At 42.3% G+C, this 72,089-nt stretch overlaps 1 pseudogene; it reads left to right on the top strand.

The window, feature by feature from the left end:
- The first annotated feature begins 20,760 nt into the window (after positions 1–20,760).
- Positions 20,761–26,056, top strand: LOC147622096 (uncharacterized; annotated as a pseudogene).
- The last annotated feature ends 46,033 nt before the right edge of the window (positions 26,057–72,089 follow it).

The raw sequence follows: 72,089 nt of genomic DNA, 5'->3' as shown, positions 1-72,089 counted from the left end.
AAGCCAAAATCGGCCAAAAGCAAGCTTTTCTTGAAAAGCGTGCACTGTTGCCATCTTTAGTGTGCAGCGGGCTTTTCTTGGAAAGCGTGCACTTTTGCTAGCAAACGCATACGAAATCTCGACACTTTTTTAAAAAAAAATTAAATTTTTTTTATAAGTATAGAAAATAGCCCTGTTCGAAGCATCGTCGTGCTTACCTCGTAGATCCGATAGACGAGCTCGATAGCTCATCACGAAGATCGAACCCTCTTCTTTCCCTTTGCATTTGAGCTTTCATGGCTATCTCTTCCATCTAGACCTCCGTCTAATACCTGCAACTCTTGACACGGAAATCTAGATGACCTTTTTAGCTCAAAACCACTATGTTAGCAACTTCAAATCTCCATACAGGCATGAAAACGAATGAACCACAAAATTTTCACTAGGACAAAGTTTTTATACTCACAAAAAAATCTAAAACTCTCTCATACAAAGTTTCTTCAAATTATTCCTCTAACCTACTCAAATTCAAGCCGCAAAATCATGCCGACGCAATAATGGACAAAAACCAAAATTTTTCGATCAACACAACTTTCTCAAAACCTTTAAAACATCAAAACCATGCATTTTGAACACTAACTGCGATATATATATTTCAAAATATTAAATATACAAAATTGGAGCATCACATCTACCCCCTCTTCAGGAACTCTGTCCCCTCAGAGTTTGAAGGAAGGAATCTCAGGAAGTAAAGCATCTAAGTCTACCCATGAACAGGGATTTCATTCACGTGATCACGTTAACCGCGAAGTGGTAATAACACTAGTTAATAACACTCTCACACACTTGTTAATATCATAGATATTCACACAACCGGGAGAAACCTGCTATCCCGGTTTTCCCGGCGGGCTACTAGCTTGGCCCGGCGGGCCACTATTTAGCCCGGCGGGCTGCTTATCTAGCCCGGCGGGCCTTTTTTTGCGCCAAAAATTTCGCCGTTTTGGAGAGACCTATATAAAGGGTTTCCCCTCACTTCCAAATGTACTTTACCAACGTACTTGGGTGGCTCACCTCAGGCTAAAAGACAGAAGAGGTGAGTATAAATATTCTGGATTTTTGTTTGAAGCTTGTTAATAATATTTTGTATTTTATAAGATTTTGACTGTAAATGGTTTATCGTATTTGTTACGTGGACTAGCAATGTCTCCTCTTGGGTGGTCTACTCGAGTGCCAATTGGTCTGGGTAGGAGCTTCCCTAGAGGAGGGTATAGGTGGTGAGATGTTCGGGACATCATCTCTATCTAGGGATGGATTGCCTCAAATGCATCTCACCAAACGTTTGGTTTCTTTAGGTCGACTAGCAATACCTCCTCTTGGGTGGTCTACTCGAGTGCCATTTGGTCTGGGTAGAAGCTTCTCTAGAGGAGGATATAGGTGGTGAGATGTTCGGGACATCATCTCTATTTAGGGATGGATTGCCTCAAATGCATCTCACCAAACGTTTGATTTCTTTAGGTCGACTAGCAATTACCTCCTCTTGGGTGGTCTACTCGAGTGCCATTTGGTCTGGGTAGGAGCTTCTCTAGAGGAGGATATAGGTGGTGAGATGTTCAGGACATCATCTCTATTTAGGGATGGATTGCCTCAAATGCATCTCACCAAACGTTCGGTTGCATTGGCAAGAAGTGGGTTTTAGACTTTATAATTGCATATTTTGGTTTTACTCAGGCTGTTTTGGATCTCAAATCTTGCATGATTGTTGTTTAGGTGTTACAATGGTTGCTTCTAATTGCGGCACATCAACCCAACGAAGCAACAGACCATTAGAAACTAGTGGAGTTTCCTTGCAACGAGATATGACAGCACAAACTTTGAATGTTGCGTCTCAAAGTGGCAAGAGGAGGAGCGGAGGAAAATCACCGGGACCTGAATGGCAATTTGCTTCCAATCTTTCTAGATTTGTCGAATGGAAGTGTAATTTTTGTGGCTTGGTAAAATCTGGGGGTGCTCCCAGAATAAGGGAGCATTTGCTTGGCACTAACACAAAAAATCCCGGAGGTAAATGCAAGGGTGCAGGAGCTGATGATGCTGCAAAGCGCCTTAGAGCTTTGATAAGTAAACAAGTATCACAAAACAAGAGGCCCAATCTCTGTGCAAGAAATCACCAATCGCCGAATTTGGCAGCATCAAGTGGAGGGATCTCCAACCAAGGAGTGACTCCAACACATACTACTTGCCAAAATGAAACCCAAGGTCCAGATGTCTCAATACCGATGGATGCATCTCCTGAGTTTCAGGTGGGTATGTTTCGTACCAGACAAACTAATCTAGTTGACAGCTTTCGTGCCACTGCTTTAGAGGATGCTCAACTTGCATTAGCGAAAGCGATCTTCTTTACTGGTTCTTCATTGTCTATGGTCACGAAAGATTCATGGAAGATGGCTTGGAAGAAGATTGGAGAATATGGACCTGGGTTTTGTCCACCAACTTATCACCACATGCGAAATCAATTACTTGACAAGTGCTATGACAACACACGGGAAAGCGTTCAAAGACTCATAATTGACACCACAAATCAGTCTGGATGCACAATTGTCAGTGATGGTTGGTCGAATGCCCAAAGACGTCCATTGATAAATGTAATGTTGGTATGTCCTCGTGGGGAATGCTTTATCAAAGCTGTTGATACCTCCGGGGAAGTTAAATCTGGTCAATTTATCGCCGATATCATTGGTGATGCTATCGACCAAGTTGGGTCTGAAAATGTACTTCAAGTGATTATGGATAATGCAGCTAATTGTCGAGCAGCAGGTCATATGTTGGAATCTCGATTTTCCAATATCTATACATTTGGTTGTAACACTCATAGCCTTAACTTGGTGTTACAAGATTGGTACAAAAATGCTGATACAGAGTGGTTCAAGGAGATTATCGATAGTGCAAGTAAGATTGTCAAATTTGTGCTCAAACGGCAACGTGTTTTAGATATGTATCGTCAACGCATGGAAACTATGCTAAAGTTGCCTTGTGAAACCAGATTTTGCACTAATTTTTATATGCTTCAATCTCTCCTAAGAAATAGGAATGCAGTGATGGAAACCTTTGTGTGTGCTGGCTTCTCTGAGTGGGAGGTTGACCAGTCCGAAAAGGTTAAAGAAAAGGTGAGGTACATGCGATCTTTGATATCGGATCGTAGTTTATGGGAGGAAGCAGCAGATTGTTATCATGTTATGATGCCAGTTATGCTTGCTTTGCGCCAGTTGGATTCTAGATTGCCAAATATCGGGAAGGTTTGGATGGCGTGGTGGTCCATTCAAGAAAGCCTCGCAAACCCAGAGGAGCCCACTAAAACTGTTGTCAAGCATTGGAGTCCTCCATTCACCAGAGCAAGGAGAAATATCTTGGCCAAGTATGTAAGCGCTCGGTGGGTAGGAGCACATAGTCCATTGCATAGTGTTGCATATTGTCTTGACCCAGAATACTGGCATATGGACGTGAATGCCCTAGATGAGGAGGTAATCGATGATTTCTATGATGTTGTGGAGCGATTTTATGAAGGTTCAGATGAGCAAGCAACAGCGGTAATTGAGCTAACCAAGTATAAATTGAAAGAAGGTAGATTTGCCTTGGAGTTTGTGCAAAAGCTTGCTAAGGAACAGCCTGCTTGGAAATGGTGGATGTTGAATGGGGGAAGTGTTCCAACTTTGCGACGCTTAGCTGTGAGAGTGCTTGCGCAATGTGCTTCAAATTCTAGTTCTGAACGTAATTGGAGCAGTTACAAGTATGTGCATTCTATTAGCAGAAATCGTTTATTGAGTGATAGAGCTGAGAAGTTGGTGTATATGTATTGTAATGATAAATTGGTGAAGTCAATTGAGTCAGATGATTACAACGAAGAGATGCCTAAGTGGATATATGACATTACTCAGTATGAGTATGATGCAGAAGAGAATGGAGATGTAGAGCCTAATGTCCCACATACGAGCGATAACTTGTGCTTTATTGAAGAGATAGAAGAAAACTTGCAACCCGATTTTGGTGTTAGTAAAGCCACCCGCAGACGCTCGTCACGTTTGATGTAATCATGTTAGTTGACACACTCCAATGTAATCCGTCTTGCAACAACTGGATATCAAACATGTTGGTGAACATTTTAGAGAGAATGGTTTTTAGTCTTGTCATGTTAAACTTAGAATACGAAATCATGTTAGTTTTGACACACTCCAATGTAATCCGTCTTGCAGCAACTGGATATCAAACATGTTGGTGATCAATTTAGAGAGAATGGTTTTTAGTCTTGTCATGTTAAACTTAGAATACGAAATCATGTTAGTTTTGACACACTCCAATGTAATCCGTCTTGCAACAACTGGATATCAAACATGTTGGTGATCAATTTAGAGAGTATGGTTTTTAGTCATGTCAAATTAAACTTAGAATACGAAATCATGTTAGTTTTGACACACTCCAATGTAAACCGTCTTGCAACAACTGGATATCAAACACGTTGGTGAACATTTTAGAGAGAATGGTTTTTAGTCATGTCATGTTAAACTTAGAATACGAAATCATGTTAGTTTTGACACACTCCAATGTAAACCGTCTTGCAACAACTGGATATCAAACATGTTGGTGAACATTTTAGAGAGAATGGTTTTTAGTCGTGTCATGTTAAACTTAGAATACGAAATCATGTTAGTTTTGACACACTCCAATGTAAACCGTCTTGCAACAACTGGATATCAAACACGTTGGTGAACATTTTAGAGAGAATGGTTTTTAGTCATGTCATGTTAAACTTAGAATACGAAATCATGTTAGTTTTGACACACTCCAATGTAAACCGTCTTGCAACAACTGGATATCAAACATGTTGGTGAACATTTTAGAGAGAATGGTTTTTAGTCATGTCATGTTAAACTTAGAATACGAAATCATGTTAGTTTTGACACACTCCAATGTAATCCGTCTTGCAACAACTGGATATCAAACATGTTAGTGTCAATTTAGAGAGTATGGTTTTTAGTCATGTCATGTTAAACTTAGAATACGAAATCATGTTAGTTTTGACACACTCCAAAGTAATCTGTGTGCATGTGTTTGTGTGTGTGCGAGAGAGAGAGAGAGAGAGAGAGAGAGAGAGAGAGAGAGAGCATTAGAAATCTTTTGAACAAAGTTGCCGAATCTTGTTAAATTCCAGGGTTGCATTTAAGAGAGAGATAAGTTTAAATGCGGCTCTAACTCGTCCATGTGTCGTACATTGGTCAACCGATCATGGTCGGCACCCAATTTAAAACATATATACAAATTTTTGTGAAATTCTTTGCCGCACAAAGCACACGTAGTACTGTTGACCATATGTTGCAAAAGACAGGTCAAGTGGTACATGTGCCCACATGGGACAGTGTAGTGGCCAGACCATGAGTGAAAGAAACTATAACAAATAGGGCATGGTCCGCCACTTTCGTGCCCATGTAGAGGTGGTTGCTCCAAACTATTCGGGTGTTCAAATGCCGTCATAGGAGAGTTTGCATGGCCTTGCTCCTCCATTTGCGTTATGCGTCTCTTCAAGAGCTTGTTCTCTCTTAGTATATCTCTAGCGCTTGAACTTTCAGGTGCTTGCCCGCGCTCTGGTGCTGCTTCCGTCTGTTGAGGGCCTTGGGTGCCTCTAATTTGGTTGATTTGAGTTTGAAGCTCATCAACCGTGTGATGAACTTCCATTGAGGCTCCAAGAATGGCCAGTTGCAACTCATCTCGAGACATAGTGATTGACTCACTCCGAATGTCTTCCACATGTAGATGAGGAGGTCGAGAGCTAAAGTCTACAACTGAATTCTGCACAAATTGTGCATATAGCATTTTAGCAAACCAGAAGGGACAGTCACCGTGATGCATGGGTTGGGCCATGACATCCACAAAAATGCGCTCCGCATGCTCGATAATTAAAGGAACACTACATTGTGTCAGCTTCAAGCGCCCTTTTTTTATGGCATCATTGGAGACGTCAGGCCAGATGCTCTTGACCATCTCTTTGGACACATTCTTGTTTACTTGGGCATACTGTAATCCATGGGCCGGTGCCCATTTGGAGGTGCGTCCGGCAATACGTGCCGCATCATTCACAGTGCCACTGCTCGAGATTTGCTTTAAGCGTTCAAATGCCTTCTTTGCGGCTTCATTATTATCAGCCATCTGAGAAAAAGTATGTACACTTTAAGTTTATAGAATCAATGTTAATTTAGGAATAGCTTTAAAGTTATTTTCAGATGTTAGGTATAAGTTTATAAAATCAATGTTTATTTACTGCAAACTTGTTATTTTCAAATACTCATAGAGAGAGAGAGAGAGAGAGAGAGAGAGAGAGAGAGAGAGAGAGAGAGAATTGGGATCAAAACAATATTTAACAATTGGGACCAAAATAGTGTCAGTCGATTAAAGGCAGGTCATGGAATAGATAGCCAACCAAAACATATCATTTACAAGAGGCTTTATAATAAGTGTGGTGTCATCTCAGATAGTGGACGTAAGCATGCAGCAGGTGACACTTCCAAATTCTTCAATTGCTCCTCAAAATCTGCCATGGTCTTCCTATCTTCCTTTGATGGCGTCATATAGGCAGCCGTCCATTCCTTAATCAAATTTGTGTGGATGGCAGTTTTACCCACCCACGGCACTTTGGTCATTTCTGCAAACTCAGCACAAAATAATGTAAACTTTTCAATCACCCAAGCCAAGCAGAAGACATCTGATGCCTTGCTCCATGGACAAGGGGACCTTACATCTGCGAGCTCAGGGGCTCTCCAGGGGCGTTGATCGTGCTCTGCTTTGTTGGCGATATTTGTGGGTTTGAACTCAATCCCATCCCTCAATGCAAGACCCCAGTCAATGATGCCTACCCGTGGCACCCCTTCTTTGGTGAAATCTATCATTATATTCCAGGGGTGGCAATCATTGTGGATGATCCCTTCAGCATGTGCAAAGGCCATGGTATTCACAAGGGCACAGATAAGCTCGGGAGCATGAAAAATCAAAGACTTGTATCGCTCCATTTCATGAGGAGCCACTTGTTTTTTCTTGTATCTGTTGCCTTTGTCTGCAGCAAGCATGGAACTGAGGGTCCCCTTAGGAGGCGGAACACACTCCATTATATCTCCAAGACTTCCCCCATTAAAGAGGGGGAAGAGCAGTATCCATGGCTCCTTCCTTGTGTGCCCAATGGCGCGCACTATGCCCCTGTGGGTTAGGTCGATTGAAGCCTCCTGAGCAAAAGACTTCAATTGAGCCCTTCGGCTACCAAGGAATTGCTTTGCACAATAAGAAATGCCTTCTGGAAACCAGGAGACACCTTGAATATGGCATTTATGTACAACGCCGTACGATCCAGAGCCCATCTTCTTTTCTGTGATGATGGCCTCTGCAGGCAACCCAATTGTCATGCTGCAGTTAGTATTATGCATTGTGCGCTGCAAGTGGGTGCCTTTAGAGACCTCACGTGCACCAGATGATAAATCTTCTTGTTCATCAGCAGGCCGGTCCAGCTCTTTGCGAGCTCTCTTGCTCAGGATAGCTTGGGTGTCTATGGCCTTTGCACGCTTGGACCTCTCTTTCTCTACCTTCCATTTTGTGTGGAAGTGCTCCAGCTTGGATTCATTTGTTTCCGCTGGTCTGTCGTCACCTAGGTCAACAGCGCATCTAGGCATATTGCCCACAATGCTAGTAACAAAATGCTTGATGGCTGCTCCATCAGCACCCTCATGGATATTTTTCACTGCGCGGACAACCTCACCTAATATTTGCTCAAATCGATTCCTATCAGACACAATACCCTCGATGTGATTAGGTGACAAGCAACTAATGAGGGTAACGAGTTTGATACGAATTGATTTCTTGATTTCAGGAGTAAGCGTCGCCATCAATCTGCACAATATAATTGACAAATAGTTGCAACATTTATAACCACAAAAAATGCTATTTGTAAGCTAACTAAGAGATTTCTACATCCAACACACTTATGACTCATGTCATGCAAACTAAATAATCACAGTCATCGTCAAAAACAAACACAAAACACAAGTTTACGACTTAACTTGACGTCAGCAGACCTAGTCAGTATACCGACCATCTGCAGATATCGCATTAAGATGAAAACTATGGCACAAGTTAAATGCTTTGACACATCGTCAGCAGACCTAGTCAGTATACCGACCATCTGCAGATGACTATCAAACCAAATAACAAAAACAAACTTCACCACATAGCTTGGTGTCAGCAGACCTAGTCAGTAAACCGACCATCTGCAGATACCGTACTAAGTAGCAAAGCATCACACATGTCAAATGCTACGAGCGCACATCAGCAGACCTAGCCAGTAAACCGGCCATCTGCAGCGGGCTCTCAAAGCATTTAACAAAAACAAAGCCGCATTGTAACTTGGTAACTGCAAACCTAGTCAGTAAACCGACCATTTGCAGATACCGTGCCACAACGAAAACTTCTACATAAGTTAAATATTAAGAGTGCACATCAGCAGACCTAGCCAATCGCTCGGCCATCTGCAGCGGGCCTCTTAACATTTAACGACACATGCACATGCATCACAAACAACCTTAAACTTAAGCATATGCAAAAAATTAAATGACACCAACACTTTCAACTTAAAAATTACCTCAAATAGATCACACTAGCACCACTGACACCAAGTACAAGGAAGATTCTGTGAACAGTGACCCCCTGGACCACTCTTTTATACCACAATATGGCCCGCCGGGCCGGGAGTCGGGCCCGGCGGGCTTCTGCGCGCCCGGCGGGCCCGGCGGTCCAGACTTGTAGCCCGGCGGGCCAATTGTGGGTTACCAGGTCATCCCACCCTCTAGGATTTGAGAACTGTGAATTTTGTGAACATTGAGATTTGTGAACAATAGCTGTGATCACAAGAAAAAAGGCTGTGATCACGTGAATATGAAATCCCTGCCCATGAAGCATCTTCAACAGGATAGGCATCCCACTTAACCAAAACTTCTTCTATTGTTCTATTCCTAAGATGCTTCATGTTCCTATCCAAAATATATTGAGGTTCAACTTTCAAAGTCCCATCCTCCATGATCCTAGACTTGTCCTGCAAAATATGAGATGGGTTGGCAACATAAGATTTCAATAAACAGATATGGAAAACATGATGCACTTCTCAAGTTGATATGCAAGCATTCCCACCCTCTTTAAGATTTTGAAATTTCCTGCAAAACGAGGTGAGAGTCTTCTATGCTTCCCAAGGATCAAATTACTGCATTTAGGTATCACTTTTAAAAATACCATTTCCCCAATCTGAAATTCACGGAAAGAATGCTTCTTATCATAATAATGCTTTTGTCTGTCTTGTGCTCTTTGAATACTCTTCCGAATCAGTTTCACTTCCTCATCCATCCTCTCAAGCATTTGTCTAGACACTTCGACTCTATTTTGAGGATCCGCAAAATTCACAGGGGTGTGACAATTTTGACCATACATGGCTTCAAATGGAGTCATTTGAATGGAACTATGCCATGAACTATTGTAAGCACACTCAGCTAAGGATAGGAATTCAGTCCAGTTTGTTTGCTTCTCATTAACATACATTCGAAGCATATCCTCAAGTACGTGATTAACCCTTTCGGTTTCCCCATCTGTTTGTGGGTGAAAAGCTGTACTCATCTTAAGCTCTGTCCCAATTGCTTTGAATGTGGCCTTCCAAAAATTAGAAGTAAACTTGGAATCCCTATCAGATACAATACTTTTAGGCATACCATGCAATCGGAAAATTTCTTTAACAAACAACTTGGCTACCTCAAGAGCACCATCAGTCTTTTTCATAGGAAAGAAATGTGCCATTTTAGAAAGACGATCAACAACAACAAAAATGGTATCATATCCCCCTCGAGGAGCTGTAGGTAGTTTGGTAATAAAATCCATGGAGATTGATTCCCACTTCCTAAAAGGAATATCCAAAGGTTGCATCTTACTAGGCATACTATGTTGTTCCACCTTCACTTGTTGACACTGCAAGCATTCTTGAACATAATGAAACGAACATCACGCTTTAGTGCAGGCCAATAAAATGATTTTTGAACCTTGCTGTATGTTTTGTTATATCCAACATGTCCCGAAAATGGAGCATCATGACAATCATACGTGATTTTCCATCTCAAAGGTGAATCACATGGTACACAAAGTCTATCATGACAATACAAATTACCATTCACCAAATGAAACTTCCCTTCAACTTTCTCACAAGGTGCTTGAGCAATCTTTTGAAGAATAGGTGCAAAAAACATCGTGTTCAAGTTCACTTTTAATGTTTCCTGCAAGATCAAAACGGACAAGGGTGATTGCATTCACGAAAGGTCTTCTACTTAAAGCATCAGCCACCTTATTCTCCTTTCCCTCAATGTATTTAATCTCAAAGTCATACTCAGAAAGGAGGTTCATCCATCCTCTTTTCCTATTGTTCAATAATGGTTGAGTGAAGAGGTACTTCAAACTTTCATGATCCGTTCGAAGTTCGAACTTTACACCAAGTAGAAAGTGTCTCCAATGTTTCAATGCGTGAACCGGCAGCCAGTTTGAGATCATGTGTGGGATAGTTCTCTTCATGTTTCCTTAATTTTCAAGACTCATATTCCACTACAAGATCATCCTGAGAAAGTACACATCCAAGTTGGGTACCACTAGCATCACATGTCACTACAAAAGGTTTACCCGTCTCGGGTATCTTGAGAAGGACAACGAAGTCTAGTTGGCTAACATGCTTCAAATGGGTAACCACTTTGTAGTACTACGATCCCCTTCAAACTAAGATAATGAGAACTATTATGTGATGTGCTTAAAACCAAAAACAATCCTCTTAAATCAAGAGACAAATAAATGGGGAAATGTTTTAACATTGTAGATGAAGTGGTATATGGGATCATTTATGCAAATATCCCCACATAAAAAAGCAATTTTTGCTTTTACTAAAAGAGGAACCTCCATCTATAGTGCATGTTGATGTGGTGGTGGCAATAAAGTTTGAAATGTTGCAAGTAAATCACAAGTTTAAAGGCTACATAACAAGTATTATGTCCCCAAGGAGGTGCACAAATGAATCTTGGAAAACCTTTTGTTTTAAGAACTATTGCCCCACTTTCAATATAACTAGATGCTTCTAGTTTGTACCTTCTTTGTACTTTTGAATGAAATATTGTGAAGTCACCATATTAGCAAACAATATTGTTTAATGTTTGAAATCTATCATGGTAGAGATACATAACATTTCTTGGGGATTTTTTCTTTTATTACTTCTGTATTGTTAATGGCTAAAAAGGATACTTAGTACTAGACAATTTTGAATAATTTTCTTTCTTTGTTGCTAGTTAAAACATTTTTTATGATTACATAGTAGTAAAAAAGTAAACAATGATGTTTATAACTGATTTGGATCATTGAACAATTTTTGAAAAAATTGATTTCAAGTGAACAAATAACACCAATATACTATTAAAGCAGATATTACTTCAAACCCCCAAACTATTTAAAACACTAAACACTAGCACAATTTACCAACAAAACCCAATAAAATTCCATACATCAAACACCAACATGATTTAATAGCATAGAGACCTAATTTATTTAAACTAAATTAAATACCACTACTATTTTAGACAACAAACACACATATTGTTTAAATTGATTAATAGGTATAGAAAAATGTGAAAAATATGTAAAGACAAATTTGTGTTGAGGGTAAACTTTGCACTAAAAACAACCAAGTATCAACAATGGAAGTGCAATTCTTTTACAAAGATACAATTTGTAGCCGAGATATATGGAAGATACAACCTTTTACAAAGATACAATCTGAAGCCTTAAAGGCCTAGTGAATGGTAGTTTTCCTGTATAAGAATTGTGTCTAATAATTTATTGGCACATGTTAAGTTGAAAGGTCGGCTAATCATTTTTGGATAGCATGCCACTTTGTGGGCTAGGGATTTTGTCGTAAGAGAGAAACAACAGCATCAACACACTCCATGTGTGTGTAATCTACAGTGAATACTTCAAAGAATAGTTCACCTACATCTTGACCATAGGAAGATGCAATATATTCAGTAACATGCCCTTCATGAGGGTATCTCAATGTAAATGCAAGCGTGCACTTATTGTGACATTTGATAAAGATATTAGATATGAGAGTAAGTGATTTAACAACTAGTTATCATTCAAATCTCCATTATATGAGAAAGGTGGCATGCATGTACCAAGTGGTTATCACACAGGCTTTAAAGGTGTGTCGTCAATCAATATTGTGTGGTCTAGATCATAGTCACTACCAAATGATGCAAGCTTACACTGCTCATCTGGCTGTGTTGGATGGTAGTATTCATCCAATGTCATGCATTCCTCCCATCCAAAATTGAGCAAGAACTTGAAGTCCCTTATCCATTCATATATCAATTTAGATTCTAATAATGATACTAAGGGTTTGACATTTCTCTGTGTAATACTACTCCATGTTGTAATATCAAAATGGTTCCAAAAACTTTCGAGGAATTCTACGCTCCAACAACTGTGGCTACAAGGAGATGATGTGTTTTCCTAGGGTTTTCCTTTGTTATACAGGTTTCCCACCTTAGGCCATTCAAGGAGTAGACCGCCACGATTTCTTCACTATTATTCACCCACCTCTTTAACAACTTCTTTTGAGGTAGGACATCCCTGTGCTCACCTCAAAGCAACAATGGCACATGTACAAATCCATCATACAGGAATCGATGGGGGGGAAAAAAAGAAGAACTTTATTTTCATTCAAAACCTGTGAAACCAATTATCATACAATGTCATTTCATAGAATATCTAGTTCTAACAGAAGGGGTTGGGCATTTTCTAGGCTCAATTACATGAGACTTTAAAACTATATGGACATTGAATTTTCTCTTCTTCAACCTAACAGGTAAAAGGCTACCTAGAATGGTGTCATCCCGCATGTCCTCCCCTTTAGAGCTATCATGTGGTTAAGGCTTTAGGACTATTATTATTTATGCTACCTCATTGACCTCTTTAGTGCTATCTATGTATTTAACATTGCTCTCCTATGTAGGCAATTCTTCCCCATCAAAAGTGGCACATTGTGTGGGCCTCAAAATGGATATTATCTCAGCTTTCCCAATAACTTTTTCAATGTTATCCATGTTTTTAACCTTGTAGTTGTGTTTCCATCAAGTCCTAACTGTCTATGCATGATATTGATTCTTCTACAACACCATCTAGGTGCTCAGAAAGTGTCCATCATGCATAGACAGTACTATTTAAAACACCATCTAGGCGCTACACATCAAAACAAAAAAGTACTATTTAAAACTCAAAAATATGGCCCTTGAGGGGTCCCCCTTACGGGAAAGGTACATATTTTGACACATTGCCTGTCAATATGGCCTTTACTACTAAAGGGAACCCTCAAGGGCCATATTGACGAGGGATGTGTTGAAGTTTAGAGCTATAATTAGCACTTAATAATACTATATTATCATAAACAATACTCTATTGCTTCCTATGGCCTAGAGGTGATCATGTTTGAACAATAAACAATATTGCTTAGCAATAGATTTATTATTTAGTACTAAAGAGTGTAAGAAAGAGCAAAAAAATCCTAAACATGTGAACTAACTTTAAACAACAAAGAATATTGTTACATAGCATTAAGTGGTATGTGGTAAATAGTATTGTTGGGTCGATTAATTAGTGTGCTTTTGGCACTAATCCAATATTAGTCCGAAAAATTCTTGCAACATACTTTTGATGACAAGCTATTTGTGGATTGGCATTGTCGTATGTCTTCGAATCTCCAAAGTTGAGCTACTGATTTAGCCCACAAAGCCATATATCCACAATGAGGAGGCTTGTGCGAGCAACAATTAAAGACTCAATAAGAGAGAGCCTTTATTCGGGAATATGTGGTTCAAAGTAAGAATGATTTTATGCATCACTTCTACTTGTGTAGATTTGTTTCTTAATTAAACCAAATAAAAGTTATCATCATGAATGATATGGAATATTATCCCAATGAATTTTTTCAGAGAATAGCATGTACTAAAAGGGAAGTATTTGGAAGGCTTTAAAGTCTTATCATTCACTAGTTCTTTATATTTCTTTATTCATTTCATATTTTTCATTCAAAGAAATTCAAAGATAATGCTCAACTTGAGGAAATTTGTTAGATTATGCAAGCTCATACCATATCTTCACTTAGGTTGGATGATGTAAAGGGTGTGCCTGAGATGTGCCTAAGTTCATGCATTTGAGTTATGGATGTACTTTTTATAGCACACAACACATGTGATTGTTGGTGTAAAGGAGCAAATTTATGAATGAGGTTGTGCAAACGTTGTTTCATTTGATCCAGTTGTTAACTTTTATAGCCGTCAAAAGATGAAATTTTCCTCTCATTATGACCTTGCAAGGAATGGCTCCACCTTGATAATCTTTCTTGTATCTATGAGTGCCACATTTTAGAGCCCTTGGTGTAGTGCATCCCTCTACCTTGCACTCTCCCCTCTAGGTCTAATGTTGACTCCTTGCCCTTGGTCCAGTGCATCCTCTACCTTGCACTCTTGCTCCTCTAGGTGTAGCATTGCCTCATTACCCTTAGTTTTAGCAAAGGATTTGGGTCTACAGTCAAGTTAGTCTGACCTTGATCAGCTCCCGATTATCTCGTGTGATAGAAGTAGGAGGTAGTTTGATTAGACTAGATGTTCCCACTCCCGTGTCTTCATTGGATTCTTCTAAGATAAGATTATTCAACGTCATCATTGGTATCTTCTAGATCTAATCTGTGGATTACGATATACATCCTTCATGTTGGCTATTACCTACCTATAGAAAGCTTGAGTGCACCTACATATTTGGTGAGATGAATAACTAAAGAAGAATTATCCACCAGGTCATGGAGCATGAAGAATTGTTCCCTACACTTTGGAGAATCTACCTACCAAAGGAAGCATTGAGATTCATTCCCAATAGTGAGATACATGAGTTGTTCTACATGTGTAGCCTATAGTCTTGGATAGTTGGAGGGTGAGACACACACATAGAGTGCCGTGTGGTGTTGAGTGTATCCAACACTCTTACTATTGTATGCATTGTTATATAATAGCTAATTGAGCTCCTTGTTGTTAGTTTTTGGTTTAGGGATTTGACCACATTTCGTACTTAGTAGTCATTGCTTCTCTTCTCTATTGGATAAAGAGCTATGTTCTTTCCTTCATATTGGGCATTGTCTTGTTGATTGCAACAACTCTCATTTCCTCTCCATCACCAAATTCTTTCATGCACCACATTCTCCTTACAATGAAATATTTTTTCACTTATGTAGGAGAGAGTATTTTTTAACAAAACTAATCCCTCCTCAACTTTGAACACCCTCTATTGATCCCTGTGTAGCTCCTGGATAGTGCATATGGTCATAAACAATACGATGCCTTACCATGTCTGTAGCTTCTATTGGATTAAACTTGGTTGCTATGGGATTTTGCACAGGTGGTGGTTGAGGGTTCTCTTTGAAGTTAAATTACACGTCTAGGTAGAATTGTTGCTCTTGCTGTTGGGGCTTGATGCTTGTTTTTTTTTGAGGTTGGGACTCTTATTGAGATGTGGTTGTTGTTGCTGGGGCTCATATGTGTGTGAGTCCTCAGTTGTCTTTCTCTTCTTCATCTTTGTGCCTGTATCTCTTATTTTGATCTTTGGATTTGCTAGGCATTGTATATAGTGCCATGGTACTCTTTGTCTAGGTGAAATCATGCCATGGTGTATCTATTATTGACAAAATGCAATAGTACTATGTAGTATGCCATCATTAGACATTTCTCATAGATGTGCATGTTTGGTTATGCTCATGCATATTAATCTTGCATGTAGATCTTGACATACATTCACACATTCTCATGCATGAATCCACAATATTTCAATCCACGTGTGTAGCTATACTTTTGAAGTTGGAAACACTTTTGAACTTTTGAAGTCAAGCTGTAAGAAAACAATACAACGTCTGTACTCAACAGATAACAAGATCTCGTATGCAAGAGAGAAAAGCTGATAGTATGGAGAATAAAAAATTTGATTACTATAGAACTGGTACAATAGATGGCGCTGCCTCCTAGCTGTGCGCTCTTGTGTGAGAAGCTTCGACGGCATGCTGGAAACAGTAGAGGATGGAGGCTAGATGCTAGGGAATCACGGTTGCTGAAGCTAGTGATGTTATATGGACCTTATGGGCTTGCTTCTATATAGAGCCCAGTCTACCATGTCAAAAATGGCCGACTAGGTCCTTTTCTAGTCCAGTCAAATGGCCGATGCCCTTTTTTGGCCCAGTCAAATGGCCGATGCTCTTTTCTGGCCTAGAGCCATCTAGGATCACCTGGTGCTCCAAACGAGCCCCACAACTCAAGGGTGGTGGGCTGCCCCAGGAAATGCTCCATCTACCCTTAGTGCAGTCAGTCATGGAATGCCTACACTTGCATGTAGCCTAGTTGGCAGTGTGACAACTCTATCTAAAGCCATCCAGCCAACAGGCCTACACATGGCCCCTATCTGCTGGTGTCTAAACTAGGTCCTACAGGGTACCTAGCTACTCTAATGCCTTCTCCTCATTTTGGGGGGCTCACAGAGGTAGAGTTAGCTGGCTCCCACGTAGTTACACGAGAGTGGGGAATTGATATTTAACACCCCCCCTCAACGTCCACTCCAGGTGAACTACCTTTTTGGCCCAATGCCGAGTCGATGAAGATGCCTCTCCAGCAAGTCTCTTCCAAGAGCCTTCGTGAAGATGTCCGCAACGTTGTCTTCAGTCGTGGACAGTACACCAAGTGGACCTCTCCATCCATGATGAGCTCGCGTACAAAGTGCTATTGAATCTCAATGTGTTTTGTGCGAGCGTGGAACACATGGTTCTTGGCAATTGTCATGCAACTCTAATTGTCACATGATAACTGTGTCAGCTTATTCTGCATTGCACCCATGTCCCCTAAAATCCTCCTCAACCACACTGCCTCTCACAAGAAGCAAAACATGCTGATTTGTACTCAACCTCGGTAGAAGAAAGAGCAATTGTAGGCTGCTTCTTGCTGACCCATGACACAGCTCTAGATCCAATGAGAAATAGTAACCTATCATTGATCTCCTACTATCCACATCTCCTGCCCAATCCAAGTCACAGAGTCTGGTCAAGGTGTTGCCCTTGGTATAGGTGATGCCATAATCAAGTCACAGAGTCTGGTCAAGGTGTTGCCCTTGGTATAGGTGTGCCTTTGATGTATTTTAGCACCCACATCCCTGCCCTCCCAATGATTCTCCTGGGGCTTATTGGAAAACCTGCTTAGTACACCGGTCGCAAAACTGATATCCGACCGTGTGTTGCACAAGCAAATCAAACTGCCCACAAGCCTTCTGTACTTTGCTTCATCCACCAGTGGTGATGAATCCTCTTTTGAGAGCTTCACGTCAACCTCCATAGGGGTGCCAACTGTCTTGCACTCAGCCATGCCAAATGCCTTCAGTATCTCTCTAGCATACTTCAGCTGTGAGATGAAGATCTATTTTGGCTCTTGCCAAACTTCAATCCCCAAATAGAAATGCATCAGTCTGAGGTCTATCATTTCAAACTCTCTTCCTAGCATCTGCTTTGTTTGCGAGATCTTCTCTTCATGGTTCCCTATTATGACAAGGTCATCCACATAAAGGACCACAATCATACACCTACCTCCTTCTCTGTAGATATACAAATTTGCATCAAATGGGCTCCTCCTGAACCCATTTTGCAGAAAGTAGGCATCAATCCTCTGGTACCATGCTCGTGGGTCGTGTTTCAGCCCATAAAGTGCCTTCTTCAGTTTACAGACTTTACCTTCTGAACCGAGGATCACAAATCCTGGTGGTTGTTCCACGTATACCTCCTCCTTGAGATCTCCATTCAGAAAGGCGGATTTTACATCCATCTGAAACATAGGCCAACTTTCCTGTGCTGCTAAGGCCAAAAGATTGCAAATTGTGGTTAGTCGAGCTGTGGGAGGCGAAGGTATCCTGATAATCAAAACCATGTACCTGTGCAAATCCCTTTGCCATGAGCCGAGCCTTGTACTTATCCAATGTACCGTCGGACTTGTACTTGGTCTTGTACACCCACTTGGTGTCGATTACCTTGTGTTTTGGTGGTCGATCCACAAGGTCCCAAGTGTTGTTCTTCATTATGGAGCCATACTCCAACTGCATAGCCTCCATCCACCTATCATCACTCTGTGCCTCTTCAAGACACTTGGGTTCTACATTATGGAGACATACTCCGACTGCATAGCCTCCATCCACCTATCATCACCCTGTGCCTCTTCAAGACACTTGGGTTCTTTAGCATGGATCACCTCGATCATCAAAGCGTAGTTGACTAAGTGTTCCTGTGTCCTTTGCTCCTCTAATCTCTTGGAATGATGGTGTTTGGATGGTGCCTCCTCAATGGCTGGAGGTTCTCTGCCATCCAAAAGCTGCTTTACCCACTTCGCGATTGGCCATTGCCGTTGTGGTTTTGCAGTCTCATCTTCCTCTTCTTCTTTATCATCTTGAATCCTCCCAAGCACCATTGGGGGAGTTCGGTCTATTGCTGGTGGTTGTACTGGATGGATATCCTGGTCCTGGTTGTCTAGGAAGGAAGCATCCTCCTCCTATTGATGCGGCTGTTATGAGAAGACCAAATCGCGACTTACTATTACCTTCTTGGTAGTAGGATTATAGAGGTAGTAACCCTTTGCCTCTTCACTATAGCCCAAGAAAATACATTTTCGGCTCTTTGGTTCCCATTTGGTCCTGTTGGCATTAGGGACATGCACAAAATAGTCACAGCCAAAAACTCTGAAATGTGCAGCTGAAGGTTTCTTACTAGAAAAGGCCTGCAGAGTGGAGTCATCCCATTCATAGCTTTTGTGTAGCTACGATTCAAAATGTAAACTGCCGTGTTACAAGCTTTAACCTAGAAAGTCTTTGGCAAATCTTTCCCTTTCATCATACTCCTGTCCATTTTGCAGATGATGCGCATCTTGCGCTCTGCTACTCCATTTTGCTGTGGTGTATGTGGCGGGGGTTTCTGCCTCTTGATCCCATGACTTTTGCAGTAACTTTCAAATTCACTTGATGTGAACTCACCACCTTTGTCTGATCTCACCTTCTTCAACTTCCTCCCCGATTCTTTCTCGATCATTACATGCCATTCTTTGAAATTACCAAAGGCCGCATCTTTAGTCTTGAGGAAGTATATCCATATCCTTCTGCTGTAGTTGTCGATCAGCGTCATAAAGTAGTAGGAACCACCCAAAGCTTCTGTCTCCATCTTTCCACAGAGGTCCATGTGAACGAGCTCTAGAGGAGCCTTTGCTCTATTAGCCTCTTTAGGAAAGGGCTACCGATGCTGATTGTCCATCATGCAAGCTTCACATACATCGGGCAGATCTGTAATTTCTGGTAGGTATGCAATCATTCCACTTTAATGCATCTCCTTTAAAAAGAACTAAGGTTTAGAAGACCAAACCTCTCATGCCACAACTTACTGTTACTCAAATCGGCTCGAGCACTGAAAGCTGAGAGTTCGTAGATGTTGTTGCACCGTGTATCTTTACCCTTCCCTTGAAGATCCAAAATCTGTGCGTGCCATTCTTATCGAAGTGAACTTTGAGGTCCCAATCCGTGATCGCAAAAATGGACAACAAGCTCCTCTTGATTTGTGGCACATAAAGAACATCGGGCAACTGTTTTACAACTCCATCTGACTTGAGAGCAATCATATCTTTTCCTTTTGCTAGACATTTTGCATCATTACTGACTGCTACCAGGATGTCATTCTCTACCGGATGTAGAGAGGTATACCAATCCTTACGACTGGTCATGTGGTGTGATGCACCACTGTCAATAATCCAAGGTTCATCCGCAGGTACATGAACTGCCTCCGTGCAAATCTCCTCAATCGCTAAGAACAGCTCTACTGGTACTACCTGCACACTATTGCGGTGCCGGACTCTTTCTTTACTCCGTTCTTCTCATCTGCAATCTTCTTCGGGAACTCGTTTTGCCTGTGCCCTGCCTTATTGCAGTAGAAGCACTTGATCTTCTTCTTTTTCTTTTTGTCCTCTGAAGAAGATGGGTTACCAGAGTCCTTTCCCTTACCTTTCTTTGAACCAACCGAGAAAGCTAAATCTTCTCTAGTTCTCGTCTTTTGACACATCTCCTCCTCTAGAAGCATCACGCTAAAATCCTCAAAGTTGAGGGGCAGATTTCTGTTCTGCATATTCAGCGTTGTAACAAGGCTGTCATACTTTGGTGGGAGAATCCGAATGCACCTTCGTGCTAGATCCTCGCTGGTGATGGTGATGCCAATCGTAGTCATTTGATTGTGCAAACTCTTCACCCTGGTGATGAACTTCTCTGTCGTTTTAGACTTAGACAGTTTCTCGTTTGCGAGTTGAGTCTCCAGATTCTGAATCCGCGTCTCATTCATGGTCTCGTACTAATTTTTCAAGACCGTCCATGCCTCCTCCGTTGTGGTGACATGTTGAATTAACGCCATGAGAGAATCACTTACACTACAGACAATAGAACACAACACATCTGCATCTCTTCTTATCCACGCGAGAATCTCATCCGCACTTGGTACTATCTATTGTCCTGCATTGGCTGGATCCGGCCCTCATAACTGGCTTCACGTCCACCCCAGTAGCAGTATCCCAAAATTCGTATGCGCTCAAGATGGCCTTCATCTTGAACTTCCAGAGCCGTCCAACTTTTCGCTTTTGCCGAATGGTGGGATTCACGGTCTTGAGGGGTGAGCCATCTCTCACAATCTGCTCGCAAACAAAATGTGACGCTCCAATTTTGTATATGCAATATTTTGGAATGTATATCGTAGTTAGTGTTCAAAATGTATGGTTTTGATGTTTTGAAGGTTGTGAGAAAGTTTTGTCTTGGTCGGAAAATTTTGGTTTTTTTGTCCATTATTGTGCCGACTTGATTTTGCGGCTTGAATTGGAGAAGGTTAGAGGAGTAATTTGAAGAAATTCTGTATGAGAGAGTTTTAGATCCTTTTGAGTAGAAAAACTTTGTCCTGTGTAAATTTTGTGGTTCATTCGTTTTCATGCCTGTATGGAGGTTTGAAGTTGCTAACCTAGTGGTTTTGAGCTAAAAAATTGCATGTAGATTTTTGTGTCAAGAGTTGCAGGTATTAGACGGAGGTCCAGATGGAAGAGTTAACCATGAAAGGTCAAATGCAAAGGGAAAGAAGAGGGTTCGATCTTCGCGAGATGAGCTATCGGGCTCGTCTATCGGATCTACGAGGCAGGCGCGGTGATGCTCCGAACAAGGCTATTTTCTATACTTTTTAAAAAAAAAAGAGAAGTGTCTAGATTTTGCATGCTAGAAAAAGCGCACGCTAAAAATGGTAAAAGTGCACGCTTTCCAAGACAAGCTTGCTTTTGGCCGATTTTGGCTTTTGGCTGTTTTTTTTGGAGTCTAGAAAGGCTATAAAAGAAGAGGAGGCATTCTTTGTAGGAAAAAAGGCACGCAGATCAAGGCAGTGTGAAGGAGAAGACAAGATCAAGATTTCTGAGAGTGAGAGTGAGAGTGCGAGTGAGAGTGTGAGTGAGAGTGTGAGTGAGAGTGAGATTTGATCATCTTCATGCGAGTGAGATAGCTCAGGGGTGGATGGGTGGTACGAGCTCCTTCACGGAGTGCTTCTTCTCCGAAATTCTTGTAAAATCTCATCAGTTTGATTCAAATTCGAATCTTCCTTCTTGTTCAATTCGTGATTATTGTCTTGCTACAATTTTTGTTCGTGATTGTGAAAGTACAGTGCGTTACACAAAAACACACTACCAAATCTTCTTGCTAGAGCCCAAGCTCTAATACCATGTAAGAAAACAATACAACGTCTGTGCTCAACAGATAACAAGATCGCGTATGCAAGAGAGAAAAGTTGATAGTATGGAGAATAAAAAATTTGATTACTGTAGAACTGGAACAATAGATGCCGCTGCCTCCCAACCGTGCGCTCTTGTGTGAGAAGCTTCAATGGCATGCTGGAAATAGTAGAGGACGAAGGCTGGAAATAGTAGAGGACGAAGGCTGGATGCTAAGGAATCAGGGTTGCTGTAGAGCTAGTGATGTTATATGGACCTTATGGGCTTGCTCTTATATAGAGTCCAGTCTACCATGTCAAAAATGGCCGATGCCCTTTTCTGGTCTAGTCAAATGGCCGACGCTTTTTTAAGGCCAAATCAAATGGCCGACGCCCTTTTCTGGCCTAGAGCCATCTGGGATCTTCCAGTGCTCCAAACGAGCCCCGCAAACCCAAGGGTGGGCTGCCCTAGGAAATGCCCCATCTACCCTTAGTGCGTTCAGTCATGGAATGCCTTCCCGCACTTGCATGTAGCCTAGTTGGCAGTGTGCCAACTCTATCTAAAGCCGTCCAGCCATCAGGCCTACACATGGCCCCAATCTGGTGTCTATACCACGTCCTACCGGGCTACTCTAATTCCTTCTCCTCATTTGGGAGGCTCACAGGTTAGCTGGTTCCTGCATAGTTACACGAGAGTGGGGCATTGATATCTAACACAAGCTTGTTGTGTCCTCATTCTATTTTTTCTCCAGCAGGTCATTGAAGCTTGTTCCGGGTGTCTAGTCTTGCTCAGTGCTTTGCTTTGTATGTGTGTGTGTATGTTCATTTTATATTTTCCTCTTTTGTTGGCTTGTTCCTTATGTTAACATGCAACTTCTATTGTTCTATCCTCCCATTTGTATACATGCAATCTTTTGTGGTTGCTCTCTCGGTCTCTGTGTGTCTCTCTCTTTCTCTCTTCATTTAATCTATTTCATGGATTGTAGCACTAGATTGTTACTCTATTTGCAGACCAAAGAATGTCATGTCTCTAAAAAAATCGAAAGGACTCACATCTCCGACCTCCAAAAAGGCCAATATCCTTTCTCCTCCAAGGAAAAACAATCCCTCAAGGAAGTCAGACACAAAATTAAAGCCAATAAAAGAAATGCCAACAAAGAAGAAGCCAAGGTCTAAGGACCTTAAACCAGTTTCAATTTTGAGTGGAGGCAGGCTTGGCTTGAGGTTTTTTTTAAGAGCAAAATGAGATTTCTACTACCTAGAATTAGACACATGAATGCATGTAACATGGGGTACAAACAATAAGGAGAGCCATTGTGGCTTTCATATAGGTCACCTAAAAAAACTTTACTAAATGATTTAAATCAAATTTACTACATGATTTATAATTCAAAAACTGTGTGTACTAAGGTTGATATCATGTTGGCAAGAGCACTTGCTATAGCTACAGATGAAGTAGATGTGGATTGGGAGGACTTTTTCCAGCAAAGAGATGTGAAACTATGATCAAGTAGCTTGGATAGGACCTCTATCAAGCATGCACGTGATATAGGCACATCTACAAAGTAAGCATGCTAGTTATCTGCAACAGAGGTTCAATGTAGAGCAACAAAATGTATTGGATGACAAAGTGGACAAGAGAATGCAAGATTCCTATTGGATTTTGAGGCTGCTATTGCATTGAGGCCAAAACCCTTACAAAAGTGGACTCAATCAATTACACATACATTAGGTTGGGTCCACAATAAAATTGATGATTTTTCACATGGTGTGAGTGGAGTGTTGCAAGAAGAGTTCTTGAAGGACATGGCTAATCTTGAAGTAAATCTGGATACAACAAAACAAGTGTTTGAAGTAGCAAATATGCACATGGTGTTTATTGGAGAGCACTTGGCTTACAAGCATCAGCTTTTTGAGTAATATGCAATAGTTGATTGAGAAGATCCCAACACAAGGTCCACAAGTTAAGAATTTAGCACCAATAGACCATTCTATAGGCTTCACAACAATAACTATGAAGATGGATATTGAAAGGTGAGATTACTAACATTCTAATAAAGAGATTATGTTTTAGTTTTTAGATTTGGGCCCTCTTACAAGTAATATTTAATTACTCTTTCAATAAATGTGCATGTGTGTTTTCTATGGTGTTGGGTTTTATTACAAAAATATTGATGCAGTGTTTGCATCTTGTCTTCCTAGATACCACATTGGAGTGCATCATTCCATTTTTCTAAGAAGTCTCAATGCATTTATCTACCCTATGAAGTTTTTGATCGAATGCATGGTTGGCCACCATGGGATTTGACAAAGCAGGTAAATTTTCTACACTCTTTAGTTGTTATTTCTTATAACTCAATAGCACTAAAAAATTTGGTTTGTTGTTTGGAGTTAGTTGCTATAGAGAGACATACAACATTGTGACTAAACATTCCTTTTTAGTACTAATAGTATTATGTGATGTTTGAAATATGTCTCATAGTGAGAGGATTGTATACTTGTTCTCTTTCTTGTAATAACCCTTTGTTGATGATTGATTTGTAGACAAGCTTGGTCAAGCACTATTAGTACTATCTAGTAGTATTTGTAACAAAAGTTTAAACTATTTTTAAATATCTCAGTAGAACTGTCATCTCTAGCTCTACTTGATGGAGCAAAAAATAGATTGGATTTCTTATGCATACTTAGCTACTACTAGTACTTAGTAGTACTTGCAGCCCTGCCACTAGTACTTAATAGTACTTGGAGCCCTGTTGTTGCTACTTACTAATGTTTACTTTTTTACTTAGTACTTTTTAGAACCATTTGGCATTTAGTACGAATTAGTGGCACAGTTAAGTACTAGTTACCACGTTCAACACTATTTAGTACTATTTGACATTTAATACTAGTTACCACTTTCAACACTATTTAGTACTATTTGACATTTAATACTATTTAGCACTTTTATCACTATGCAATACTATTAGTACTATTTGGCACTTAGTACTAGTTAACACTTAGTACTATTTGGCACTTTATAGTAATTAGCATTTAGTAACATTTAGCATTGATATTAGTTAGGACTTAGTACTACTTTACACTTAGTAGAATGTAGCAATGTAAGTAGCACTCAACAATTAGTAATATTTAGTACTTTCTAGTACTATTTGGCACCTAGTACTAGTTACAATTAGTAGTATTTACCATTATTAGTAGAATTAGTAGCATGTTGCACACTAGTCCAATCCCAAGGATCGGCTTAGTGTGATTTTTGCACTAATATTGGATTAGTGGTAATCCAAAATTAATGCAAACAACACACTAATCCGATCTCGGGGATCGGATTAGTGCCCTGCTTCAATCCGGCCCAACGGATCGAATTAGTAGCATGTTGCACACTAATCCAATCCCAAGGATCGGCTTAGTGTGATTTTTGTTGGGGGTAAAGGCCCCTATATATATGGGTTTATTCCGCCCATCATATATATATATATATATATATATATATATATATATATATATGAAGATATGTGAAGATAAGGCAGTTAAGTTGCGACCAATATCGGGTTCTCTCTCTTCATTCTCTCTCACCTTCTATTGCCACTCACAATTGGTATCAGAGCTGGTATCGATGATGGGTTCCTTTCCACCCTTACCCAGCTCTACCATAATCGTATCCCCCCCTCATTCCGAAGTTCTGGATTTGATGAGCTCTTGGTTCACTCATTTGCCTCCGGAAATCAACTACGGACGTGTCGTTGGGCATGGTCTTAATGCTGTAGAGCTTGCCCGTAACAAACGATTAGATTATTTCTTTGTCAGGGACCTGAACCAGGAAACCAAATTCGAAGCTAGCGATGGTAGCTTTGATGCTGTGATCTGTATTGTGAGTGTGCAATATCTTCAGTAGTGGGAGAAGGTACAGGCTCCTCCGACCTGGTGGCGTGTGTATCGTGAGTTTTAGCAATCGAATGTTTTATGAGAAAGCTATTGTTTCCTGGAGAGATGGAACACCTTACAGCAGGACATTAGCTTGTGGTGTAGTATTTCAAATGTGTAGATGGTTTTACGAAGCCGGAAGTGATAAAGAAGCAGCCTATGCCACAAGATCAGTCTCCAATTGATTGGCTTTTGGGGTTGTTGCAACCTGCTACAAAAGGTACCATCTAATCTTCTGAAAGGTAAAGGAGAGCTGGGCTGGAAAGGTTTAGCTGCCACGAGTGCTTTTCCGCCTGCAAAACCACGTCGCACAGTTTTTGCACTAATATTGGATTAGTGGTAATCCAATATTAATGCAAACAACACACTAATCTGATCCCGGGGATCGGATTGGTGCCCTGCTTCACTAAAATTTATCTCCCATGTTTGGCTCTTCAATCACAAATTACCTTAAAACACGACCAAAATGCTTGTTTTTCAAGATATTGTACGTAATAGGTTCTTTATCAATAATCGGAACCTATCTGAGCCTCAGATTCTGTTTTTTCTTGATCCATCTCTTTACATGGTTTGTGAATATTTGCACAATCTAAAGATTGTTACTCACTCATTGATTTAACTCTCTGATTGATTTAGCGCTAATTATTTCAGTTGTAGTTGTATGAAGAATCTAGTGCACAATCAGGAGGTGCATGATAAGTCTGATCGGTATACTTAAGGAATTCTAGACCTGTGTCATCAATGAAAACACATTCTGAAGAAAATAACATATTGCACTCTGCCTGCATATATGTGTGCTCGCCTATCTGTAGCAAATATGATAAGGATCAACTCTTTCTCACTTGAGATATGCGACACAGAGCCATTGAAGGTATTTCAAAAAGATTACGACTATCAGCATGGTGGAACAAAAAACAACTTTCATTTGAAATGGCAACTAAAAAGCATCTTCTCAAAAGATTCCCTTAAAACATTAAAAAAATAAGCTTTCTTTAAAACAAGTGCTAAATTTTGAGTATCATGATTGTAAAAAACACTTGAACTTGAGAAAGTCTCAACCACCACATTCTACTAATGTCTTACTACCTACCACTCTTTTGATCTACAAGATTTAGCATTTTAAGTGGTTGTGTATCATATGCTCAGGTTTTAAATGGAAAAACTTTTGTAGCATTATGATAATGAATAGAGAACACTTATACATTCTTCTCTTGTAGGAAAAAGGTTCCATTGACCCTACATCCATACAAATCCTTTATAGTGCCTTGACATATATTTTCCAATTTTTTGAAACTTACAAACCACTTTGGACGAACAAGAGATTTAAAAATACTTATCTACTATAGCTATGGTATATACATGTAGGAAAGGGACTTTGAATTATAGAATAGGTGTAAAGAATTATGTAGAAAAATGTGTGCTTGCTTACACTTTGCTAGAAAGTATAGTATACATCTTCATTTAGTCCCTTTTCCTTTTCTTTTATTGTTGAGAAGTGTTTAAAAGTTGCAATTTATAAAGAAAAGATCATCTTAGTGGATGTGTACCATAGAGATATTTGGACTTAACATGTGGTGAATGCACTTTAGATCGATCATGGATAGAGGATATAAGTCCCACTCCCTTTTCTCCTATCCATGTTTTCCTCCCATTTGTCCCTTCTCTAATAAGAGGCCACAATTATTAGAGGTATCTTATTAGATAAGTTAAATTATATAAATATATATATATTCCCTTGCCTCATATCCATGCTTTCCTCCCTGTCAACTTGGGATCTCAAATATCTAGAACCTATATCTAGGTAAAATAGAGTATCCCATATATCTTGGGATTTCAAATATCCCATTAGTCCCTTCTCTAATAATAGGCCATAATTAGTAGAGGTCTCTTATTAGATAAAGTAAATTACACACACACACACACACACATATATATATTATGTTTTCTCTGATCCGTGCTTTCTTCCCTATCAACTTGGGATTTCAAATATCTAGAACCTATATCTCGTATAGATACATAGATTATGTAAATAATATATATATTTTTAGTATATTTTCTCTATATATGTCAAAGATAATAGAGAAGGTTAATAATATAAAAAAATTTGTGCGTGCAGCATATATGAGGGAGCTCCCACCACCATGCAGTAGGTCTTTAGAGCCAAGTTGAGGTCTTTGTAGGAGGCCCGAGTATTGAGATATCAAGCTCCACCCCTGATGTATATCTTGGGTGACTCTCATTTATGTCACGATCTTTTTTTTGCTATACTTGTGGTGTAGTTAGATAGCCACAAATGGTTGGGTAGGGTTCACATATGAACCATGTATTCTAGGGTTACACATATAGTGTATACCCATATATCATTGTATTGTTGTGGTCTGCTAAAGTGAAGATAGACTTAGCCTCCCGCCGTGTGTCCTCTCTCTTTTGTGAGTTGTAAAGAAAGCTACAGTCAAGTCTCCTCCCTCTCTCCCTACTTCTTTGCATGGTATTAGTGCTTGGTTTATGGTGAGGAGCTCATGTAGAAAGCAAAGCCAAGCAGAGATTGTGATATCCTAGTAAGAGGATCACATCTCCTTTCTTTCGAGCTTTGGAGAGCATATTGGTGCAAGTACACAATCATGAGTGCAAAGTGCACAACCTTAGATTGAGGGACTCTTTATTGTGAAGCACGAGAGCATTACCATTCTGGGGCCAATTCGGGCTCCATTTTTGCCTCACAAAGTTTGACCAAGCAGTTAGAAGTGGCTGTTTTTTACTATGTATGTTTGGTTTTTCGCCATTGTGTGAAGTTGTAAAAGAAAGGTTACTTTGTGACCTATTGCACTGATGTTTAGAAACACAGGCCAGTTTGGGGTTGCTGTGTTTATGCATTTTTATCACTGGTGTGACTCATGGTTGCTTGACACCGCCCTTGTGAGACATAATTTTTGGTGTTGCAGAATTAATGTTGTTTGCCCTTGTGAGGACTCTATTTTTTTAGATTGGAGTTGCGGATTTTGACTTGAAAAATGTATGCGAATCTATCTACTATTGTTAATAAGAAACTTACAAAAGATAACTTCCCGCATGTAAGTTCAGGATGAAAAACTTCCTTATGAGAAAGAGAGTATGGCCATTCATCCATGGTGATGATCAAGAACCAGCTTTGGGTGTTGCTCCTACTACGACAGAGTTGAAGACATTTAAAGAGAGTACGTGAAAAGGCTAGAAATGTCATGTTTTGGTTGTCTATTAGTGTTTCATACTCCATGGTTGTGCATATACAAGATGCAGAGATGTCAAAGGAGGCATGGGATACATTGATGAAGCTGTATATTACCAATACCACTGTGCAGAAGATGTAGCTTAAATAGGAGTTACGTACTATGCAAAGGAATAAGCTAAATATAAATGAGTATTCCATGAAGGTTAAAGGCCTTGCAGATTCTATTTGCTTAATTGGAGCACCTAATGCTGATGAAGACTTGGTGTTCGTGACCTTGAATGGTCTTGGGAAATAGTATGCACAATTTTAGACATCCATTGGAGTCTGTGAGACCTTCTAACTTTCAGTAACTTGTTGCTCTATTGTGGAATGAAGAGCAAAGGAGTGGTGGTTTTAGCCACATGAATTTTTCATGAATCTACATTTTACTCAAATTAGGGTAGATGCAGAAAGAGAGGAAGAGCCCATTTTGGTGGTCGTTGAAGAAATCAGAACCAACAGCAACAATGGGAAAATCAATCATATGGAGGAGGACGTGGTAACTTTAGAGGCAGCAATGGGAGCCAAAGAAAATGCAAAACAAAGAGTGCGATTATTTTGGGCATCCTAGACATGAAGAGAGGACTTGTTATAAAAAGTATCAGATGGGAAGTTGAAGCACAGCAACTATGCATCATGTAGTGGGCCTAGTGGGTGATAGAAATGAGCGCCTTTTTGTGATGCAACACATGGTTAACTCTATGACAAAAAATGTTGTAGATTGCAAAAATGGATGGTTTGTTGACTCAACGGCTTCTAACCACATGACCAATCATAGTGAGTGGTTTAGTGATATCAAAAAATTGGAAAATCTAGGCTATGTTGAAACAGGTGATGATATTACTCATCTAATTGCACAAGTTGGTAAGGTGCCACTGGCTATGCAGGAGGATGGAAAACAAAGTACTTGGTAGATGTACTTCATGTTCCTAATATCACCAAGAACTTGGTCTCAATTGGCCAAATTGTTGAGCAAGGTTTGGAGGTCAGATTCAACCTTGATGGATGTTTTGTTGAGGATTTGAAAAATCAGTGTCAATTGGTTCCATGTGCAAATTGCTATGTTTGCACATGGAAGAGGTGTCATTGCAGATATTGAAATATGGCACAAATGCATTGGGCACATGAATATACAAAGGTTGAAACCTATGCAAACACAGAGTATTTTGCAGGTTTGCCAAAATTCAGAGTGGATGGAATGCAAAAGGTATGTGAAACATGCCAAATGGGCAAGTAGGTCCAGGCATGCATTTCCATGCAATGGTGAAATAAGCAATAGGGCTTTGGAAGTGATTCACTTAAATGTGTGGACAACCAAAGCTGCTTCTCATGGTGGATGCCACTACTATGTGAGCTTCATTGATGATCACACAGGGAATGTATAGGCATACTTTACAAAGCATAAAAGTGAACTGTCCAACTAGTTCAAAGCCTTTAAGGCCATGGTTGAGAAGAAAAAGGACACATAGATAAAAGTGCTAAGATCTGATTGGAGGGGGGGAGTATTTCTTAGATGAATTCACTAATTATTTAAAAGAATAGGAAATTTAGAGAAAGTACTTATGCAAATCTACCCCTGAGCAGAATGGGGTTGCAAAAAGAAAGAACAAACAAATCATTAGGGCCAATTTGGATGAAAAAAGGGCTGTTTAGGGTTTCTCTATTCTTGATCTAAGTGTCAAGGAGGAGCCACATGTCAAGAAGTATGGCATTTTTGTACACGTGTCAAGATCTCCTTCACTTACTTTTGGAACATTTTGCACTATTTTAGCCATAACTTTTACATATGAACTCCAAATTTAGCGCTCAAATGGTCCACAGGTGGCGCTTGATGAGCTCTATCCAATGAGTACCCATGTTGAATAGTTTTGGTAAGATCTTCATGGTCTTTTTTAAGTTGCCCCTTTTTAGATCCTTAGACAGCCCTTTTCTTGTCCAAATTGGCCCTAATGTTGCAAAAGTTGCAAGGGCTATGATGAATGAAAAAAAGATGCCTGACTATTTCTGGGCTGAAGTAGTAACAACTGCTATGTATATTATGAACAGAATTCCCACTACAATTTTCCATGGCATGATGCTTGAGGAAAAGTATACAAGCAGATTACCACATATTTCACACATGAAAGTATTTTCTTGTCTATCTTATGTTCATGTTCGTTAATGAGAGTAGAACTAAGCTAGATCCAAAGGCAGAAAAATGCATTTTCATTGAGTATTCTCTGGAGTAGAAAGGGTACCACTGTTATAACACTTCCACTTGCAGAATGCAAGTGAGCAGAGATGTAGTTTTTGATGAAATGAGTTGCTAGTGTGGACTAGCAAAAGTGACAGAAGATGCAGATGCATGAAATGGTAATGCTCCTATAAATGTAGATTAGCAATCACAAAGTTTGAGTGGACTTGGTGAGTCCTTGAATAGTGGATCCAATGCACGGACAGGGAGATTGTGATCTAGTGGTTCTTCTCATGGTAGTCCAGATAGTGGTACATAGGTATCACGTAAAGGGAAGGAGAAGGTGGACCCTGCACCTATCTTTGATGTCTCATGTAGTCACTCTCATGTTGATGGAGAGTCTAGTGGCTTGGAAATGATCCTTGATGAAGAACTTGGGATTCCTTCAGTTGTTACTTTAGGTGTAAGAAAAAGCAGGCATGTGGTTAAGACTCTTGGAGGTGATGCAGGTACACGTAGGTCTACATGTGTGAAGTTGAGAGAGAGAGAGAGGAAGCACACGGGTGAGCAAGAGAGGAGGAGACGACTCGTATTTAGTGGTAGCTCACACTACCTTATCTTTCTTATCTTCCATTTATATATGATGGGCTAAATACCCATATACAGGGGCCTTTACCCCCAACAACCTCCCACTTAAAGGCCAATGTGTCTCTAAGCGAGAGTGGTACATGCGAGAATAGTGCTCACCCAATGCCCATCATCTCTCTAAGACATGCGAATCTCTCAGATGCTAGACCCTTCGACAGAAGGTCTGCAGGATTATCATCTGTATGCACCTTGACAAGCTCAAGCTGCTTGTCCTAAAGTACCTCTCTGATGAAATGATACTTGACCTCTATGTGCTTGGTCTTTGCATGAAAGACCGAATTTCGTGCCAACTGTGTAGCACTCATACTATCACTATGCAACACAGGAGTATCAGCTATAACTCCCAAATCTCCCACTAGCTGACTAAGCCAAATGGCTTCCTTGCATGCCTTGGTGGCTGCAATATACTCAGCCTCTGTGGTAGAAAGTGAAACACACTTCTGTGCACGTGACATCCATGACACTGCACCTCTAGCAAAGGTAAACACATAGCCAGAAGAAGCAGACCTCCTCGTGTCAGGGTGACCTGCATAATCTGCATCTGTGTAGCCCAATACACATGCATCTCCTCTACCAAAGCATATGCACATCTCTTGCGTACCTCGTAAGTAGCACATCAAACCCTTCACTACCTCCCAATGCTTCTTGCCTGGATTTGCCATGTACCTGCTCTAACAACTCCCACTGCAAATGCAATGTCGGGCCTCGTAGCTATCATAGCATACATCAAACTGCCAACTAGGAACCTTAGTTATCTCGGCCTTCTCACCATCTAACTTCGGACAATCTTTCTGGCTGAGTTTCACATATGGAGGAAGAGGAGTGCTCAATGCCTTCCGCCTGCCATATTGAAACGCTCAAGCACTTTGCCGACATACTCTTTCTCGGATAACCATAAGAGTCCTTGCTTTCTGTTACGCGTAATGCGCATGCCCAAAATGTGTCCTGCATCTCCCAAGTCCTTCATGTCAAATGCCTCATGCAACTTGGCCCGAATACCATCTAGCTCATAGCTATTCCTGCTAGCAAGTAGCCAACAACATTATCAGAAACACCTGATACATGGAAGGGATACAGCGTCGTCCCACATTTGGCATCTCTCGCCAAAACCATAGAGCCCTTTTGAATCTTCCAACTCTGAGATCCAAAGATAGTATGATAACCACTATTATCCAACTGACTAGCCGATATAAGACTCTTAGTCAGCTTGGGTACATGACGTACATTCTTCAAAGTAAATGATGAACCATTTGCAAATGAGAACTTAATGTCCCCTGCTCCCACTATGTCACATGCATACTTGTTTCCAAGATGAACATAGCCATGCATTCCACTATCATAGGTGCTGAACCAATTCCTATGGGTAGTGACATGAAATGAAGCAACTGAATCTAGGATCCAATCCTGAGAATATCCATCATCGAATGTAGTAAGCGCTTCTGCAGGTAGGCATGACATGAAAAGTATCTCAGTGTCACTACTATCAGTGTGGCTGCATGGATTTCCTCAATCTTTGCTTTCCCTTTCCTATCATCATCTTTTGGTCCATCGTCATTCTTCTTTGCATCCTTCTTCTTCTCTTTTTGCTCTCTTTTCCATGCATAACAGTCACGGTTGATGTGCCCCTTCTTGACACAATGATGGCACTCAATATCCTTGCGCGACGACTGCGTGACTTACTGCGTGACCTGCCTCTTTCTGTAGACTTCCCCCTGAACTGCCGTCTACCATGATCAACATTGAGAGCTGCATCTTGCTTGCCATGATCTACAGACTTCTTTCTGATCTCTTCTACAAGCAAGCTACCCACAACATCATCAAAGTTCAGTACTCCACCCGGTGCAGAGTTACCGATAGCAGTGCGAAAAGTATCCCATGATGATGGCAATGAACATAAGAGAAATATTGCATCAAAATTCAGCTTCTGTGCTTGAAGCTGACTGAAGATGATATTGAATTCGTTCAAGTGCGATGCAATGGATCCACCGTCTTTCATCTGCAGCGCTCAAATAACCGTTTCATGAGAGAGACTTTGTTGGAGGCAGCCTCTTTCTCATATGTGGCACATAACTTCATCCACAGCTCATGCGTAGTCTTCTCATTTACCACTGTAAAGTACACTGACTCAGCAAGATGAAGTCTGACAGTAGACTTTGCTAAGGCATCCAACTCATTCCAATCCTCTGCATCCATATCTGCAGGCTTAGCAGTTATCCCCTTCAAGGGCTTCAACTGCTTCTTCTAAATGAGCACATCTTGAATCTACTCTTTCCAAAGCGAGAAGTTCGTACCATCGAACTTCTTGATGTTGTACAATTCGTGCTCTGAATGCGACGAAGACATGATGTACAACACCAATGGCAAAGATCACAAATTTTTAAAAAATTGGGCAGAGTTTCCCCTGCAAAACCTCAGTATCCACCTCAAACTGTATGCCAAAATCACTATCCAAGTGTCACAGACAGATGCATAAACCAGTGCGTGCTGTCACATCAAGCAGGCATGTGTGCTGACTCTCCACTGGCATGTATCCAACTGCCAAAACTGATGTACTTGCACCTACAAGAAAAGTATGCAAGCCACTCACTAGGATGAGAGAGCCGAGCTCTGTGACGAGGAAATGAAAGGGCCATGGGGTCGATCACATAATATGAATGCAGGGTGCTCGAAAAGAGAGTGTTGATGTAGGCAGTCGAAAACTGATTTGATAACCAAAAAACACTCTATCCCGCACTTAAACCAGTGCCAAAACCTTCAGCAACAAGTGCATAATCCTTGCATACAATTGCATTGACCCATCATGGCATACGACATCCAAACTGTAGCTAAAACATTGTGCAGGCGCTGCAACTTTTTGCTGTCTTGCAGACCTTATAGCTTGTGATCCATAATCCAGATGTACTGACTGTCAAAAGCAAACTTGTAGCCTGTTTAATGGTTGCAAACTGTCCAGTTCAGGCCTAGACTGAATTCTTTACAATCGGAAAGATATTCAGGTCAGAAGCAGGCTTTGCAAGTTGCAAACTGCAACTTTTGCCTGTAAATCTGATAACTTTTGACAGAAAATCCAGATCACAAAAGCAAAGTTTTAGTCCTTGAAATGGTCTACAACTTCTTTGTTCAACTGAGATTCTGAATCCTCACAGTTTGAGAGATATTCTCTCCTAAAAGTGACTATTTGCACTCAGAAACAAAAAGAAAAAAAACAACAGCACCAATTTCTCTTCCTGCTACTCGACCCACAATGTTGCATCTTCCATAACATTTCACTACCACTGTGGAACACATTCGACCTTCATCCAAGGCATAAAACACATAACTTGTAGCCCGAAGATCAAAGCATCATAGCCCAGTTGATGGATCTCGCACAAATTCGTTTTTGCTTCCCATGGCTGAAAACTAGTGTAGCATAGGCTGAAACTGATGTAGAGCAGGTCGTTTTTGCTCCCAGGAGGGGATTAATATATGACTTACCCTTCTCAAAACAAGTAACAAACTATCCGAAAAGATGGGGCAGCTTGTTGTATACAGCCCAAACAGTAAAAACGACCTCTTGTATGTCAAAATACAGCTCCCACGGGCAACTCACGGGCAGTAGGAGACTCGACGCAGAGGGAGGAGACTCTCTCCTTGCTGGTTGCACTCAACCAAGCTCTGATACCAGTTGAGAGAGAGAGAGCGGAAGCACACGGGTGAGCAAGAGAGGAGGAGACGACTCGTATTTGGTGGTAGCTCACGCTACCTTATCTTTCTTATCTTCCATTTATATATGATGGGCTAAATACCCATATACAGGGGCCTTTACCCCAATAGAAGTATCATGTTGATAGGCTGACATATGATGGTTTTTTAGCCTATCATTATGCATATATGATCAAAAATCTAGAAGAACAAGAGCCAGCTTGCTGTAAGGATGTAGTTGGAAAGAAGAACTAGGAGGAAACCATGGATGAGAAGATGGCATCCTTGGATGCAAACCATACTTGGGAGTCTATTCCTTTGCCTCATGATAAGAAGGTGATTGGCTCTAAGTGGGTGTATAAGGTGAATCAAAATGCCGATGTGTTTGTGAGAAGGTATAAGGCAAGGTTAGTTGTTGCCAAACGATATGCATAGACATATGGCATTGACTATGAGAAAACCATCAGTTCAGTTTGCAAGGATGGCAATTGTGAGAGCAATAATTTCTATGGCTACTATAAAAGGATGGTCTTTGCATCAAATGGATGTAAAGAATCCCTTCTTATTTGGTGATTTGCAAGAAGAGGTTTATATGATGCATCCAAAAGGTTGCCAAGATGATGCCCATCCCCATTTTCTTTATAGTTTCGCAAAGCCTTCTATGGCTTAAAACAGGTGCCGAGGGCATGATTAGATAAGATAGGCCAGTATCTTATCACATTTGGATTTCAGATTTCCAATGCAAAATTTTCACTTTGTGTGAAAAGAACAGACAGATGGATTGTGCTGGTAGTCATATATGTGGATGACTTAATTGTTATAGGTGACAGTGACATAGACATTGATGAAGTGAAGATACTTTTGAAGGAGAAATTTGAAATGAAGGATTTGGGAGAGCTGCGTTACTTCTCGAGCATTGAAGTTATTAGATCTCCTAGTGAAATATGGCTCCTGTAGAGACAGTATGGCTTGGATATGCTATCCAAGTATGGGAGGACAAAGTTGTAAGTCTATGATCACTAGTCTTAGCATTACTCCATTTCCTCCTACATGGCATTATAGAGAATTTGCATTGTACCATTTCCTAATGAAGTAATATCGTAACCAAATGATGTAATGGCATTACTTAGAAGCAAGTGGTGTTGTTAATTTGGTTGGTGATTTTGAGCTAAATTCCTGGCTCAACTCATGAGATTCTTAACAATGCCCATGTTTCCCTCCTACAAAACCTCATAATAATGAGAATGGCACTTGTGCCATTCTAGAGAGCATCCTCTTAAGAATTGCAGTATTATTGTTTTCTACATCTGTAGATTAAAACATGCCCACAAATTACCCAAAAAAAGTCATAAATTGAAAAGTAAAAAGAATTCGCTTCAAGCTCACATGTAGAATGGTACCACTGCCATCCTCAAGTCTTCTTGAAAGAATTAAACACAAACAAAGACTTTTGAATCTCATGATGAGAATGAGACTAGCACTAGCCTATCAACCTCATTTCAGGAATTGTAGTATTTATGTTCTGCTTACCTATAAAGTAACACATAATCACAATCTTTTCAAAAAACTCATAGATTGAAAACAAAGCTTTAGGCTCACATGAGAATGGCACCACTGCCATTCTCAAGTCCTAATCGGAATGACCGCATTCTCATGTTGTCTCCTAACCTGATTGCTTCCTTACTGCATGTCTCAAAAGATGTTATGTTCAGGATAGTAAGCTGATCATGCAGCTTTGGACTTCTTAACCCCAATAAAAATCGAGGCAAGGGTTGCTCATCTCACTGAGCCTTTCATGAGGCTCACACACCTTGCGTTCAAATGTTTGATTCTGGTAATGTAATCTCACAAAGAGTCCTTACCCTGTTTGACTTGGTTCAATTGATTTACAGGGCTCCACTTCCGCCCTTTTGGAGAATATTCCAAGATGAACGACCCTTTCAAGGTATCCCACGTATCTTTCTATTCGGGTTTAAGTGCCCGATACCATGCACCTGCCTTGCCATCCAGTTGAATTCCAAAGGCTCCAATTTTATCACCATCTCCGAAGGTGGCACAAACTTGATCAAAGCGTTCTATGTAGGTGATCGGATCACCCTCTCCTTGGAATTTTGTAATCAACTTGGCAATGGCTATGGACCTATTTCTAGTTCCATGGTTATCTCTGGCTACAGGAAATGCAGCTAGCGCTGGTGCCCCCCTTCCTATAGCCTGCGCACTAATGCCCTAAGCACTTCATCAGAAAACACCATCTGATGAATAGGAGGTGGCTGTGGATATGGCATTGGTGGTTGACCTGGGTATGGATATGGTGGTTGTGGGGGAACATAGGGTTGTTGTGATGGGACCGGTCTTGGGTATTGTCTCATGTTGGGATCCATGTAATAGGATATACTCGGTGCTTCTTGTGATGGGACCGGTCTTGGGTATTGTCTCATGTTGGGATCCATGTAATAGGATATACTCGGTGCTTCTTGCGGTGCATTCACCGTTGGATGAGTTGAAGTGAAAGTTGGTCCTATTGACACCGAGTTGAACCTAGGTGTCGGCCCTTGATAAGCCAATGTCATGACTGGGGGTCGTGGAGTTGGAGGTCTACCTTGGAAATGTGGTAGAGGTCTTGGTGGTTGTGGCATCCTCTGGGCATCTGCCTCCGTCTGTTGCATGTCTAGGTATGATCTATAATTCCCTCGTGGTTCAGATGGTCCTACCTCCGAATCAAATCGAAAGACGGGTCCATCTTCAGCATGTAGATTTCGAGAATGTAGATCAGTTTTAGAGGGTGGTGTCATCACCCTCGCCATATGTTCTGTAATAACAGGAGGTCCTGAGGTCACTGTGGTTGTACGAGCCAACGGATTCATATCTTCGGTGTTGTCAAAGAGCTGAGCTCGCGGGTCAAACCTTCCAAAGAAGTTGGTTATGCCTTCATAGATCCTATTGGAAGTTGATTGTGTAGGGGATTGGGTCCCTAAATTTGGAGCAATGGATACCTAAATATCATTCTGGTTCGGTACGTTATCCTCCATGCTCAGTGTTTTGTCTGTACTTGACTCGTATTCGAAGGGTGGTCCTAATACAGATGAAGTACTATTCAAAGAAGACCTCTCTCTAGCAGATAGACTCGCGCCCAAGATGGCCTCTAAATCTACATTGGCTCGTATTCGAAGGGTGGTCCTAATACAGATGAAGTACTATTCAAAGAAGACCTCTCTCTAGCAGATAGACTCGCGCCCAAGATGGCCTCTAAATCTACATTGGATGCGTTGTCTTTTGGGGTAACTTCAGATCCTAAGATTCGTCCGGACCTAAGGTGCATGTATGAGTTCAAGATTTAGGGGAGAATTGGACCTGCTCTGCCAACCTGTTCAGCCTGGTAGTGTCACTGTTTCAAGTGCTGATGCAATAAATTATTGCAGCATGCTACAATAGGGCTAATGCAGCACCCTGGCTATTGCAAACACTTTGGCTTTCTGGTAGGAAACTTGACCTAGAATAGATCATCAAGTGAATTTATATGAGGAACTTGTGCTTGTGGTATAGGAGGCAAGGGACCAATTGGCTCACCCTCTTCATTTGGATTAGCTATTGGTGTTGGTAGTAATCCAATAGGTGCATTGGCTCCTTTCTCAATGCCAACCCAGACTTTGATCGCTACATCCTCTGATGCAATATGTACACACTTTGACTCGACTTCTATAGCTTCTTGATTTGTTGTTACCAATGTAACCACCCTTCTTAGCTCTTGTATTGCATGCATAGAGACAATTCCTTTGGTGAATAGGTCAATAACATATTGATCCTCCCTACAAAAGTAGTTGATGCATTTATTGATGATACTGTCTTGATTTTGTCAATTGCATCCCCCCTTTCTTTGCTCTCAGGATCAATAAATTGAGTTGCATTTTAAAATATATTGTGAGGCTTTGACATTTCCAACAAGTTCTTGTATCCATCAAAGGCTCCCTCTATGCTCATGAATGTAAGGACACTGAATGTCTCCGTAGGGGACATTTCATCTAGATGCATTACACCCACAAACATTTGATGCCATATGGACCCCTCCACCAAAGCATCCTTAAGACTTGTCATTTCCCATATATTCAAGAAGGACAACAACACATACTACGGTGGAGATATTGTGGCCTTCAAGACTCCTTTGATCAAATTGGAAAATGAAAGTTTATTCCATTGTACATCTTTGCAAGAACTTTGTGGTGTGTCAAGCACACATAAGCCAATTGGAAGTGTATCCTTGATATGACGGGCCAAGAATACATCACCTTCCATCTCCATGTTAACCAATGTGACTCTCCAAGGAAAGCAAGACTTTGAACTAGACGTACCTTCCTTTCCACTTATTATCCATTCAACATACCTTATTGTAGCTTCTGAAAACTTTGGTGTTGTTTTGCCAATCTGTAGTTTTTCTTTAAGCCATGTCTCACAACATCCATGTAAGCACTGATATACTTCTAGACCAATGTTATAATAACTCGCAATATCATCCCATGTTTGGAACTTTTTTGATTGGTTTCGCATGTTGAACACTTTGATAAGCTCATCTTTAAGCACTCTTTCCTGCTTTATACCCATCGCTCGCTGAGACATGTCAATTATACCCTTGTCTTGCCTAGACTTAAATAAGACAATTGCGCCTATCTCTATCTCTTCTTGGATCTTTCACAGGCTTTTATCATCTAGCCCAAGTGAGCATCTTAAGAATGTAATTGTGGGTTGACGACCTTCCAAATCTCCTTTGCTTACAGATCTCAAAATTGATATCCACCTTTCATAAATGTCATCATCATATGTCACCATGTGGATATCCTTGGTAGCAAAGTTTGATCCCATGAAACATTGGCAATTGATATAAAATTCTGGAACAAATTAAGAGAACCATATTAGAAACATGCAATAAATAATGCCAAGTCAATCCTACATAGACTACAAATAGTGAAATTCAACACATGCAATTCTGAGCAATGGCATTGGTGCCATTCTCCACAAATTAAACAAAGAATGTCATGAAGGAAAATTTCCAAAAATTGAAGGTAGAATGGCAATCATGCCATTCTCCCTTGGGGGCATTGCATAATGACATTAGTGGTATCCTTCATAACCTCATATGGAAAGGAGAATTAGAATAGTGCCATTCCCTTCAGAGAGTAAAGATAGTGCTACTAGTTCTATGTATCAATAAAATCGAGAATGGCATTAGTGCCATCCTCCTTCCATGTCACAAAATCAAATGGTGGCATTATCCATAAACTCATAAGGAGAAGGAGAATGATAATAGTGCCATTCTCCACAAAAATTCAAGAAGCATTCTCATTTAGAGTGTATAGATAATGGTTCCAGTTTTATGTATCAATAATGTGCCACATTGTAACACACCATACTTTCATAATCGCGAAAAAATTGTAGCAAGACAATAATCACGAATTGAACAAGAAGGGAGACTCGAACTTGAATCAAATTGATGAGATTTTACAAGAATTTCGGAGAAGAAGCACTCCGTGTGAAGGAGCTCGTACCACCCGTCCACCCCCGAGCTATGTCACTCTCACTCTCACTTGCATGAAGATGATCAAATCCCACCCTCACTCGCACTCTCACTCTCACTCTCAAAAATCTTGATCTTGTCTTCTCCTTCGCGCTGCCTCGATCTGCATGCCTTATCTTCTCCTTCGCGCAACCTCGATCTGTCTGCCTTTATCTTCTCCTTCGCGTAGCCTCGATCTGTGTGCCTTGTCTTCAACAAAGAACACCTCCTCTTCTTTTATAGCCTTTCTAGACTCCAAAAAGCAGCCAAAAGCCCCAAAATCAGCCAAAAGCAAGCTTTTCTTGGAAAGCGTGCGCTTTTGCCATCTTTAGTGTGCGTGTGCTTTTACCATCTTTAGCGTGTGCTTTTGCTAGCATATGCATACGAAATCTCGATGCTCTTTTATAAAAAAAAATATTTAATAAGTATAGAAAATAGCCCTATTCGGAGCATCGTCGTGCCTGCCTCGTAGATCCGATAGCCGAGCTCGATAGCTCGCGAAGATCGAACCCTCTTCTTTCCCTTTGCATTTGACCTTTCATGGCTAACTCTTCCATCTGGACCTCCGTCTAATACCTGCAACTCTTGACACGGAAATCTAGATGCACTTTTTTAGCTCAAAACCACTATGTTAGCAACTTCAAACCTCCATACAGGCATGAAAACGAATGAACCACAAAATTTTCACTAGGACAAAGTTTTTCTACTCAACAAGATCTAAAACTCTCTCATACAGAGTTTCTTCAAATTATTCCTCTAACCTACTCAAATTCAAGCCGCAAAATCAAGCCGACATAATAATGAACAAAAATCAAAATTTTTCGACCAACACAACTTTCTCAAAACCTTCAAAACATCAAAACCATGCATTTTGAACACTAACTGCGATATATATTCCAAAATATTACATATACAAAATTGGAGCATCACATCCGCCCCCTCTTCAGGAACTCTGTCCCTCAGAGTTTGAATGAAGGAAACTCAGTAGGTAAAGCATCTAAGTCTACCCATGAAATATCTTCAACAGGATAAGCATCCCACTTAACCAAAACTTCTTCTATTGTTCTATTCCTAAGATGCTTCGTGTTCCTATCGAAAATATATTGAGCTTCAACTTTCAAAGTCCCATCCTCCATGATCCTAGACTTGTCTTGCAAAATATGAGATGGGTTGGCAACATAAGATTTCAATAAACAGACATGGAAAACATGATGCACTTTTATGTTCTCAGGCAACTCAAGTTGATATGCAAGCGTTCCCACCCTCTTTAAGATTTTAAAAGGTCCTGCAAAACGAGGTGAGAGTCTTCTATCCTTCCCAAGGATCAAATTACTACGTTTAGGTACCACTTTCAAAAATACCATTTCCCCAATCTGAAATTCACGGGAAGAATGCTTCTTATCATAATAATGCTTTTGTCTGTCTTGTGCTCTTTGAATGCTCTTCCGAATCAGTTTCACTTCCTCATCCATCCTCTCAAGCATTTGTCTAGACACTTCAACTCTATTTTGAGGATCCGCAAAATTCACAAGGGTGTGGCAATTTTGACCATACATGGCTTCAAATGGAGTCATTTGAATGAAACTATGCCATGAACTATTGTAACCAAACTCGGCTAAGGATAGGAATTCAATCCAGTTTGTTTGCTTCTCCTTAACATACATTCGAAGCATATCCTCAAGTACGTGATTAACCCTTTCGGTTTCCCCATCTATTTGTGGGTGAAAAGCTGCACTCATCTTAAGCTCCGTCCCAATTGCTTTGAATGTGAACTTTCAAAAATTAGAAGTAAACTTGGAATCCCTATGAGATACAATACTATTAGGCATACCATGCAATCGAAAAATTTCTTTAATAAACAACTTGGCTACCTCAAGAGCACCCTCAATCTTTTTCATAGGAAAGAAATGTGCCATTTTAGTAAGACGCTCAACGACGACAAAAATGGTATCATATCCCCCTCGAGCTGTAGGTAGTTTGGTAATAAAATCCATGGAGATTGATTCCATGGTCATATGGTCAGTGTGTGCTTAGAGTCATGCCTGTGTAGGACATGGTGTGAGTGTGTGGTAGCACATGTGGTAGGTGAGTCAGATGGAGAGAATCTAGGAAGTAGCATGTGTGTGTGTCTTGAGAGAATATAGGAGTGGAAATAGGATCTGAGATTCTACTGATGATCTAGTCAGTGATGTATCAACTGAATGTAACCAAGGCCTATTTAATCAGGCTCCTATCATGAATAAACAAGATCACTGTGTCCCAACTATCTCTACTCTGCTCCTTTCCAACATGGTATCAGAGCCATATAGGCCACCTTGACTCCTAGAGTTTGAATCCATCTCGTGCTGCCACGTGGCATCATCCCTACCAACTTCATCTTCCTCACCCAAAACTTGCTCCCTTTCCTCACTTTTTTTTAGCAGCCCTATTCTCCTCACTCATAGCTTCTTTCTCCCCATTCTTTCAGCTGGAGAGAGCTCTAGGATAGACGAATCCACACCTCAGAAGGCTCAGCCAAATTTCGCACCTATCACCCGACATTGTGCAAAAACAGTCCAATACCTCATTGAGAATATCTTCTGCTGCAAGTAACCATTGCCAAAACATGAGCATGGGCGACCTCAAGACGAAGAGAATGAACCACTTTGCAAGCCATTTGGTTGAGAATTGAGGGAGATATGACCAATTTCGTGCTTCAGCATAATGCAGTTTTGAAGTGACGATTTGGACAGTTTCTGACCTGTGTGTTCGTGCTTCTTCCTGGCTGTTCACAGACTTTGGGCGACCTGATTTGCTGAGGGATCTTGACCTTGGATCCCTACAATAGGCTGGTCTCAGCCTCCTTTCCCCTCCATTGCTGTTTTTTGACTTTTGGTCAAGTTCTTTGACTAAGTTTCTTGAGAATACTTTTGTTGGTCAAAGCTTGTGTTTAGAAGGCATACAATAGGAGGAATATAACCATTCAAACTTGTGTAAGAGTTTAGACACTGCTTTTAGTTGAAAGTAAGACCTACTCTTGTTTTCTTCCTTTTTATCTTTCCATTGTTTGGGACTAGACACTGCCCCTCTAGGGTAAGACCTTCCCTGAAATAAACCATGAATTCAATGGAACATTGTAACTGGCAAAGACAAAAAGCCATCTACAAGAGAGGGGGAAGTAACTTGGATCTCTAAGGATGAAAAGGCTTTGTCTATTATTGCCTTAGGCCTAAGTGATGAGTACATTCATCACATTGATGGAATGGATACCTCACAAGAGGCATGGGAAGAATTGGATAAGATCTTTGGAACTCAAGCCAAAAGCTCTAAGATAAGCCTATTGATTCAATTCTTTGAGCTAAAGCTAGAGAAATGAAGAGTTTAACCACCCAGCTGGCAGGGATCAAGGTTAACATGGAAGAGGATGTAAGCACAGCTATCTTATTGAAGAGTCTTCCACTTGAAGAGTATGGACAAATTGTTACCACACTCACAAATCTACCCACTCCCAAACTGGTAGATGTTGTTGGGTTACTGATGGAAGAAGAAAAGAAGCTAAAGAAGCAAGGACTTGTGTATACTAAAGTCTACTACAACAAGAATACATCAAGGGGGGCTACATCAAAGAACTTCTCCAAAGACAAGATCAAATGCCACTTCTACGGAAAGCCCGGGCACTATGAAAAGGACTTCTTTTTTCAAGAAAAAGGTTGGTGCAAACATGATTGAAGATCATGAAGAGGAGGAACCACAGAATGAAGAAGCTTCTCAAGAGGAAGCTAACTTTATTAATGCCCAGAGTTGGGGCTTCTAGAACCAAGAATGTGTCAATAAGGTGCTCTGCCATGGATAGTCCATCCTAAAATGACATGTTTTTTGAGCTTGTCAAGGTACTCTGCCTTGGATAGTCCATCCTAAAAAGATATGTTGAGTCAGTCATGTGTGTTTAGACCAGATGTCCTAGAGGTCTATTTCCAATGGCACAATAAAAAAAATCCATTGAGACCCACTTATTATAAACCGAGGGAACCAAATTTGGAGTGAGGACATATTGGAGCTAGAGCGTCCAAATGCCTACTACCAATGCAACTGAAGTGAGTACAGGGTTGGGAGCATGAGTATTGACACAAGAAAGTGGGCAAACCATGTGGTGTCCCATGGTCTACTGTCAGGGTTGAAGGTCATCAATTGAAGGGGGTAGGGTGTTGGAGATAAATTGATGTCCTAAGGAATGTGCCTAGAGGACATGGTCACATGGGAGCATGAGTATTGACACAAGAAAGTGGGCAACCATGTGGTGTCCCATGGTCTACTGTCAGGGTTGAAGGTCATCAATTGAAGGGGGTAGGGTGTTGGAGATAAATTGATGTCCTAAGGAATGTGCCTAGAGGACATGGTCACATGGTCAGTGTGTGCTTAGAGTCATGTCTGTGTAGGACATGGTGTGAGTGTGTGGTAGCAGAGGTGGTAGGTGAGTCAGATGGAGAGAATCTAGGAAGTAGCATGTGTGTGTGTCTTGAGAGAATATAGGAGTGGAAATAGGATCTGAGATTCTACTGATGATGATCTAATCAGTGATGTCAACTGAATGTAACCAAGGCCTATTTAATCAGGCTCCTATCATGAATAAACAAGATCACTGTGTGCCCAACTATCTCTACTCTGCTCCTTTCCAACACTTCTAGACGTCTGTTCTAGTCTTGGGAGTCCTTCTGAAGACTTGGTGTCTTGTCCTTAGCAGAAAAGATGAGAGAAATTGAAGACGAAGCTACACACCCTTGGTCTTGAATTCACCCAATTTTGATGTTCAGAGTGAGGGATTCTGCTGTTCTGAGATTCTTAAAATCATTTTTTGCCTTGAGGGAATTATTTAGGTTATGTTTGGAAAGCTCCAATTGTGGCCACGGCGTGGCTACACCCACTACGATGGCACAGTTGTCTTCGGGGGGCTCCATAGCCACGGCAGGGCTACACTTCTTCCTTAGTTGATTTTCGGAAGGTTTCTTTTTTGGAGGCTTGCAGGTGTTCTGATGCCTACCTTGTGTATCCTGGAGTGTTTTAGTTCCTTGGCAGATTTTGTCAGCATGTGGTTTCCCTACCTTGTAGACTCAAGTGGGCACAATTGTGTAAATTTCCAATTCAAGTTCGTTGGAGGTTCAAGGTGTTATCCAAGTGTTGGAGATGCCCTTTGTCCAATTCAAAATCAATTTTTGGTAGTTTCAAGTGATGATGTTGAGTACGGGGGCACAATTTCGACTGATGTTCTTTGATGGTTTTATGGGTGTTTGACAATGGATTTAACAACCTGGAATGTAATGCATCAGCTTCTCATGAAAAATAGTTGATAAAAATGCAATTTTCAAGGTGGAGCCTCACTACATGACCACACAAAAATATCTTGTGCGTAGGTGGACATAGTCAAAAAACTGGTGACTGTGAGCAGGATAAGATTTCTGTGGTGTTTGTCCTCTTGGAAGGCGGTGCCCATGGTGGTGCTACAACTGACTATGGTGCTACAACTGATGATGGTGGCACACAGACAGTTACCTATGCGACTTGGCCAGGATGTGAAAAAACGATCTGTCAGCTCAATTTTTTGTGTTTTCTTAATCTGTTTTTTGCTAGTTGGGTGCTCTACTACCTGATCTACGATCCTATGATAAGAAAAAACCAAAACAAATACAAAAACATGGAGATTCTTGGAATGAAAAGTCACTTAGCTGTCACAACAACCTTTGTGTTGCGACCTCCAAATCACTTTGTTTTTGCAGTTCTTGTTAGATTAGACACCTACAATGCCTTAGCAATCATAAACATTGCCTATTAAACACACAAACTCAACAAAAATAACAAACAATCGCTTGAATCGGCCACAAATCACTTGCCCATGATGGCACCTACTTCTTCAAAACCAGCCACTATTTGCTACTCATTCAATGGTGGGAAATTGATGTTTTTCGAGAGAGATTGGGGCGTAGTTAGCTCAATGTGGTGCTCCCTGACAATGGCGCCAAAATTGTTAAGGTTTCCAACCTAAAGTGTCGTAGGGAACTTCAGAAGATCTTGTGAAGAGTTCATCCTTCACGTAAACCATCGTTTGAAAGCTACTACACTACCCAACCGGCAAGAGTGTCAATCTTGCTCCCGGTCTCACTCAATCGTGCATTCAACCAGAGGAGAGAAGGAGAGAGAGAGAGGAGAATCGATATGTGAGCATGCTGAAGGGTGAAGTACGTAATGTGAATGCAAGAAAGGGAAGTAGAACAACAACAACACATCCACAAGTTGGAGACACTACAAGACACTGCTGCCATACACGCGTTCCATACACGCGGTAAGTTACGGGCGTGTGTATGGTCGCGCATGTATTTGAATAGTATCGGGCGCGTGGATATTGGCATTTAAATTCACGTGTATTGAACTTTAAGTAACGCGTCTACCAGCGCGTGTATATTGGCATCTAAATTCGCGTGTATATTGGTTTCAAAAATGCGTGTATAAGCGCGTGTATATACATGCAATTATTCACGCATCAATACACGCTTTATTAAGAAAAACTAAATTCCTTTACAAAATTAAAAACTATTTTCTTTAAATCATCTCATAGTACATTACAGTATATATCATTATACAATCCCACTACATGCATTTACAACAATAAAATATATTCAAAAATAAATCATGAGATAATTAAAAGACAACATATACAATAGAAATGTCGTCAATTTAAAACGATACAGTGATGGATTGGTTAGGGTTCGATCTCATCTTCAATAAGATCCATCCTTGCCAAACGATCAACATCAATATCCATTTGATCAATTTGTAAGGCTACGATTAAATTTATTCCACTATCGATATTCTGTCCATTGATAATGGTATCGATGTCCTAATCATCCTCATCAACATCACCATCATCCTCAATGGTAGGGTCATTCTCATGATTGATAATGGTATCGATGTCCTAATCATCCTCATCAACATCACCATCATCCTCAATGGTAGGGTCATTCTCATGATCATGAGAAATGGCACATTCATCCTCATTATCATGATCATCTCTTATTTCTTGATCATCGACCACAACATCTTCATTGGCATGTTCGACATCATCAATGCAGCTTGTTACATCCTCCATATGCTCCATATCAGTCAATGTATTATACATCACTTTGGAACGTGGTAAAATAGGGATGACGTACCACCATTTAATGTCATGCATCATTGGCAGATAGATAACCTACTCAAATACACATACTGCAGTAATTAATTAGCATATCAAAAGTCAAGGGGTACGCGAGCTTAGATATATATGTACATGAAACACATTAGTAAAAAAATGCATACTTGCTCACATTGTTGTGGCAATATGAGCCTATCTTTCTTTGTTTGCCAAAACTTTGTAGAGTCAATAGTTACATAGCCACTTGCATGGCGTTTTATCATTGCATTAGGCCCTTTTTCCACCACGTTCATTTGCCATTTGACATCCAAAACATACACAAAGAAGCGACGAAAGTCAAGCCTAAATATGTCTTGGATTGTGCCACAATAATCATCCATTTTTCCATTAGCTCCCTCAAAGCTACTAATGACACCGCAATCTTGTGTATTCCTCTTTTCATCAATTCTTTGTGTTCGAAAATGTTTGCCTTCACACCATATAGCATTGAACATAGTGCACTGGACCAAAATAGAAGCAATATTTGTGTAAGCAATGTGAATAAATATTAAAAGCAAATCACTTACAACTAATGCAAAACATTAGTTCTATGTACCTTTAACATGCATCCTCGTGCATACTCCCATTCTTCCGCCGTGATATACAGCCCCTCGTCGCTCTCTGCTCTCTCCATTTCCTCATGCAACCAATCAACATGGATATCATTCGGAAGTGTTGCTAGATGCTTAGGGTATGCCTTACGAGAGCCATGTTGCCTCCGAAAGAGAGCTCTTTCTGCTTGCCTTTTTGTCTTTGCATCCTCATATCTTGTAACCCATCTGCTCATCACATCACTATTAAGGATGCAAGTGAAATTGAGATCATCAATCAATGTTCTGTCAATTACTTTACTCTGTCCTTTTCCTTGAGGCACAATAGAGGTCATCCTCAAGTCCTCTTCATTGCTCCATAGTCGTGGCAAAGAGCTGTCCACGTGACCAAGAAATTCTGAAATATATACAAGAGACTCTTGTATCAACCAACCCTCGGCCATGCTTCCTTCGGGCCTTGCACTTTGCCTCACAAAGTCTTTTAAGGTCTTCATGAAGCGCTCTAGGAAGAACATCCAACGTGCATACACAGTGCCACACATAAAGCAATTTCGTCCACTAAATGCATAATGAGATGTAGTTGACTTGCGAGAATGATTTACGAAAAAGTCTCCTCTACCAAACAAACCACCTCCACTGCCATAACACGCGCATCATCCAACGTGGCTGGATCAATTGCTTTGGAACTAACATATCTGAAAAATAAATGAATAGTACGTTATACCTCATGTACGTTCATTTTGCAAGGTATAATGAAGGGTGATCTGACATGGGTTTTACATACCTCACAAGCTCGCCCATCTTATAAATACATTTTTTCAATCTCTTATTTGCACAATGGTCGATGCTAGTAGGTAGTATGAACTGTGCACATAAGAGCACATGTATGTATGGTTTATGGCATTACAAAATTTAATTTCAACGTACAAGACTTGGAAAACACTTACTTGGAGCATCTTGTGCCAATCGTGGGCTGATAGGTGACTTGGATGATGATATTTGTGTGAGTCAAGAGACAGCCCATGATGTACATGAGGATTATTTTTGCAGATTCTTTATGGATATTCCAGGTTCTTCATCCGATCCATTTGTGTACAGCAATTGGCTGATGGAGATGCTAAATCATTTTGGGCGCCATCCTGGTCCAGTTGAGCTTACAGAGTACATGTATGCCCATCCCCCTCCTTCCATGTCTGGTGTCTATACCCCTACCGCGAGTATCCAGGGCACTCCACTGCCGTCTATGCCTACAAGTCCGACGAGACGGCATGCAGCTTCTCCTCTTCCACGCCCACCGAGGAGACATACCTCATCCCAGACACACTCACGCACACCCTCCCAAGCACCGTCACGTCAGGGCTCACAGCCACCATCACATACTCCCTCAGAGCCACCGTCACATCAGGGCTCACAGCCACCATCACGTAGACAATCCCCTAGTCGTGACTCCACCCGCAGCAGTAGGAAGAGTGGGAGTGGAGGATGCGGCGGGTGCTTTGGTGGGGGAGATAGTAGGGCACGCGGTGAGAGAGGAGATAGAGGGAGAAGAGTTAGAGGAGACAGTTCGGAAGAGGAGGAGATGAGAGAGGTGGAGGGAGTGATCTGCTATGATGTGACGGATAGGGGCGGGATAGTGATGGATGTGAGGGGGAAAGAGGTAATGGAGTACATGCGTGGGGTAGTATCAAACTTGTATAGAAATTGTTTTATTAAATTTAAAGATCAAAATAGCCGATTAGTTGGGGAGGTGATAGAGGCTGTACATAGTCGGTACCCCAATCCCCCACATGCTACATTCTCGGATGTATGGGGAAGGACGCGAATAAGGGAGATCTTAAGTAATAAAAGATCTCACCTTAAAAAACTCGCGTACGATGATGTGCTAAATGTAGCTGCGGGTGGCTATCCTGCCGAGAAACCTGCCCACTGCACACAAACGCGAGTGGAAGGAGGCAAAGAAATGAGCAGAGGGTGGCGTCAAGAGCAGGCAGCATGTGGAGGCACGACGGATCCAGATGGAGACCATTGGATCTTCGCATTTCGGATCTGGCGGCGTCGAGTCATGGGAGGCAGAGTTCGTAAGTATCTTGCCACTTTATTTGATTGTTTACTTAATTCATTGATTCTATGATTGTTTTAATCTTACAAATTGTGTTGATTATGATACAGCAACGGGTTACGGGGAGGAAGCCCACAACCCACGATACTGCGTATGCTCGCCGGGCATAGCAAACGTGACACGTGGGCCATCTTCAGAGCCGAGGGACGTATTACGGACGTGCAGACTTTTGAGATGGCCATGAGACCATACGGTCAACAGGTACTTGAAAACTCTAAACGAATGATTTTGGTTTATTGAATTACATATATATATATATACTTATATACTACATATTACTTGAACAGGCATAAGCTGCTGATGATCCACCCGCCGCCACTGCAGAGGGTGGACGTGAGCACTACTCATCGGACATTCCGACCAATGTGAGCTCATCTGAGCATGGAGGGAGCACCGAGTCATCATCTGGGTCTGAGTAGTACTCAGACTTATAGTATCACATTCCATATTGAGGATGTGGTTGTATATATTTTTTTGTAAACTGAAGTCATGGGCTACTTCAACATATGGACTCCCTTGTATATATGGGTGAAATTTTGATAGTAATATTGAATCGTGAATCGATAGTATTGCATTAATGTCTGTCTTGAATCGTGTATTGATAATGTATGCATTCATGTCGTTCTTGTCTTAATCTTCCTCGTGGATATGTTCTTCGTGGATGGTCCAATGCACAAAAAAAAAAATCCAAAGAGTGTTATTGGGTGCTGGAATGCTAGAACAGCATTCAGGTACCAAATAGCACTCTCTGGATTTTTTTTTTTGCTCTCTGTTCGCGTGTATAAACGCGTCAGAACTGCAAAAAGTTGCGTGTATATACGCAGATAATCTGTAAAACACGCGTATATAAACGCGTCAAATCTGAGAAATACGCGTGTATAAGCGCATCTAAAGTCACAAAACGCGTGTATAGAAGCTTGTATCAGTGCGTCTAAATGCAGTTGAACTGACAGAATGCGTGTATATGCCCGTGTATCAGCGCGTCTGAAAAGTCCTATACATACGCTTTTACACGCATGTCTCTGGCCGCGATGATACACGCGCTGATACACGGGCCTGCTACTTTTTTTTCACAAGTCATTTTTAGCAACTAGGAGCACGGGTATGAGCCCGATCCCTTGTAGTGTATGTATGGTTTATGGCATTACAAAATTTAATTTCAACGTACAAGACTTGGAAAACACTTACTTGGAGCATCTTGTGCCAATCGTGGGACTTCAACCCATATAGTTGCTCAATGCCTCTTTTCTTAGTGGTTGTAAAGGCTCCCTTCAATGATCTCATGCATCCAGTGGGAGTATGCAAAGTGGTGATGGCCTGCTTTACCTGCTTCTCCTCTTTCTTTGATATAATCCATGGTGCAGCAGGCGAAAGACGACGAACGTGCCCACCCTCCTCTTGTGGCCAAGCTTGACACATACATCCTGCAACCCGCAAGTCCTTCCGTACGCTAACATTGTCTCGTTTACCAATAACATGTTCCCAAATACTAGATCCCACATTCTTGAAGATGTGCATGGGATCAAGAAGATGGTTGATCTTAAGATGGGTCGAATATGGTAGCCGAAAAAAAATGGAGTACCTACACAAGGGATTGCTCTATGTGATCTTTAATCCAATTAGAGACCACAAAACAAGATTGAAAAACATTACTATACTTGTTCATGCCATCTAGAGGAAGAATATTTGTAGACTCCCAAATACGCTTCCAATCTTTACACGAAGTGTTTGTGGAGGAATGTTACTCTTACTAGCAACATATTTCGGATGATCTGACGGGAGAAATCGATGATGACTATCGAATATGGTCTTACACAAACCGTCAGCATACTCATCTACTAACGAAGGGCCACAAACAGGACATGCATGTTTACCCGATGTTTTCAAACCTGTTAAAATATAAATAAAAGTTAGAATAATAAAGTCAATAGTTATAATTAATATAGCCAATAGTATTAGAGTAGGGAGGTAATTAGAATTCTTACCAGAACAATCGCTGTATCCTGGAAAGTCATGCATTGTCCACATCAACACTACTTTTAAGTTGAAGTGTCGAGAGGAGGGAGGCCTACTAATGTCCACCACCGCAACACCTCTCCATAGTTCCTCCAATTCATCAATCAACGGTTTGAGATAAACATCCATATGCTTGACTTTATGTTTCCCTGGAATTAGAAGGGATAACATAAGATGTCCCTTCTTGATGGCCATTGATGGTGGAAGGTTGTAATTCACTAACACAACTGGCCACACGCTGTATGCGGTGCTTTTGAAACCAAATGGATTCACTCCATCCATACCTAGGCCAAGTCTCAAGTTTCTAGGCTCTGTTTTAAAGCTAGGCCACTCATCTTCAATACGCTTCCAAGCAGGAGTGTCTGCGGGAATTCTCCACATGCCATCATCGGATCGATGTGAGGAATGCCATGACATGAGCTCTGCTATGGATTTGCAGTTGAACATGTGTTTGATGCGAGGAATTATAGGAAAGTGTCGCAAGACTTTACGAGGTACATCAAAACTCTTCACATCTGTTCTATACCTTGCTTCACCACAAGTGGGACAATGTCGAGCCTCCTTATGCGTCCCACGAAAGAGAATGCAATCACTGACGCATGCATGTATGCGATCATAATCCAATCCTCCACGAGATGTCACATAGCGCCTCGCTATGTCTCTTGAGGTGGGTGGTCTATTTCCCTTTGGAAGCATGTTTGATAATAGCCTGCATCCAATATCATCAATTAGTCCTAAACCCTAAACCCTAAACCACTAATTCAAATTTGCAAGTTAGAATGCTTACTTCAATAATGCGTCAAGACTTACATTGCTCCATCCATAAACTGTTTGTATATTGAGTAGTTCAAGTGAAGCATGTAAAATAAAGAATGTGCACCCTTCAAAAACCGGTGTCGATGAAGCCTTGTAAAGATGCTCTTGTTCCATATCATCATCGTCCATACCTTTGGGATCATCCCTAAAAAGATACCGCACCATATCATCAAACACTTCCTCTTCCACAACTTCGTGGGATGCAGGGCTATTGTCATCCCTTTCCCACTCATCTCTGACAATAGATCCCGAAGCTCCAGCATCATCTCGTCGACGCTTTGCGTGCTCTCGCCGCACATAGGGCACCATGTTAGGGTGTGGTACTGCATCCTGCTTCAATTAGAGTATATATATTATAACTCCATTAATTTAATTTGGATACCATGAGTCATTTGAATACTATCAATTTATTTACATCTACTCACCTCTAAACCTGTTTGATTCCATTCTCCATACATGGAGACGTGATTCAAGGTAATTCGACGCGCTCGTACAATGCATCCTTGACATCGATTACACATACACTTGATCCTTTGTCCCAACCACACATCGCGATTACGATGACGCATTGTCTCATCCTCACCAGAACTGCTTGAGGAGGTTGATGACATCCTATGTACAAAAGAGTAAACACAAAATCATAATCAGTTTTTAATGAAAGTATAAAAATCGCGTGTAAAAACGCGGCTACATCCTGAAAATCGCGTGTATCAACGCGGCTATATCCTAAAAATCACGTGTATCAACGCGGCTATATCCTGAAAATCGCAACGCGGCTACATCCTAAAAATCGCGTGTATAAACGCGGCTAAATCCTAAAAATCGCGTATATAAACGCGGCTGATTTATTATAAACCCGAAAATACACGCGCTTTTACACGCAACGACCTGTCCATACCTAAAAATAACCCGCCTTCTCCAAATGAACATTTTCAAACTAAAGATTTGCTCTCCTTCGTTGCCTCTTCCAACAGAGCACTAAACCTAAGTGCAAGGAGCAAACAAGGAGCACACACGGGTGAAGGAAACCAGCCAAAAAGAAGACTCACTTTTTCAGAGGTGAGTTAGTTTGTCCTTTGTCCTGTCTCTTTCCTTCCATTTGTTTATGCTATTGTCTCTTTCCTTTATCCATTTGTTTCCGTCCTTCTCCTTCTCTGGTTGCCCCATCTGGTGAACGATTGTGATAGTGGGCGACAGTGAGCTTTTTATAAGGACGATTTGTCGGAGGTCGATCGTTTTCAAAAAAAAATTCGCAGGCCGCGTGTAGGAACACGTGTATGTCTACGTGTATGTTGTCTGCACGGAGGTTCACGCGCATATACACGCATTTTTTGACTAGTGTATACACGCGACTGTGTTTCACCCATGCTTGCTATCTAGGTTCTTCAGAGAGATGATCCCATCTGCATATGGCTTGCCTTCACAAAATCATATGTGCTAGCTTGCATTTGTGCTTTGATGCAATCATGTATATACTTTTATTTTTGCAGATTCTTTATGGATCCAGGTTCTTCATCCGATCCATTTGCATACAGCAATTGCCTGATGGAGATGCTAAATCATTTTAGGCGCCATCCTGGTCCAGTTGAGCTTACAGAGTACATGTATGCCTATCCCCCTCCTTCCATGCTGCCTGGTATCTATACCCTGCCCGCGAGTATCCAGGTCACTCCACTGCCGTCTATGCCTGCGAGTCCAACGAGACGGCATGCAGCTTCTCCTCTTCCACGCCCACCAAGGAGACATACCCCGTCCCCCAGACACACTCACGCACACCCTCCCAGGCACCGTCACGTCAGGGCTCACAGCCACCATCATGTACTCCCTCAGAGCCACCGTCACGTCAGGGCTCACAGCCACCGTCACGTAGACAATCCCCCAGTCTCGTGACTCCACCCGCAGAGCAGTAGGAAGAGTGGGAGTGGAGGATGCGGCGGGTGCTTTGGTGGGGGAGGTAGTAGGGCATGCGGTGAGAGAGGAGATAGAGGGAGAAGAGTTAGAGGAGACAGTGAGGTGGATCCATGTGAGGTAGCTTGGTTACTGAAGCTAGTTGCTTATTTGGTCCAGTCATCAGCACATGGTGTAGTTGTCATTTATTGTGACAACATTAGTAGCATTATGCTTGCTAATAACCCAGTCTTTCATGTTAGAACGAAGCACATTGAGATGCATTATTACTTTGTGAGAGAGAAGGTTCTAGTTGGAGAGGTTGATCTTGTATATGTCAGCACTCACTCAGAAGCAGGTGGCTAACAACTTCAAGAAGGCCATGGGTACAAAGAATCTTCGTTGATTTAGGAGCTTGCTTGGTATACTAGAGATGGATTTGATCTTGAGGGGGAGTGTTGAGTATCAAGCTCCACCCCTAATGTCTATCCTAAGTGACTCTCATTTATGTCACCATCTTTTGTTAGTTGTACTTGTGGCGTAGTTAGATAGCCACGTATGTTTGGATTGTGTTCACATATGAACCATGTATTCTAGGATTACACATGTAGTGTATACCCATCTCTCATTGTATTGTTTTTATGTGATGAAGTGAAGATAAACTTCAGCCTTCAACATTGTGTCTTCTCTCTTTTGTGAGTTTAGAAGGTTGTGGTCGAGTCTCCTCCCACTCTCCCTACTTCTTTACACCGAGCATGCCTAGAGTTTATGTTAGATATCCGTAACGCCGCTACGGGCGTTACCACGAGAGGGGACGACCTCTGGCTCACCACCCAGCCATAGAGGAAGAATGAGGATTGCCCCTCATCCCCCAGGCTATATAGTGTGTGGCCTGCCGTCCACACTAGCCTGGCCGCCCATGACTCCGCATGGGCATCCTCTCCCACTGAACCCCCGGACATGGCCATCCGGTCTGCCCGTCGGTCACAGGCATTACAGCCTACGTGACATTACCCCCCCTTAAGAAGAGTTTTCGTCCTCGAAAACAAACTGGGGAAACCTTTTGGAAATTGCACTACGGCGTTCCCAGGTTGATACCTCCTCATCCCTATCTGTCCATTTAACAAGTACTTCCTGGTACACTTTATGTCGGGTTTGTCTATCACGATACTGTAGAATCTTTTCAGGTTCATGTGGTATCTTTGGTGGCTCTATCAAGTCCACCAAAATCTCTGGAGAAACTGCGTTCTCTAACCCGTGAACTGATTTCTTCAGTTTACTGACATGGAAGATAGGATGTACTTGAGAACTCTCCGGTAACTCAAGTTTATATGCTACGTCCCCAATCTTCTTAAGGATTTTAAAAGGACCACAATATCTCGGAGAAAGTTTATCACACTTTCCCGTTTTCATGGTTTCTGACTGCGCAGGAACCTTGAGGAATACAAAGTCACCTTCTGCAAAGGTCACCTTTCTTCGTCCTTTATCCGCATAAGTTTTAGCGCGATCCTGAGCGCTACGAATGCTCTCACGTGCGGCTCTGAGCATATCATTCATATCTTCAAGGAAATCCTTGACAGATTGAATCTTCTCCTTTTCTAGGCCTATAGCCATTGGAGATCTCGGCTGGAATCCATACATTAACATGAATGGTGTAAATCCAGTTGCTGAGTGTTTGGAGCTGTTATAGGCAAACTCCAGTAAGGGTAAGTACTCTTCCCAATTAGATTGCTTCTTACTAACATAAGAACGCAACATATCCTCTAGAATTTGGTTAACTCTTTCAGTTTGACCATCAGACTCCGGATGATCTGCCGTACTCATACTCAGAGTAGTATCCAGCTTTTTGAAGACTTCCCTCCAAAAATGACTGTTGAACTTTCTATCTCTATCCGACACTATATCTGCGGGCAGGCCATATAGCTTGTAGAGATGTTCAATAAAGAGTTTTGCCAACTCTGGCGTTTTAACAGTTTTCTTCGTGGCAATAAACTTTGCCATTTTAGTTAACCTGTCCACTACCACCCACACCGAGTCATTCCCTCGACTCGTGGGTAAACCAGTAATGAAATCCATGGAAATGCTTTCCCATTTCCCTTGAGGAATCTCCAGCGGATGGAGTAGTCCTCCAACCTTAAGACGTTCATGTTTATTGACCTGGCACTTATTGCATTTCAGCACATAAGTCTGGACGTCCTTAAACAAACTAGGCCAATAAAACTATCTTTTTACTAGTGCATAGGTCTTCTGAATCCCGGGATGACCCGCACTTGGACTATCATGACTTTCTTTAAGAATTTGGGCCCGAAAGTCACCAATAGTTGGTACACATATTCTACCCTTGTAGAGTAAGTACCCGTCGTCAATGGAGTAATTAGCATATTTCTCCCCCCGACGAAGTTTATCACTCCCCTTTGAAGCCGTGGTAGTCAAAGGTGATGAAGGGCCTACGTCAGAACTCTCCGGTTCCAAACTATACCCAGAAGACACGGCTAGTCTCTCCGGACTAACTCTCGCTTCCCTTCCCGTTGCACCTTCGGCCAGTCTCTCCGAACTAGCAATACGTGCCAACGAGGGAGGTGGTCGCGTCTGTGAAGAAGTGCGTACGCATACAGCGCGCCAGACCTCTGTAAAAGATGGATCATGCTCACATAAACCACGTAGGGACTCCAAGAAATCATTCTTGAAGACTGTGAAACTAAGTTCATTAATCTGTGGCATGCGACTAAGTGCATCTGCCACCACGTTATACTTACCTTTCTGGTAACGTATCTGAAGGTCAAACTCCTGTAGAATCTCCGCCCACCAAGCTTTTCTACCCTTCAGTTCATGTTGACTTGAAAGCCATTTCAGACTTTCATGGTCCGTCCGGACCTCAAAAGTGGCACCATATAAATAGTGTCGCCACTTTTTCAGTGCATGAACTATCGCTAGTAACTCTCGCTCGTAAGCCGAGTAGTTACGCTGCGCACGATCTAACTTTTTACTTTCAAATGCAATTGGGCGTCCCTTTTGCATAAGTACGGCCCCAATGGCCTCATTACTAGCGTCTGTTTCCAAAACAAACGGCTCATTTGGATGGACAATTGTCAAAACAGGTGCAGCTGCTATACGGTCACCTTAAGCTTGTGAAAGCTCTTCTGTTGGGCATCCCCCCAACTAATGTTTTTTGTTTTTGACCGTAAAACTGGTCAGTCAACGGGACTGCGATCTTCGCATAGTCCTTCACATACTGTCGGTAGAACCCCGACATGCCAAGAAAAATCTGCAGTTCCTTGAGATTCTTCGGCGCTGGCCATTTAAGAATAGCCTCTACTTTTTCTGGCTCCATCCGCGTACCATCGGCGGATATAATATGGCCAAGGTAGTGAATTTCTGTTTCAAAAAATTCACATTTGCTTTTCTTTGCAAATAATTTGTGCTCTCGCAACAACTTGAACACTAGACGCAAATGCTCTATGTGTTCTTTCTGTGTCTTACTGTACACAAGAATATCATCTAGGAAAACTACTACGAATTTTCCCAGATATGGACGTAAAATACTGTCCATTAGCGTCATAAACGTCGCTGGAGCATTGGTTAGCCCAAATGGCATAACCAAAAACTTAAAATGCCCGAAAAACGGGTCCTAAATGCTGTCTTCGCAACATCTTCTGCTTTTATTCTAACCTGATGATACCCAGATCTCAGGTCTATTTTTGTGAAGTATCTCGATCCATAGAGTTGATCAAACAACTCATCCATGCGTGGCATCGGATACTTGTTCTTAATCGTTATCTGATTAAGAGCCCTATAGTCTATGCACATGCGCATAGATCCGTCTTTCTTCTTTACCAGAAGAATAGGCGATGCCCACGGCGGACTTGAACTAGGCCGAATAAAGCCTTTGTTCAAATATTCCGTTAATTGTTTTTCCACCTCCTGTGCCTCGGAGTGGCTTAATCTATAAGCAGGTTTGCTTATAGGTTTTGATCCTGGCATAACTTCGATGCCATGGTCTACTTCCCTAGATGGTGGTAAACCATCTGGTAAATCATCAGGAAAAACATCCTGAAATTCCTCTAATAAATTCGTTAAAGTATCTACGTACTTTTTCTTTAATGTCTCATTCACCTTGGATTTTTTCTTGTTTGAATCACATGCATGCCAAACAGGGTTTTCAAACAGTGGGTCTCGTCCAAGGTTATTTTGTTTTTCTTGTTTGTCTACGCAAACATCATTTATCGTTTCATCTACGGAAACAGAATTCAAAAGAGGGTAACAAGCATATACCTCTGCTATCTGGTCTCTGCGGACTGCTGTACACAACTCCATGGAGGAAATAAGTGGTGTGGCAGGGACAGTACGGTCGCCCTGCAGGGTGATGACTCTACCTCCATGCTCAAAACATAGCGTATTATGTAAGTAATTCTGAGCTAGACTAGGGCCCAAGCCATACAGCCACTCCCTGCCTAAATATACGTCTGCTCTGGCTAAGTGTATGACCTAAAAGTCAAGCGGAGCCTTGTAGTCAGTGTTCATGTCGTCCTCTGGCTCATCGGCCAGAAAGGGGTCATCAGCCAATGCGGCCGCTGCGGGCTCGCTGGGTCCTAAGACGGGGTCAATAGACGAGGAGGGCGCTGGCGGATCACGAGTGATCGATAAGCGCACTCCGGACCGAACAACGGTCGGGCGTGTACGGCCTGACAATTCGGTCGGGGTCAAACCCGCGACCGAGGACAAGAGACTGGAAAAACCTAGAGAAGTAGAAGGCGGTGGGGACACACTACGCCTAGCAGACATTTTTAATTCTTGCAAAAAAATAATGCGAGAACTCGGAAATTACTGAAAAAAACGCTAATAAAAATGAGCAGTAGTGGAGAGAGAATAATAGTCACCCCCCTTTACGGTCGCCTGTCGAATTGTTGTGCGTTGCGGGCCTCTACCAGGATGCTTCCGGGATGCTCCGATCCACGAGAAAAATGCCTGCAACTCATAACAAGAAGTTAAATGATCGAGAGGTGCCTTGTCAGGATTATTTCTTGCGGGGATGATTCTGCTCCCTAGCCGAGAGAGAAAGGGTCTTTAAATTTTTGATTTTTAATTTCAATCAATGAATAATGAAAATTAAATTTAAAAAAAATAATTATGTTTTTTTTTTCTGAGGCCGTTTGGTGGCCGGCTGCTGCTGCTGGTTGCTGGCCGTCTGTCTCGCCGGTTGTTTGGTGGCCGCCGTCGTTGGCTGGCCCGCGCCGCCGCCCGCTGGCCGCCCATGGGCTGGCCTGGCTGGCCGCCGCCACCACCGCTGCTGGCCGGCCTGGCTGGCTGGCCGCCGCTGGCCTGGCTCGCTTAGTCTTGTTATGCCAGAAGACGACGCTGCCAGGGAGTTTTGGAGGCTACTGAAGCGCGCGCCCCACACACACGAAATTTCAGCTTCGAGTAGCTAATAATGGTCCTGAGCGTAATGCGACGGCTTGTTTCGCCCCACACACACGGAATTGCAGCTTCGACGGCCTTGCTTCGCCCCACATACACGGAATTGCAGCTTCGACTAGCTATGTGTTTCGCCGCCCCACCCCCACACACAGGGGCTGGTCGTGGGGGTGGTCTACGCCCCCCCACTTCAACAAGGGATAAGTGGGACTGGCCGGGCTGGTTTCGCCCCCGTTCATCCCACGTTTATTTCGTGGGGGTTGGTCTGCGCCCCCCCACCACGACACAGGTTTCAATCCTTTGAAACCTTCAACGCAGAGTATTTCGAATCGATTCAACGCAGAAAACAAAAGAAAAACCAAAAATTTTCTTACCTGCGATGCTGTGTGTGTCGGGGAGAGAGAGTGAGAGAGAGAGAGAAAGAGTTCTTCCCTTCAAAAGTCTTGGCCCTCCTTCCTCCACACACTCCCTTGTGGAGATAAGGGTGAGGAGATTGTGGATGAAAACCATCGAGTGGGCTCCGGTCCCCCGTTCGCGCGCGGACTCTCACGATCCCTTCGAACCATGCTCTGATACCAGTGTTAGATATCCGTAACGCCGCTACGGTCGTTACCACGAGAGGGGACGACCTCTGGCTCACCACCCAGCCATAGAGGAAGAATGAGGATTGCCCCTCATCCCCCAGGCTATATAGTGTGTGGCCTGCCGTCCACACTAGCCTGGCCGCCCATGACTCCACATGGGCGTCCTCTCCCACTGAACCCCAGACATGGCCATCCGGTCTGCCGCCGTCGGTCACAGGCATTACAGCCTACGTGACAGTTTATTAAGAGTATCGATTTAGTCATCGATGCTCTGGTTTGACTAGATAGTTTTGAGGACTCGCAACAACGTGATGCACATAAATGCACATCTTTGAGGTCAAGGTCTAGATTAGAGAGCCATACATGCATTATTCGATCCAAGGTCTCCTACTAGGGATGCACTAGACCTCATTTAGGACAAAGTATTACATATTGTGGTGTAGGCACTTCACTATGGCAGCGCATATCTATCCCAGATATATCGCTACCAATGGTGATCGGTTGTCTCATAACCACCAGATTCCTTGGTCGTTTGCATAGCAATTACATGTGGAGTTTGTCCTTAGTAGGCAGGTGGACTACCTTAGTACATTCATCGAATCAACAGTAGCATGATATGGTAGGATGGAGCATCAGGCAAGAGTAGACAACTGACACACATCGGCAACATGAGATGCCTGAGTTGCACACCATTCCTACACTTGCATTAAAATCCATTGGAGGACTTTAACATGATGAGACTCACCCTATCACCTCATCCTTGCACGACATGGTCTTTATCCTGTCAAGTTCCCAGCCATGTCATGTATAGACAGACACATTTTGGATTGTCTCATAGAGGAGCCCGAGATTGCGATCAGAGTTGAGCAGGTCTGGTAAGAGCTGCAGTTCAGGAGAGGATCGGCAGCTAGCGATCTTGCCAGTGGCTTGCAGGAGATCAGTCAGATGCTCAGACAGGCTGCCTTGGACCGGCTGGAGGCCTTTAGAGAGCAGGAGAGGAGCCTACGGAGGAGTCTAGCATCCCTCCAGAGACTCCAGGAGAGGGATCCTACGAGCCCTTGGATCTCAGAGCAGATGGAGTCAGCTCGCACTGAGATCAGATCCATCGAGGAGAGGAGGGTGGAGTTTCGATTCCATGCTCGGGCTTCTTTTTGGACACAGGCGGGAGACAGAGTGACTCAAGATTTCTTTGAGGCGACAGGGCCTCGCTTCAGACGAGAGGGTCTCAGGCGTCTTCGGCAGGCTGATGGCCAGGTTGTGGTGGATCCCCCCAAGGTTCGGGCTATAGCCACAGATTTTTACAGGGATCTTCTCTCTGCTGAGCCAGCAGATGACAGGGTGAGAGAGGCTCGGGAGGCAGTCTGGAGCTTCACGAGACCGGTTGTGCCGGCCCATTTGCAGCACTCCCTTCTCTCCCCCTTCTCGGATACGGAACTGGAGGAGGCTCTTCAGGCATTACCTCGGGGCAAATGCCCAGGAGAGGACGATCTCTCAGTGGCTTTCTTCCAGAGGTACTGGGGCCTCTTACATAGGGGCTTCAGATTGGCATTCCAGGAGATTATGGAGTCGGGAGTCATGCCGGACAGCATGGCAGAGGGGTTGATCCACTTGATCCCCAAAGAGGGAGGAGACAGACTGGAGATTAGACAGTGGAGACCGATCACCTTGCTAGGCACGGCCTACAAGGTCCTAGCTAAGGCGATCAGCAGAGGCGGCTTCAGCCTCACCTTCCGGACATCATCCACTCCACGCAGACAGGCTTCATCCAGGATAGGAGCATTCTGGATAACATTTTCTCTTTCTGGGAGGCTACGGCTCTAGCTAGATTTCGGCAGGAGGATCTGGCAGTGCTCCTTCTCGACTTCGAGAAGGCATATGATCGGGTGGACTGGGCCTTCTTGGAAGGCACTATGGAGAGGATGGGCTTCCCCCCTCAGTGGATCCGTGGGGTCTCTGCACTCTACACATCGGCTCATAGCCAGGTGCTGATACAGGGCGTGCGCGGAGAGAGGTTCCAGCTCTCGCGCTCGGTGCGGCAGGGGTGCCCCTTGACGCCCTTTCTTTTTCTTTTTGTGGTGGAGGCCATGAGCACTTTTTTGACGGCACAGGATACAGGTTTGCGGGGCCTCCAGTTTCCCATCTGCACCTCAGATGGGAAGCTGGAGCACCTCGGAGGAGCTCCTAGACTCGGAGTTTGCGGATGACACTGCTGTCTATCTTCAGGGAGGTGAGGAGAACCTCCGCCGCTTCGCCTTAGCCATGGACAGGTTTTGCAGAGCTTCGGGCGCTTTGATCAACTGGCACAAGTCGTGTGGGTTGTGGGTCAGTTCTATGCCCCCCCGACTTGGAGGCTAGTTGATGGTTTTCAGTGGTGGCTGCCCCCCGGCACTACAGTGCGTTATTTGGGATGCTATGTGGGCATTGACATATCTCCGGAGCAGCAGATAGCCCCCCTTCTTCTGAGCATTCGGAAGAAGCTTCTGTATTGGAGTACCGCTCGTTTATCTCTGGCTGGCCGAGTAGTTGTGGCCAACCAGGTTCTGCTTGCTACCATGTGGTACATCACTTCTTGCTGGGCCTTCTCTCGGGCGTGCATTGGCCAGGTGCAGAGGCTCATCAGGAACTTTCTTTGGTCCGGTGGCGACGGGCGGCCCGCCAGGGCCAAGGTGGCATGGGCTGTGATCACTCAGCCGAGGGAGAGAGGCGGCCTGGGCATTGTTGATCCTATTTGCCAAAGCCGAGCTTTGCTTGGCAAGTTGGTAGTTCGTGGCCTCCTGCCAGGCGCGCTGAGCCGTGGAAGGAGTTTCTTGTTTCCAGGATGCTCAGCCGCACTCCTTCTCTTAGCGGCCCCTGGACCCCCAGCATCAGGTGGATCTTTACAGAGCAGCGATCCAGAGGAGTGGGCCTTGGCTTCGAGGAGCGTTTTGCAGCTAGCCTTCTGAGGGCCTGGGCGCATCTGAGGCCGTCACTCTTCCAGACTCCCCCGGGCACCGATGAGGAGCGCCTGAGGCAGCCATTGATCTGGAACCCCTTGATTCGACTTCCCAGTGGCCATATGGTTGGATCGCGGTCTCACGTGTCGTGGGGCCCGCTGAGCTCCGGCCCACAGCCCAGTCCCTAGACGACTGGATATGTTTTGAGCAGCTGCCTCTAGAGGCTCAGGAGAGGAGACTCAGTGGGATGAGGGGCAGAGAGTTGATGAGACAAGACATTGAGGCGGCCATCCCCTGGGAGTGGCGGACCCCAGTATAGGACCCTCCACCTCCATAGTGGATGGGTGTCTTTACTCGGCATGAGATCCTTCTAGCGGTCTGCGGCACAGAGGAGAGAGTCGCCCCACTCACTTTCGAGGTGGGAGAGGGTGGCCAGCTTCAGAGGACACGACTAGATTTGGATGGGCTCCAGGGTTGTATTCTTCAGAGGGTGCGGGTGGTCGGCTTTCATCAGAGACAGTGGCATGTAGACCCCTCACCGGCCTCGATAGGGGAGGACTGTTCTCGGAGATTATGGGCTTGGGACAGCAGGCCTCTTATTCGCCTTCAGTGGGATCCAGGTGAGTGGTTTTGGCGAGATCCCTACTCGGCCCCTACCAGCCCAGGCATCCCCTTTTTTCAGTACACAGCGAGGCTGGGGCGGCAGATTCAGAGGCACTGGATAGCGAGCACCCCGGCGGCGGCGGCCGAGCATTAGCGGCGACAGGGGCTCTCCCCTGCCTTTCTTAGGGACTTCTGGCAGCGCCTTTGGGCCAGCTTCCGGCCCCGGAAGGTGACGCTGTTTCTCTGGCTCACAGCGCATAGAGGACTGGCTGTGGGGGCTTGGCTAGCTTTTGGCAGACACCGAGCGTCCTGCCCTCGGTGCGGCCATGCACAGGAGTCGCAGCGGCACTGCTTATGGGATTGCCCACAGGCACAGCAGGTCTGGCAGCGCGCTCTCAGGATGGTTTTTGCAAGCTCACCAGGTGAGATGCTGGCGACGTGGGGTGCGGTGGCTTGGGCCACGGACAACGGCCTGGCCCTTGGATATGAGGACGTCCCTGGCAGTGCGACCATCCAGGTCTCTGACAGGGTGATGGCGGTGGTTCCGACGCCAGACTTCTCTTCGGCAGCCCCTCAGGAGGGGGTCGGGCACAGATGGGAGATGATCAGCAGCATGACGGCTTGGCACATATGGAGAGCCCGATGCAGGGAGGCCATTGACCGCCAGGCGACTCCACCGGCGGAGATCATACAGGCCCTCTGGGTGGACATCATTCACACCTTGAGAGGACACTGGGGGGGAAACTCCAGGGCGACTCGGATCGCATGAGAGGGCGCCGCAAGGCTTTCCTCCGCACTTGGCAGCCTGGCCCTTTCCTCGCCGCGAGGGGCGAGGATGTCACTTGGCACTACAGGCCTCCAGTTTGGCTTTTCTCACCTCCCACATGTACTACTAGGTAGCCCCAGCGGCCAGCCAACATGGGGGTGGAGCTCAGGTGTTCACTGTGTTTTTTATCCCTCTTTGCGAGGTGAGCTTTGTAGCCTTATGGCGTTTTCTCATTAACTAATAGAAGGATCGTTTTTCCGGAAAAAAAAAAAAGGACAGACACATTTTGGGCTAGTGAGGTGGATACACAAACCCATGACATTTGACATAAGTTGGATGAGATAAACAAGCATATTAAGGACCTTCGATGCATGTTCAACAAGAGGGATGCATGTATTTTTGAGTTGGAGGCTTCATCAACCGGGTCTATCTATGAGGTTAATCATCTTCCTTTTCTCTTTTTAAAATTTTGAGCTCTAGTGATTTTAAAAGCATTTTTTTCATGCGTGTGTAACTCAATTGTTATGGCCCTTTCTCACCTCGTGATGTGTGTTTTCTTGGTAGAAGTTGCACGATTGGAAGCAGAGCTAGAGGAGAAGAGGGTCATGACCTAGATTGTGTACCATGGAGTGAAGCACTATTTGTACTAGAGCACACATACTGCACGTGATCCATCCTACCATAGGATTATGCCTAGTGTGGCTCCATATCTTGCTCTGCCTATGGATGTTCCCATTAAGCATCCTTTGGACGCAGCTGTATGCTCTTCATTGCATACATCTAGTTGCATCCTATATCTTGAGTCTTTTGATAGAGTAGGATCGTTTGCACTAGGGTGCAGCCACATCGTCCATGTTTATTGCTTTCACTTGCCATATGGTTGCATGGGCAAGTTTCCCATATTATTTTGATGCAATCATAGTTTCCACCTATCAAGGACTAGGGATGGATGATCTCTACCCCAGTTACCATCAGGCCACTAATCATGTTCCTCACACCATGAGCACAGATCAGTATAGGATAGAGGTGCAGAGAGAGATGCTTGGGATTGAAGGATTTGATGAGTCAACCATTGCTGCTTGTCTTTAGGGGCAATTCTTGTCTGCAAACTTTATGCGAATTGATGAGGAGTGAGCACATGAGGCACAATGCATCGACCGAGCGGCTCAATTAAGAGTTCATTGTGGGATTGGGTGCAAGAGCATATTGGCTGACCGAGACGAGCGATTGAGACATGTAGAGGAGGTGAATCGTGCTGGATTTGATGCACGCGTCCTTGCAGATGTTTGACTTTGGGAGCTCTTATGTGCTTATGTGGAGTAGGTAAGGGCGATGGAGATGCAGGTAGTGATTCAGCTTGCAGCACTAGCTGATTCTTCAGACGATAAGGTAGGCCCATTTGAGTGCCGAGATGAGGCTGGGCCTTGTACACGGCAAATAGTCACCTAGCACGTCATGTAGGAGCCACGTCAGAGAGTGCTTAAAGACTCCTATGCATATTGGAATTCACATACGTCACTCTAAAAAATTTTGAATTCACTCTCAAGATAAAGGTGGTGTTAAAACAACACCTTTGATAATTGAATTGGGAATCATGCATTTACACTTCAAATATAGGACATAAGTATGGTGCTACAAAAAAAGAAGAAGATATCTTTGATGGTATAAAGATAAGGGCATGCGATATTAAGTGCTATAAAGATAAGCGCATGCGATATTAAGTGCTCACCTAGGAGGTGCATGTGAAATTAATGGCATTTCACCATTTATATTGCGCATCCGGCATCTTTTGGCCACAAAAATTTACATGGAGATAGGTCTACACTAGTCTGAGGGCCATGCAACATTTCATCCCCAACAAATAAGTTCACCCACTTACTTGATCAGCGTATGCGCTATTTTCTTGAATGAAGGAAGTGCATGTGAAATTCATGGCACTTTTTCATCCTTGCAATGCATCCATGGTCAAATGGGCACCTAAACTTGGGTTGTTGCAAGATCAGGGTGTCCAGTTTTATCCAGTTTATGCTGGACTGGGACAATGCTTAGAGAGCAAATTTTGGGGGGCAAGGTACTTAAAATGAGATCAAGCAAATAATAGAAAATACGCTTGCCCTTAAATTAACCCAGTATAACTTAAATTAATATAAATTAGTCTAATTAATCAAAAATATGATGAAATGATAAACAAATGATCTTTCCATACTTAGAGTGATCCAATTTATTTTTCCATAGATGCACCATTACAAGTACACTAGTCCCTATAGGTTTTAGATGATTCACATCAAAAATGTAATTTTACTAATTAGGTTATTAATATTTATAGGCCTTTTGATAGTCTGGAAGAATTTTAAAAAAGAGATCATTGAAAATCCAACCATTGGATTTGTAATTTTTACTAACCACCACATTCTACTAATGTCTCAGTATCTACCCACACTTTTGATCTACAAGATTGAGGATTTTAAGTGGTAGCTATTGTGGGTACAAAAAGTGGCGTATATTATAGCACTTTAAAGACCTTGAAATATTTAAAGAAAATAGACACATATCTTAAAATTTTCTCGAAAAATCAAGTTAAGCTCTATATTATGTGAAGATCTAAGGTACAAAGTGGGAATCTCATATGAGTTTATATGCAAAAGATATTAGCATTTTATGGAATTAGTTCAAATTTGGGACAGGGTGTATACATAGACTTTGTACCTAAGAAAATGAGGACTTTGTACCTAAGAAAATGAGGACTTTTGACTATCTAATGCTTAATCAAATTATGTAACTATATTTCCAACTTTGAATATGATGTTCCAACAAAAGAACTTGAAACGAAATTCCTTGATTTACTAGGAGAGATTAGCCACTAAAGGTAAACAAATGCCTGTTTTTTTACTGTTTACAGGGTGCCTGAGTGGACAAAACTGGGCACCCTGATCTTGCAACCACCCACTTGCATAGATGTAGGTATGGACTACTACAAGATGCGTGCAAAGTTTTGTCCCTAAAAGATAACTTCACAACTATATTTGGTCAGTGGATGCAGTCTTTTTTTGTAGTTCTCACCTAGGTAGTGTATGCAATATTAATGACCAAGGTACTTGGTTAGCATGTGCACTATTTGCACTAACGCTCTCAATGCTTCATAAAAAAAAACCATTTGATGAATAGGAGGTGGTTGTGGGTATGGCATTTGTGGCTGACTTTGATATGGAAATGGTGATTGTTGTGGTATATATTGTTATTGAGGTGGACTCAGCCTCATGTATTGTCTCACATTTGGATCCACAAAGAATGATGTACTTGGCACATCAGTTAGTGGGTCTATCGTTGGATGTATTGGGGTAAAAGTAGGACCCAAGGTAACCAGGTTAAACCTCAGTGTTAGCCCTTGATATGCCATTGTTGTGGTTGGGGGTCTTAGAATTTGAGGTCCACCTTGGAATGATGGTCTTGGTCTAATTGGTAGTGGTGGGAACCTTGGGGAAAATCCCTCGGGTTGTTGTGTCTCTTGATATTGATGGTAGTCACCTTGAGGTTCGGATGGTCCAACTTCCAAATCAAACCAATAATTAGTTCCTTCCTCGGCGTGCAGATTTTGAGACCGTAAATGTCATCACCCTTGTGGTAGTTTCTGTGACAACAGGTGGTCCTGAGGTCATTGGGTTTGTACGAGCAAATGGATTGACTTTTCTGTATTTTCAAACAATGGTGCTCGTGGGTCAAACCTTCCAAAGAATTTGGTTATTCCTTCATAAATTCTAGTGGAAGCTAACTGCGTTGGGGATTGAGTCCCTGAGTCTAGAGCTATGGATAATTGCGTGTCATTTCGGTTTTTTGTGTGTTGTTTTCCATGCTTAATGTCTCATCTGTGATTGACTCATACTCAAAGAGTGGCCCTCGTATAGAAGATGTACTATTAAAAGAAGACTCTCCCTTGGGGTTTCTACACTTGGGCCCAAGATGGCCTCTAGGTCGACATTTAATGCACTGTCTTCTGGGCAACTCTAGATCTTAATATTCTTTTGGATCTGAGGTGCATGTAGGATTCGAGGTTCTAGATTGTTTCAACTTGTTGTCAGTTTGCTGGTTCATGTTGTGTCACTCAAGCAAAAAGTCAGCTCAGGATTAATTCAGTGATGCCAAATTAAACTAATCCAACGTGGTGTCAGATTGACCTCACAACTACTAGGTTCCTTGGCTCTATAAGTGATGATTCCGCACTGTTATCTATGACTACACTTTGCAATCTTCTAGATTATGCTCAGATGACAATTATTTATTCAGTGTGTTGAATCAAATTAATCCAGCATGCCAAAATTCTCGTTGTTGGGAACTCAGTATGGAAGGTAGAATCAAAAGATTAACTTCTGAGTGTTAAGACATCAAGACCCGATATTTTCATAATGTTTCCGGTTTAAATCAATTTTTACGGTGTTGGGTTATTAATCTAGCATGGCATCTCAGCAAGGAATGTTAAATGCAAAATTACTTAGGACTGACCTCAGACTGTTTCCCTTTGTGACAATTCAAAATTTTTAGCTAGATTAGATGCAAGGAATAATGCAATGCACTGGGTTATTAACTCAATGGCGCTGGATTAGAGATAAAGGATATAAATTGACCTTCAAGTCTAGAGTTAGGATAAGAGATTAATTCAGTGTGCTGGGTTGTTTTGGGGTAGGTGATGTGATAGTTGGCATGTTTACTAATGTCAAGTGGTAGGTGATAGCTGGCAAAGAGCTATTGCTATTAATCCTACGTTGGTAATCCAGCGACATTGGGTTAGGCTTAATCCAACGGCCTAGAATTGTCGACACACTGAGATAGTGAATTTTAGTCCTAAAATAAAATTTTCTTCTTTCTGTGATGATTGTAAAGTGCAGTATGGGTGCTATACTAATTACTTGAAGCAGAAAAACAATTTAAAAACAACTTTTTTGGTACAAATTGAAAACCTTGCTTTTTAACCTCACTTATTACTTCATGGGTCGAATCCAATCCAAAAGTTGACTATGATAGGTCATTTTTGATGAGGAGACATTGATAAACAACTATTTTTGATGAGAAGACATTTTTGATGAGAAGACATTGATAAACAACTATTTAAACTTTTCATAACAAAAACAACAACAAACTCACGTGTTTTGACTAATTTCTAGCCCTTTGGCCACTTTCTTGAAGTAGCACCTATTCCAACCAGATCTACTCATTGTGCAAGGGTAATACGAGGAAAGGAAAACATGAATGACAAGCTTGAATGGCCATACCTTCCCCAACAATGGCGCCAAAGTTGTGAAGTTCAATCGGTGAACTAACATGTCATGGGGATCATCCAAACAAGCCACTATGGAGAGCTCAACCTCCACCGCTACTTCCTTGTGAGAGCCATCATTTGGATGATCTTGCAATGTTGTCACTCCATCGTCCTCGGTTTCTTCTCTTGTGCATTCCACTCAAGGGGGAGGGGGAAAGAGAGTAGAGAAAGGAAATTGTGAGTGTAGTGAAAGGGAAAATGTAATCATAGCAATGCAATAAGGTAGTAAGAGGGAAGTAGAAACAATGGAAAACCACATAAGTGAAGGAAGATCTAAGTCTTTATTCCTCAAACTTTACATGGAAGAATGAATACCAAAGTCAAATGAGTTGGCTTTATACATACACCTTTTGAAGGGAGGGTCAATCCTAATCCTTTGAGTCCTCTCTTCTAGCCTTCTATTCTTTCCCTTCCTTGGCCCACAGAATATTGCCTTATACAACATCAATTTGAAGACTAAAAGAATGAAAGATGTACAAAGGTACTTGGAGGATGTTATGGTGCATAACATACCTGCTTATAGATCCATCAATATTGTGCTTTATTTGGTAAACCCACTTGCATCTAGTAGCCATCTTATCATGAGGCAATGGTACTAGCTCCCAAGGTTGGTTTGCATCCAAAGCTGCCATTTCCTCATCCATGGATGCATTCAAATTCTCTTTCCTACTACATCCTCAAAGCATGTAGGCTCAAATTCATGTATCATCTTTATCATGTATGCATAATGGTGGGTTGTATATCCATCATATTTGAGCCTATCACATGGTA

Source organism: Cibotium barometz, chromosome 29 (assembly GCF_041138505.1).
Source record: "Cibotium barometz isolate CiBa-2024 chromosome 29, ASM4113850v1, whole genome shotgun sequence".
Taxonomy (NCBI): domain Eukaryota; kingdom Viridiplantae; phylum Streptophyta; class Polypodiopsida; order Cyatheales; family Cibotiaceae; genus Cibotium; species Cibotium barometz.
The sequence above is the reverse complement of the archived record's forward strand: the minus strand, read 5'-3'. Positions and strand labels throughout refer to the sequence as shown.